A 51,575-nucleotide genomic window follows, 5' to 3' on the forward strand; every position below is an offset into this window, starting at 1 on the left:
CGTCTAATTTTCTAATTGTCATCGACCGAACTTCTCGACTGCTTCTCGACTTTCCCATAACTGACAACTAAAAATAATACAATAATAACCTATTTTTTGAAAAAAAATCGATATCCAAAAACATTTAAATTCTTTTTTATTAATTCTATTAAAAACTAAAATTAAATTCATTTTAGTGAATTAAAATTATTATATCAAGTTAAAAATTAATTCAAGGTGTCTAGTGAATTATTATTTTTAAATTCCCGGACCAAAAATAAATATTCCCGGATTGATTTTTTAAAACAGCAATTACTATAAAATTTAAATATTAATACTTTTAATAAAGAAATTTTTAAGAAAATCAATTTTAAAAAGTCAATAGACATCTTTATTTAGAGAAATATATATAATATTACTTGTTATATATTACTTAATAAATCTATAACATTGTAATAGTTGGATCTAAATTTAAAATTAACCTACTTTTTTATTTTTCTATTAGTTGGGCTTTTTTGCGGAGTATTATTATTATTTTTAATTGTGTATTTAAATAATAAAAATTAAAAATAATTATTTTTAATTTTTATTATTAAAAAAAAAAGTTGTCTGTTCATTGAACAAGACCTACATGTCTTATAGTATTTTGGCCCCCTGAATACGAATATGAAGTCAGAATTGCTCCATCACCCTCTGTTTTCTTTTAAATCGAAAAAACTACCCTTAAGTCTAAAATTCAAGAATTAAAGTAAAAAAAAATAAAAACACGGCTTTCTTCGGAGTAGAAGAATATATTTATGCGTTTTCTTCTTTCAACAACTCAAATAATGTCAAAATTGCTCCACCACCCCTACTTTTTTTTAAATCGAAGAAAGTACCCTTAAATCTAAAATTCAAGAACTAAAGTGAAAAAAAATGAAATAACCGGTTTTCTTCGGAGTAGAAGAATGTATTTATGCGTTTTCTTCTTTCAACAACAAATAATGATAAATTAACTCTGATTCTGCTTTTTAGTTATGAGAACAAAAATAAAGGAACGTATGCTTTTGTCTAAAACTAATTGTTTTTATTGTTGTTAGTATACTCTGGGTTCATACTTAAAGGGGTAGTTTTTTCAATATAAATCAATAAGAGGGTGATGAAGCAATGCTGATGCTTTTTTAAAAAGTACATAAATATATTCTTCTACTTTGGAAAAAACCTGTTATATCATTTTTTACTATAATTCTTGAATTTTAGATTTAAGGGCAGGGGGTGATGGAGCAATTTCGTCATTATTTCTAAATTGTTGAAAGAAAAAAACGCATAAATATATTTTTCGACTTCGCAAAAAAACTGGTTATTTCATTCTTTGACTTTAGTTCTTGAATTTTAGATTTAAGGGTAGTTTCTCCCATTTGAAAGAAACAGGGGTGGTGGAGCAATTTTGACATTATTTCTGAGAGGTTAAAGGAAGAAAACGCATAAATATATTCTTCTACTCCTAAGAAAACCGGTTATTTCATATTTTTTTACTTTAGTTCTTGAATTTTAGATTTAAGGGTAGTTTCTCCCATTTAAAAAAACAGGGGTGGTGGAGCAATTTTGACAATATTTCTGAGTGGTTGAAGGAAGAAAACGCATAAATATATTCTTCTACTCCGAAGAAAGCCGTGTTTTTATTTTTTTTTACTTTAATTCTTGAATTTTAGACTTAAGGGTAGTTTTTTCGATTTAAAAAAAACAGAGGGTGCTGGAGCAATTCTGACTTCATATTCGTATTCAGGGGGCCAAAATACTATAAGACATGTAGGTCTTGTTCAATGAACAGACAACTTTTTTTTTGTGTGCCTGTGATTGTAATCATGCCTAAATTAAAAAAATTTAACATTTTTAGGTATAAAATAATTTTTTAATAAACATTAATAAAAATTTAGTTTTCTAAACATTATTCAAAAGTAGACGAAAGAACAAAGTTTTGTCCTCTTGATGTAATTTTTCTAAATTCAATAGATTAAGTTATAGATAATTAAAAATAAGTATACTTAGATTTCTTTGAATAATTTTTTAACACAATTAAATTTTTCAAATATGTCTACAATAGAAACCTTTTTGAATAGTTGAAATTGTGCAAAATTTAATTGAAAATAATTAATTTATTTCAAGTATTTTGTTACAATTTTTTGAAGAATTTTAATTGCAAATTTTGAAAATAATTGAATTACCAAAAATTTAAAAAAAATTTTTAAAGGTAAATTAGGATATAAGAATTATTTTAAGAAATTCAATTATTTTCGAAAAATAACATTATAATATTTTTAAAAACTAATATTATTAGAATTTTTTTATAGTAATTTTTTAAGATTTAATTATCTTCGAATAATGTAAATAAACATTTATGAAAATTTACTTCAATAAGACGAGCGAACATGACAGCTTGGTTATCAAAACAAAAAGAAAATCGTTTTTTGTTCGTTTCTCGGATCGTGTTGCTCGAATGAAACACTACTGTAAGTGTAATTTTCAACTGACTTTTAGTAAAATTATTTGTTTGACAGAAATTTACAATATTAATAAATAAATCACAATAAAATAATAATCAGTGAAGAATGACTGATATTTTAGTACTTTTCAACTGATTTTCAGTAAAATTCCACTGATTATGAATCCAAAGTCACTTTTTAAAAATACAAAATGGCGAATCCAGGATAGCGGACGAAAATGAAAGGTTTAGTAAGAGAATACGTAAAAATAACATTTCGTATAATGTACAATGACATTTTTTGTAAATGTCACTTCATAATTTTTGTCTTATTACACAATGATTTTAAATAAAATAATTTATATTTTTATAAATATTAATAATTTTTTACATTTTCTAACCACTATAAGGTTTTAATTTTGTAAATGTTCAAATTCTGGTTTAGAAAGAAAAATTTATATTATTATACAACTATATTGTCTAGACTTGCAAAAACCCAAAGTAAGGCTTTCTTTGAGAGGAAGCAAAAATGGAAAGGATTTATAAATAATATACAATAAAGCATGTTAAAAATTAAAGTACTACTACACTTTAGAAGGTTCTTAAAAGACTAAATTTAAAAAAAAATTTCTCAGGTCTTTTATTATAAATATTAAAAAAAAACTTTTTTGCCTATATTAGTACATATGGGGCCGTACACATAATACGTCACGCGATATTTGACCATTTTTAACCCCTCCCTTCCCCTATGTTACACTTCGTCACAAATCTTGAACCCCCCCTCCCCCCTACGTCACGTCACACACGTAAATTTCACTGTAAATTTTATGCATTGAACAATATATATTATATCTTACACTCTAAATTATTGAATTAGTTAAAAATACCTGATTTAGAAGCAAAAAGTCAGTCACTAATTCAAATAGTAATATTTTTTTCTGACAATTAGTTGAAAATAACTCATGTTTCAATACAATTGTTTTTATTGATTCATTTAGTCACGTTTAACTACCTACATAGCACCGAAACTTTCCTAAAAATTTACTAAAGATTTACTCGCAAGCTTTGAAATATTTAAATGCAAAGTTTAGTGAAAATTGTGTAAAGATTTGAATATCCCACTTTAATAAATGTTTAGCGCGAAACTTTCCTGAAAATTTAAGTTAAATTTTCAGGAAAATTTTCACGAAAGCATAGTCGAAAATGCAATTCAAATGTTCAGGAAAGTTTCAAGCTATATTTTTAAGAAAATTTGACGATAGACATTTATTGGAGTGAGAAATTTAACTACTGATTGTCAGTTAAAACCATGATTTTTAACTGATTCAAATTAAGAGAATATATTATTTATCATATTATAAATAATATGCCAATAGATGTTAAACAGGAACATAATAGATATTAAATAGTTTAAAGCATTTTTAACTAGTTTTATTTAGAAAAAGTGACATTGTCACATATAATTTCTTATAATCTTTGAATTTAAAAGATTGTAACGTAACACATGAGTTCACCCCCCCCCCTCCCCCATGTCACACTTAGTCACAATTCTCAGACCCCCTCCCACCCCCTAGACGCGTGACGTATTATGTGTACGGCCCCTATTTGGAGAATAAAAATAATGGTTTGTTTTTAATTTTTATTTAATATCATAATCTGTAGACAGCATTCAGATCGAAACTCCAAAAAGTTAGTTGTCCAATTGCGGACAGTTTATCTCAAGATTGACAAATCGGAAACAAAAAATCCAAATTGTTTTTTAAAAAGGAAGGTGTCTTGCATAGAAATCTACCAAAAAATAGCAGATGTTTCAATAATTTTTGTCAAAATACACTATGTTTTTCAGTATTTTTCTAGTCTGCAAAAATGTTTTTTTGAAAGAGCCTCGGCAAAAAATGCCCGTTTTTCGCACCTCGAATTTTGAAACTTTTTTTATACCAAATGGTTATATATGATGACCAAATAATCCCTGCAAAATTTCAAGGTGAGCATATGCCCCATTTAGGAAATTTAGAGGGTGAAAGTTGACCATGTCAAATAATGGAAAAATAGCGATTTAACATTTATACTCGAATAATAAGGTTAAAAAAGAAGTCAAAATAGTTCCTTTAAGATTTTTGGCTTCTAAATACGAATGACATGTTAAAATAAAAAAAATTAAATATGGTGAATCCAATATGGCGGATCTAATATGTCAGGCGAGTGTTTTTAAAAAATCATCGGGTTTACTTGAAACTCGATACACGGGGGTTTTTGGGGTTGCTAATTATGAATTTAATGTCAGATTTAATAAATTTAAAATGGCAGATCCAATATGGAGGACGAGTTTTGTAAAAAGTCATCGGATTCACTTAAAACTTGTTACTCGGAGCTTTTTTGGGTCGCTAATTACGAATATCATGTCAGATTTCAAAAATTAAAAAAGTACGATACAGATAAAATGTAATAATCCAACCAATAAAGGTAAGTTGAAATAATCCGACCAGTATGAGCAAAAGTAAATATTCCTACCAGTAAAGGTAAGATGAAATAATCAAACCAACAAAGGTAAGATGTACTGATCAAACTAATAAAGGCTAGATGAAATAATCCGACTAATAAAATTAAGTTAAATAATCCAATCAATAAAGGCCAGATGCAATAATCCAACTAATAAAGGCAAGTTAAAATAATCCGACCAATAAAGGCAAGTTAAAATAATCCAACTAATAAAAGCAAGTTAAAATAGTCCGACCAATAAAGGCAAGATAAAAAAATCCGACCAATAAAGGCAATAGTTGTTAAAGTAGTGACAAGAAAGATTTAATGCATTTTCAATGTCAGTTCTTTATATAATTTTTGTGTTCAACGCCTCTAAAAACATTACAGTTAATTGTTTGAAAAGGATTTTTTTTATTTTGAAAAATATTCCTTTAAATTGTGTCCAAAATTTTGAATTTTTTGAAATCTGACATGAAATTCGTAATTAGCGACCCCAAAAACCCCCGTGTATCGAGTTTCAAGTAAACCCGATGATTTTTTAAACACACTCGCCTGACATATTAGATCCGCCATATTGGATTCACCATATTTAATTTTTTTTATTTTAACATGTCATTCGTATTTAGAAGCCAAAAATCTTAAAGGAACTATTTTGACTTCTTTTTTAACCTTATTATTCGAGTATAAATGTTAAATCGCTATTTTTTCATTATTTGACATGGTCAACTTTGACCCTCTATATTTCCTAAACGGGGCATATGCTCATCTTGAAATTTTGCAGGGATTATTTGGTCATCATATATATGACCATTTGGTATAAAAAAAGTTTCAAAATTCGAGGTACGAAAAACGGGCATTTTTTGCATGGGGCTTGCCGAGTCTCTTTTTTGACCATTTTCTGGTAAATTCTCATACAGGACATTCTAACAAACAAAACGAATTATTATTTATTAAAATCGGTTCAGTAGATTCAGAGATAAACTGTCCGCAATTTGAGGAAAACGTTATTTTGAGAAATTCTAAAGTGTACCCAACAATTCATGAAACATGTGCAACATACTGTTTTGTGAGTCAGGAAGGCAGATGAAATTGTCAGACTTCATAGCTAAATAAAACTTACTGCATTTATTTCATATCATATGAAAATATTAGTTTTCATATGAGAAGTATTAAATGTAAAGAACAAAGAATTCAAACGTAAAAATATTTGTTGGCCCTGAAAAGGGCCGATTGTTTTGTGTGAGGGTGAGTATGATGGATAATTTAAGCTTTCTTTTCGGTCTTTTTGGGCAAGAGAACAGCTTGAATATTAGGGAGAACACCACCCTGGGCAATGGTGACTCCAGAGAGGAGCTTGTTCAATTCCTCGTCGTTCCTGATGGCGAGTTGGAGATGACGGGGGATGATTCTCGACTTCTTGTTGTCACGAGCTGCGTTTCCGGCCAACTCCAAGACTTCGGCAGCCAAGTATTCCATAACTGCGGCTAGGTAAACTGGAGCACCTGCACCAACTCGCTCGGCGTAGTTTCCTTTGCGCAAAAGCCGATGGATACGACCGACTGGGAACTGGAGTCCTGCTCGGTTGGAGCGGGTCTTTGACTTTCCCTTGGTTTTGCCACCTTTGCCACGTCCTGACATTTTCGATTTAGTTTTGAATTAACGAAGTAAACACAACGAAGAATACAAAGCGAATGATGTTCTGCGCCAGAAATCCGCCTATTTACGCTCTCTCCACAGGTCACGCCCACAAGTACGCTCCCCTCTCTTTGTCGTGAGTGGCAGATGGTCGCAGTGAGTGCCCGCACCAATCAAAATGCCGCAGGCGGACATAAATACGGTGCCGCCAGTGTGCAAAATATCAATTCACCCTGAATTGCCTTTGTGTTCAGACGTATTTTCTCTGAAAACAACTATGCCTCCTAAAGCAAGTGGTAAAGCCGTGAAGAAAGCCGGCAAGGCTCAAAAGAATATTACCAAGACCGACAAGAAGAAGAAGCGCAAGAGGAAGGAAAGCTATGCCATCTACATCTACAAAGTGTTGAAGCAAGTGCACCCCGACACTGGAGTCTCCAGCAAGGCCATGAGCATCATGAATTCGTTCGTGAACGACATCTTCGAGCGCATCGCTGCCGAATCTTCCCGCTTGGCCCACTACAACAAGAGGTCCACCATCACCTCCCGGGAGATCCAAACTGCCGTCAGGCTTCTCCTTCCTGGTGAACTCGCCAAGCACGCCGTCTCTGAAGGCACCAAGGCTGTCACCAAGTACACCAGCTCTAAGTAAATTCTGTCCACCTTTCTCGAAAAACAATCGGCCCTTTTCAGGGCCAACAAATATTTTGACGAAAGAATTATTTGGTTCTAAATGACAATTAATTTGCTTGTATAGAAATATTCTTTTGACTAAAGAATATTGAGATATTTGTCTTATAGTAGACTAACTTTCGTAAAGTTGCATTACATGTAGAAATTGAGAATTTAATAGTATCCAGTTGTAGACATTTTTTTATATTAAATATAGAAACAGTTTATTTATGGATACATATCTACCAACATTTTTACGTCGATTGAGATCTTAGTTTTGGCTAAAAAATAAGTTCTAATTTGATATATTAAACAATAAGAAAATAAATATTAGACACTAATGTTTAAAAAAAATACTATATTAAAACAACGGAAGTACATAAACGAATTATAATAAACTAGTCAGATAAAATTTAATTGGATAAATTTTAATTAAAAAAAAAGTCAACACTACGCGGTATTCCCAAGCGGTCACCCATCCAAGTACTAACCGCGCTCAATGTCGCTTAACTTTGGTGATCAGACGAGAACCAGTGCTTTACAACATGATGTGAGCGTTAACTGTGAATTGCACTTTTAGAAATGATATTTTTGAAGAATATTGAAAGAATTTGTTAAGGGGATACACCACCCTGAAATTTTCAAAATATTGAATTCTATATTCTAACGAGTATTTTGAGATGTCTCAAAATACGTTTGACGCCTTCTTAACGACTTTCCACTTTCGAATGGTCTAGGGGTGCCCTTTATACATTTTTCAAAGAGTGACGTGGGATTTTTTCGATTGAATAATTTGAAAAATTTTTATCTAATTTTTTATACGGTATTTTTATCGCAAAACATGAAGTCAATTTTTGAAGTGCTTCCATTTGCGTAAGAAATTTTTTTTTAAAAACGGCTTCGTCACTCTGTTCAAAATTTATCACTTTTTAAGAAAAATATTTGTTTACTTGTTTCAGACAAAAATTGAAATGCCAATCATGTACACCATCAAGGAGTGCTCCGGAAAAACTGATCCACACCAATCTTTATATCTCCGCCATTTTTAATTAAAAACAACTTTTTTTTTAATATTTATAAAGCTTAAAATATGTATTAAAATAGCAATAAATGTAAAAAATTCCTACCTGAAATAGTTTCGTCAAAAAAATTTCTAAAAAACCATCCATTTTTAGTGGTTTAAATTTCAGGGTGGCCGCAAGATTGACTTTATCAATTTCCCTGACATTTTACTGACATAACAACGAATTTCCCTGACAAAAATTTTTTTGTTTACAGCAAAAAATGTATTGCATGACCGTCTTAATTTCTTTAATTGCCCTGACAAAAAAATTTTTCCTGACATTTCCCTGACTTTACTGACATGTGGCCACCCTGAATTTATTTGCAAGTAAACAAATTAACCAATTTTAATCTATGCCCAGGGCTGCCAGCGTACTTATAAGTTAAAACTAGTGAAAAAAGTGAGTTTTTGATTGAAAAAAGTGAGTAAATAGTGAATTTTCAAGTAAAATAGTGAGTAAAAAGTAAGGTTATTTTTGGCATATTTTTGAAAATTGAAATTAATAATTAACGTGTAATATCAATTTTCTTCTCAATTTAATAAATAATACAGATATTTAATACTTTTACCATCCATTTTTCTTATTTTTACACTTTCTTAACAAAAATCGCAAAATTGAGTGTCAAAGTCTGCAATGAAACCATATTTGACTATGAGTATTCCTACACAGTACCAAAACTTTCCTAAAAATTTATTAAAGATTTACATACTTGCAATCTTTGAAAAATTATTTACTTGCAAAGTTTAGTGAAAATTGTGCAAAGATTTAAGGGGACTTTCTGGTTTAGGATTTAAAAAAAATCGATTTTTTTTGCTTTAAAATGTTCCTTAGTATCATAAAATTACTTTCCCAAAACAATTCTGAAAAAATATGAGAAGGAAAAAAAGTTATAGCAATTTTTATGTCCGTTTCTTAGCTCACTCTAGTAGGTAAAAAATATACATTTAAAAAATCGTTTTTTAGGTTTGTTACCTAGAACAAATACTTATGAACAGAATCCAGTTTGAATTTTTAATTTATGAGTTACTGGTCATTCGGAAAGTTACTCCCCCAAAAAGGTCCTTTTTAAGTGACGCCACCTATATCTACGATACGTAACTAAATTTACTTCAAAAAATTTTTAATATTCTTTCCACGCAATCTGTAACAATGTCCAAAAAGAATTTTGGCAAAAACTGTAATACTTTTTTCACAATAAAAGTTTAAAAAAGTGTATTTTTTGTCTATTCTAAACCAGGAAGTCCCCTTAAATGTCCCATCACTTCAATAAATGTTTATAGTCAAATTTTACTTTTACCAAAAATTTAGCTTCAAACTTTCCTGATGATTTAAATTACATTTTCGACAACTCTATTATAAGCGAAAATGTAGCGTAAAACTTTCCTGAAAATTTTATATTTCATATTTTTCTGATATTCTACTTATGATTGAATCGTATAACAATCACAACCAACAATAAAAGCTAAAAGTAGTTTATAAAAATATTATCTAAATTTTTGGTAACATTTGATACTTATATTTTATTTTTTTAAATGTTTAAAACATGAATTAACATAATATTATAATGTTTCTACTCGATTTTAAAAAATTATGCAATCGCATAATCTACCTTTCTCTACTCATAGTCAAATGTGGTTTCATTGCAAACTTTGACACTCTAATTTACCATTTTTGTATAGAAAGTGTAAAAATGTTAATTTTTATGCGAATAAAGGCTCCCAAACAATTGCGATTTTAGTGTTTGGTTTGTTTACATTTTTCAACTTGGACTTGCCCTTAAATAAAAATTATTTTTTTAAAATTGAGAAATAAGATATTTTACAAAAAATAGTGAGAAAAGTGAGTTTTTTTTTTAAAAAGTGAGTAATAGTGAGTGACCTGGAAAAAAGTGAGTAAAAGTGAGTCACTGGCAGCCCTGTATGCCCCATCATTTTACATTTGTTTCTGAGCTCTGCAATTTTTTCATCTATAATTTTGTGGGAAAGAATGGTCATCGAAAAACTGATTTTCGGGACCTTTGAAATTGTTTATAACGCGCAGCTGGAAAAATCTCGAGTGGGTAACATACAATACATATGTATATTCATACTACCATCCCACACTATATGTACCTACATGTAAGAAATAATTATACCAAAAAATATAAACAGTATTGTTTATAATGTAATATAAAAACGCCTTATACAGACACGGCAGTAGCTAGGAATTAAAATGAATTGAAAAAAGAATTCCAACGTAAAACTATTTGGTGGCCCTGAAAAGGGCCGATTGTTTTTTTGATGATGGTGAGTGAATTTAACCGCCGAAACCGTAAAGAGTACGGCCTTGACGCTTGAGAGCATAGACGACGTCCATGGCGGTGACGGTCTTCCTCTTGGCGTGTTCGGTGTAAGTGACGGCGTCACGGATCACGTTCTCAAGAAACACTTTCAAGACACCACGGGTCTCTTCGTAAATCAATCCTGAGATACGTTTCACTCCACCACGACGAGCCAAACGACGGATGGCGGGCTTGGTGATGCCTTGGATGTTATCACGCAACACTTTACGATGGCGCTTTGCTCCTCCTTTTCCCAATCCCTTTCCTCCCTTTCCACGACCAGTCATTTTTGCAGAGAATTAAGTAAGTACGTTCAAACAGAACAGAGAACAAACTCGAAATGATGCTTTGCTGTCTAAGGTCGCCGTTTTATTCCCTCCGGAACTCCACTTCTCCCCTCCACGATCTGACAGACCAATCAGGATGTCAGTATCCCCTTCTCCTTGACTAACCGGTGAAAGAGCTTTTGAAGGGTATAAATATGTGTGTTTTTGCCGCCGGAAGCATTATTTTTCAGTTGTCCCTCGTACTCTGAACTTCTAAGCAATGGCTCGTACCAAGCAAACCGCGCGCAAATCCACGGGTGGTAAAGCACCAAGGAAGCAACTCGCCACTAAGGCCGCTCGTAAGAGTGCGCCTGCAACCGGTGGAGTAAAGAAGCCCCATCGCTACAGGCCCGGAACCGTCGCTCTCCGTGAAATCCGTCGTTACCAGAAGAGCACCGAGCTCCTCATCCGCAAACTGCCCTTCCAACGTTTAGTCCGTGAAATCGCTCAGGACTTCAAGACCGACCTGCGCTTCCAGAGCTCCGCCGTTATGGCCCTCCAGGAGGCCAGCGAGGCCTACCTCGTCGGTCTCTTCGAAGACACCAACTTGTGCGCCATCCACGCCAAGAGAGTCACCATCATGCCAAAAGACATCCAGTTGGCCCGTCGTATCCGAGGAGAACGCGCTTAAATTTCCTTGCCACTCTCAAAACACAATCGGCCCTTTTCAGGGCCAACAAATTTTCTTACGTTGAAATATTTTTAATTCTTATATACAAACATATATTTTACTACTATTTTATAAACGCTTTTTTGTATCAATTAAAAACCTGTTTTTAATCAAAATTTTGTAGAAGTAAATCATACTGCATAATTATGTTAAATTTTCAATAATACATTCAATGCAATATATCAAATATAACAGAGAGAAAACCTAGAAGTGAATAATTATTCGTTATTTGATTATTATAAATATTACTATTTAAATCACTGACTCTTCACTATTTCAAATTTAGAAAATATAGACAAATGACATAAAAATTTTTATTTATAACACTTATGCAGGTAGTGCCCATTCGTACATAAAGTACTAAAAGATTAGGTATAATGAAAATAAGTTTATAAATATGTTAAAAAATCGCAATCGAAAATTTTGCTAAAATACAATTCTTCCTCTATGAGGAAGCAATAACAGAGGACAAAATAAATATTTAATTGAATTATGGAATTAGAAAAGGAAAAATAAACCCTTTCGAATAATGGCACAAATTAATACATTCATTTATTTAATAGAAGTCAAGTAAAGGGCCAAGATAATAATTTACATTCTACAATTCACTATAAATCATGACGTCATGATCGATATAAATTTACATTATCACTAACACACAACACACGAAATCATATAATTACATAAAATCATAAAATAATGACATTATAAAATATAAAAATAATTTGATAAAAGTTTAGTTATCATTCATTTCCTTATATTATTTAATCGAGAATATCTTACGTATTAATTTGTCTGTTTGTCGCTTATTCCTCTATTGCATTTTTCATCAAAAAAGGCTCAGTGGCGGGAACATTGCTTCGACATCGTCATAAGGTCCAAATATATGCGTGATAATTGAAGGATTTGTTAATTAAAATACATCTCTTTCATCCTTATGCTGAATTGATGTTTTGATGAATTTCCTTATGAGAAATATCCTTCCATTTAGACGCAATTGTTCAATGAAATGTGACGCAAATTACATCAAGGCCAATAGACGGATATCGTTTCACCATATATAAATTCGCACACAAGTTACATGTCGAAAAAAAATGCTTTTTCTTACGGAAGACGACGACATTTTTTAGGAAACCGCATAAGAATTCGTCAAAGTACGTCAAAATTCGTAGCATCTTCTTATATTACACACATGTAAATATAAACTTCGCTCATACACCGAAACCAATATTTGCGATATTTTTATCGCTACAATTTTTAGTTTGCAATTTAAACAAATTTGCATACAAAAAGTTTTTATTTCTATTCCTTAGTATAATTATTTACTTTCTAAATTTGCGTAACGTAACGTAATTTTACATTGTAAATAACGTTCGAAAATATATTACCAATCCTAAACGTAAATTCATACGGGCCATAATTATTTTAAACATAAATTTTATTCTTTTACAATTTCATAGTTATTATTATTATTAAACATTCAATTAATAAATGTAAGGTTTTTATTTGTTTTTAATTGCACACAGTATAAAAACTAAAAAAAAACTTCCAACTTTTTTCAAGCATAATACAGGTATACAAGAAAGTAAAAAAATGATAATACTGCGTTAAACGGCAATGAAATATATATTTGACTGTTTTCAAATCCATCATTCAAAGTAAATTTCTATGACACAATAAAATATTCAAATAATTTATTAAATTAGATATAAATAATGTTGAAAAAATTGTTAAAAACTTTTTATTATTGATCTAGACAATGCACACTATGCGTCTGCATTTTGTGCCGAAAGTAAGAACTCATACACAAACTGCAGGAACCGTACCTCCTTCAATTTATAATTCAAAGTAAAATAACTTTTCTATCCAGAAAGGGAGATAAATAGAGCATTAAATTTCAAGGCCAATTTTTAAACAAATCAATTTGTTCACTTGTTTTTTATAATTTTCTGAACTTGTTAAGAATGATCACTAAAAGCAAAAAAAAAATTAAGTTAAAATTTGTAAGGTTATTTGAGATACGCTCCGAAGAAAGATGAGGAGCAAATCTTTTTAAATTTAAAAATTTAGTTAAGTTCACAATTATTAAACCAGTATTTTAAAAAGCATTTTAATAACATTTTATGAAACTGAAGTTACCTACGTTTATTCAATGACAATTTTTTCTTTGCTAATTATTTATTTTAATGTTAGAAGCCTTTTAAAAAATTTTAAAAGATCGAAGTCGGGGAAATTATTAATTTTGATTTTTTACACAGATTTTCGAAAAATCCATATATTATTTAAACAAAATTATTATTTCCTCACCTCATAAGCAATTTTTTCTTTTACAAATTATTTATTTTAATGTGACAAGTCATTTAAAAAAATTGTAAGAGGATCTAAGGAAGGCAAGGAAATTAGTGATTTTTAATTATTTTTTCGTAGATTTTCCAAATATCCCGAAATTTTAACTAAATTATTATTTCCTTGCTTCAGAAGCAATTTTTTTCGATTGCAATTTTTTAAAGGGCTTCTTACATTAAAAAACAATTAGCAAAAGAAAAAATTTTCATTGCATAAAAGTTGGTAGCTTCAGTTTCATAACATTTTGGGGTTTCTAAAATGTATTAATTTAAAAATTATTTAAAGGAAGATAGAGACCAAAAGAAACTAAAATTTAGAAATGCCATATTGATTTCAATTGTAAGCACTAAATTTAAAATCAAAAAGTTGTATGTCAACTTGAAAACTTGAAATTTTTACGACTCAAATACAAAAAATTGAGCTTTTAGTATCAGGCTTTATAAAATTCCCTGACAATTCCAGATTTTTCAGGTTTTCCATGACTGAAAAAAAATTCCATGACAATTCCGGGTTTCCCAGGTTTTCCAGGTCCGTGGCAACCCTGTATTTGTTTGGCAGACATCAACAATAATTTTTTAAATGGATATAATCAGTGAAAAATGACTTATATTTCTGTAAGTTAGTGTTTCACTTCGATCCGCGAATTTCATTTTTTCGAGCGATTATTTGGTTATCGTCTTTGGTTTTCAAACGATCATCTTGTTTATTCTTTTGTTAATTGTCAAATCGTATCGTCTAATTTTCTAATTGTCATCGACCGAACTTCTCGACTGCTTCTCGACTTTCCCATAACTGACAACTAAAAATAATACAATAATAACCTATTTTTTGAAAAAAATCGATATCCAAAAACATTTAAATTCTTTTTTATTAATTCTATTAAAAACTAAAATTAAATTCATTTTAGTGAATTAAAATTATTATATCAAGTTAAAAATTAATTCAAGGTGTCTAGTGAATTATTATTTTTAAATTCCCGGACCAAAAATAAATATTCCCGGATTGATTTTTTAAAACAGCAATTACTATAAAATTTAAATATTAATACTTTTAATAAAGAAATTTTTAAGAAAATCAATTTTAAAAAGTCAATAGACATCTTTATTTAGAGAAATATATATAATATTACTTGTTATATATTACTTAATAAATCTATAACATTGTAATAGTTGGATCTAAATTTAAAATTAACCTACTTTTTTATTTTTCTATTAGTTGGGCTTTTTTGCGGAGTATTATTATTATTTTTAATTGTGTATTTAAATAATAAAAATTAAAAATAATTATTTTTAATTTTTATTATTAAAAAAAAAAGTTGTCTGTTCATTGAACAAGACCTACATGTCTTATAGTATTTTGGCCCCCTGAATACGAATATGAAGTCAGAATTGCTCCATCACCCTCTGTTTTCTTTTAAATCGAAAAAACTACCCTTAAGTCTAAAATTCAAGAATTAAAGTAAAAAAAAATAAAAACACGGCTTTCTTCGGAGTAGAAGAATATATTTATGCGTTTTCTTCTTTCAACAACTCAAATAATGTCAAAATTGCTCCACCACCCCTACTTTTTTTTAAATCGAAGAAAGTACCCTTAAATCTAAAATTCAAGAACTAAAGTGAAAAAAAATGAAATAACCGGTTTTCTTCGGAGTAGAAGAATGTATTTATGCGTTTTCTTCTTTCAACAACAAATAATGATAAATTAACTCTGATTCTGCTTTTTAGTTATGAGAACAAAAATAAAGGAACGTATGCTTTTGTCTAAAACTAATTGTTTTTATTGTTGTTAGTATACTCTGGGTTCATACTTAAAGGGGTAGTTTTTTCAATATAAATCAATAAGAGGGTGATGAAGCAATGCTGATGCTTTTTTAAAAAGTACATAAATATATTCTTCTACTTTGGAAAAAACCTGTTATATCATTTTTTACTATAATTCTTGAATTTTAGATTTAAGGGCAGGGGGTGATGGAGCAATTTCGTCATTATTTCTAAATTGTTGAAAGAAAAAAACGCATAAATATATTTTTCGACTTCGCAAAAAAACTGGTTATTTCATTCTTTGACTTTAGTTCTTGAATTTTAGATTTAAGGGTAGTTTCTCCCATTTGAAAGAAACAGGGGTGGTGGAGCAATTTTGACATTATTTCTGAGAGGTTAAAGGAAGAAAACGCATAAATATATTCTTCTACTCCTAAGAAAACCGGTTATTTCATATTTTTTTACTTTAGTTCTTGAATTTTAGATTTAAGGGTAGTTTCTCCCATTTAAAAAAACAGGGGTGGTGGAGCAATTTTGACAATATTTCTGAGTGGTTGAAGGAAGAAAACGCATAAATATATTCTTCTACTCCGAAGAAAGCCGTGTTTTTATTTTTTTTACTTTAATTCTTGAATTTTAGACTTAAGGGTAGTTTTTTCGATTTAAAAAAAACAGAGGGTGCTGGAGCAATTCTGACTTCATATTCGTATTCAGGGGGCCAAAATACTATAAGACATGTAGGTCTTGTTCAATGAACAGACAACTTTTTTTTTGTGTGCCTGTGATTGTAATCATGCCTAAATTAAAAAAATTTAACATTTTTAGGTATAAAATAATTTTTTAATAAACATTAATAAAAATTTAGTTTTCTAAACATTATTCAAAAGTAGACGAAAGAACAAAGTTTTGTCCTCTTGATGTAATTTTTCTAAATTCAATAGATTAAGTTATAGATAATTAAAAATAAGTATACTTAGATTTCTTTGAATAATTTTTTAACACAATTAAATTTTTCAAATATGTCTACAATAGAAACCTTTTTGAATAGTTGAAATTGTGCAAAATTTAATTGAAAATAATTAATTTATTTCAAGTATTTTGTTACAATTTTTTGAAGAATTTTAATTGCAAATTTTGAAAATAATTGAATTACCAAAAATTTAAAAAAAATTTTTAAAGGTAAATTAGGATATAAGAATTATTTTAAGAAATTCAATTATTTTCGAAAAATAACATTATAATATTTTTAAAAACTAATATTATTAGAATTTTTTTATAGTAATTTTTTAAGATTTAATTATCTTCGAATAATGTAAATAAACATTTATGAAAATTTACTTCAATAAGACGAGCGAACATGACAGCTTGGTTATCAAAACAAAAAGAAAATCGTTTTTTGTTCGTTTCTCGGATCGTGTTGCTCGAATGAAACACTACTGTAAGTGTAATTTTCAACTGACTTTTAGTAAAATTATTTGTTTGACAGAAATTTACAATATTAATAAATAAATCACAATAAAATAATAATCAGTGAAGAATGACTGATATTTTAGTACTTTTCAACTGATTTTCAGTAAAATTCCACTGATTATGAATCCAAAGTCACTTTTTAAAAATACAAAATGGCGAATCCAGGATAGCGGACGAAAATGAAAGGTTTAGTAAGAGAATACGTAAAAATAACATTTCGTATAATGTACAATGACATTTTTTGTAAATGTCACTTCATAATTTTTGTCTTATTACACAATGATTTTAAATAAAATAATTTATATTTTTATAAATATTAATAATTTTTTACATTTTCTAACCACTATAAGGTTTTAATTTTGTAAATGTTCAAATTCTGGTTTAGAAAGAAAAATTTATATTATTATACAACTATATTGTCTAGACTTGCAAAAACCCAAAGTAAGGCTTTCTTTGAGAGGAAGCAAAAATGGAAAGGATTTATAAATAATATACAATAAAGCATGTTAAAAATTAAAGTACTACTACACTTTAGAAGGTTCTTAAAAGACTAAATTTAAAAAAAAATTTCTCAGGTCTTTTATTATAAATATTAAAAAAAAACTTTTTTGCCTATATTAGTACATATGGGGCCGTACACATAATACGTCACGCGATATTTGACCATTTTTAACCCCTCCCTTCCCCTATGTTACACTTCGTCACAAATCTTGAACCCCCCCTCCCCCCTACGTCACGTCACACACGTAAATTTCACTGTAAATTTTATGCATTGAACAATATATATTATATCTTACACTCTAAATTATTGAATTAGTTAAAAATACCTGATTTAGAAGCAAAAAGTCAGTCACTAATTCAAATAGTAATATTTTTTTCTGACAATTAGTTGAAAATAACTCATGTTTCAATACAATTGTTTTTATTGATTCATTTAGTCACGTTTAACTACCTACATAGCACCGAAACTTTCCTAAAAATTTACTAAAGATTTACTCGCAAGCTTTGAAATATTTAAATGCAAAGTTTAGTGAAAATTGTGTAAAGATTTGAATATCCCACTTTAATAAATGTTTAGCGCGAAACTTTCCTGAAAATTTAAGTTAAATTTTCAGGAAAATTTTCACGAAAGCATAGTCGAAAATGCAATTCAAATGTTCAGGAAAGTTTCAAGCTATATTTTTAAGAAAATTTGACGATAGACATTTATTGGAGTGAGAAATTTAACTACTGATTGTCAGTTAAAACCATGATTTTTAACTGATTCAAATTAAGAGAATATATTATTTATCATATTATAAATAATATGCCAATAGATGTTAAACAGGAACATAATAGATATTAAATAGTTTAAAGCATTTTTAACTAGTTTTATTTAGAAAAAGTGACATTGTCACATATAATTTCTTATAATCTTTGAATTTAAAAGATTGTAACGTAACACATGAGTTCACCCCCCCCCCCCCCATGTCACACTTAGTCACAATTCTCAGACCCCCTCCCACCCCCTAGACGCGTGACGTATTATGTGTACGGCCCCTATTTGGAGAATAAAAATAATGGTTTGTTTTTAATTTTTATTTAATATCATAATCTGTAGACAGCATTCAGATCGAAACTCCAAAAAGTTAGTTGTCCAATTGCGGACAGTTTATCTCAAGATTGACAAATCGGAAACAAAAAATCCAAATTGTTTTTTAAAAAGGAAGGTGTCTTGCATAGAAATCTACCAAAAAATAGCAGATGTTTCAATAATTTTTGTCAAAATACACTATGTTTTTCAGTATTTTTCTAGTCTGCAAAAATGTTTTTTTGAAAGAGCCTCGGCAAAAAATGCCCGTTTTTCGCACCTCGAATTTTGAAACTTTTTTTATACCAAATGGTTATATATGATGACCAAATAATCCCTGCAAAATTTCAAGGTGAGCATATGCCCCATTTAGGAAATTTAGAGGGTGAAAGTTGACCATGTCAAATAATGGAAAAATAGCGATTTAACATTTATACTCGAATAATAAGGTTAAAAAAGAAGTCAAAATAGTTCCTTTAAGATTTTTGGCTTCTAAATACGAATGACATGTTAAAATAAAAAAAATTAAATATGGTGAATCCAATATGGCGGATCTAATATGTCAGGCGAGTGTTTTTAAAAAATCATCGGGTTTACTTGAAACTCGATACACGGGGGTTTTTGGGGTTGCTAATTATGAATTTAATGTCAGATTTAATAAATTTAAAATGGCAGATCCAATATGGAGGACGAGTTTTGTAAAAAGTCATCGGATTCACTTAAAACTTGTTACTCGGAGCTTTTTTGGGTCGCTAATTACGAATATCATGTCAGATTTCAAAAATTAAAAAAGTACGATACAGATAAAATGTAATAATCCAACCAATAAAGGTAAGTTGAAATAATCCGACCAGTATGAGCAAAAGTAAATATTCCTACCAGTAAAGGTAAGATGAAATAATCAAACCAACAAAGGTAAGATGTACTGATCAAACTAATAAAGGCTAGATGAAATAATCCGACTAATAAAATTAAGTTAAATAATCCAATCAATAAAGGCCAGATGCAATAATCCAACTAATAAAGGCAAGTTAAAATAATCCGACCAATAAAGGCAAGTTAAAATAATCCAACTAATAAAAGCAAGTTAAAATAGTCCGACCAATAAAGGCAAGATAAAAAAATCCGACCAATAAAGGCAATAGTTGTTAAAGTAGTGACAAGAAAGATTTAATGCATTTTCAATGTCAGTTCTTTATATAATTTTTGTGTTCAACGCCTCTAAAAACATTACAGTTAATTGTTTGAAAAGGATTTTTTTTATTTTGAAAAATATTCCTTTAAATTGTGTCCAAAATTTTGAATTTTTTGAAATCTGACATGAAATTCGTAATTAGCGACCCCAAAAACCCCCGTGTATCGAGTTTCAAGTAAACCCGATGATTTTTTAAACACACTCGCCTGACATATTAGATCCGCCATATTGGATTCACCATATTTAATTTTTTTTATTTTAACATGTCATTCGTATTTAGAAGCCAAAAATCTTAAAGGAACTATTTTGACTTCTTTTTTAACCTTATTATTCGAGTATAAATGTTAAATCGCTATTTTTTCATTATTTGACATGGTCAACTTTGACCCTCTATATTTCCTAAACGGGGCATATGCTCATCTTGAAATTTTGCAGGGATTATTTGGTCATCATATATATGACCATTTGGTATAAAAAAAGTTTCAAAATTCGAGGTACGAAAAACGGGCATTTTTTGCATGGGGCTTGCCGAGTCTCTTTTTTGACCATTTTCTGGTAAATTCTCATACAGGACATTCTAACAAACAAAACGAATTATTATTTATTAAAATCGGTTCAGTAGATTCAGAGATAAACTGTCCGCAATTTGAGAAAACGTTATTTTGAGAAATTCTAAAGTGTACCCAACAATTCATGAAACATGTGCAACATACTGTTTTGTGAGTCAGGAAGGCAGATGAAATTGTCAGACTTCATAGCTAAATAAAACTTACTGCATTTATTTCATATCATATGAAAATATTAGTTTTCATATGAGAAGTATTAAATGTAAAGAACAAAGAATTCAAACGTAAAAATATTTGTTGGCCCTGAAAAGGGCCGATTGTTTTGTGTGAGGGTGAGTATGATGGATAATTTAAGCTTTCTTTTCGGTCTTTTTGGGCAAGAGAACAGCTTGAATATTAGGGAGAACACCACCCTGGGCAATGGTGACTCCAGAGAGGAGCTTGTTCAATTCCTCGTCGTTCCTGATGGCGAGTTGGAGATGACGGGGGATGATTCTCGACTTCTTGTTGTCACGAGCTGCGTTTCCGGCCAACTCCAAGACTTCGGCAGCCAAGTATTCCATAACTGCGGCTAGGTAAACTGGAGCACCTGCACCAACTCGCTCGGCGTAGTTTCCTTTGCGCAAAAGCCGATGGATACGACCGACTGGGAACTGGAGTCCTGCTCGGTTGGAGCGGGTCTTTGACTTTCCCTTGGTTTTGCCACCTTTGCCACGTCCTGACATTTTCGATTTAGTTTTGAATTAACGAAGTAAACACAACGAAGAATACAAAGCGAATGATGTTCTGCGCCAGAAATCCGCCTATTTACGCTCTCTCCACAGGTCACGCCCACAAGTACGCTCCCCTCTCTTTGTCGTGAGTGGCAGATGGTCGCAGTGAGTGCCCGCACCAATCAAAATGCCGCAGGCGGACATAAATACGGTGCCGCCAGTGTGCAAAATATCAATTCACCCTGAATTGCCTTTGTGTTCAGACGTATTTTCTCTGAAAACAACTATGCCTCCTAAAGCAAGTGGTAAAGCCGTGAAGAAAGCCGGCAAGGCTCAAAAGAATATTACCAAGACCGACAAGAAGAAGAAGCGCAAGAGGAAGGAAAGCTATGCCATCTACATCTACAAAGTGTTGAAGCAAGTGCACCCCGACACTGGAGTCTCCAGCAAGGCCATGAGCATCATGAATTCGTTCGTGAACGACATCTTCGAGCGCATCGCTGCCGAATCTTCCCGCTTGGCCCACTACAACAAGAGGTCCACCATCACCTCCCGGGAGATCCAAACTGCCGTCAGGCTTCTCCTTCCTGGTGAACTCGCCAAGCACGCCGTCTCTGAAGGCACCAAGGCTGTCACCAAGTACACCAGCTCTAAGTAAATTCTGTCCACCTTTCTCGAAAAACAATCGGCCCTTTTCAGGGCCAACAAATATTTTGACGAAAGAATTATTTGGTTCTAAATGACAATTAATTTGCTTGTATAGAAATATTCTTTTGACTAAAGAATATTGAGATATTTGTCTTATAGTAGACTAACTTTCGTAAAGTTGCATTACATGTAGAAATTGAGAATTTAATAGTATCCAGTTGTAGACATTTTTTTATATTAAATATAGAAACAGTTTATTTATGGATACATATCTACCAACATTTTTACGTCGATTGAGATCTTAGTTTTGGCTAAAAAATAAGTTCTAATTTGATATATTAAACAATAAGAAAATAAATATTAGACACTAATGTTTAAAAAAAATACTATATTAAAACAACGGAAGTACATAAACGAATTATAATAAACTAGTCAGATAAAATTTAATTGGATAAATTTTAATTAAAAAAAAAGTCAACACTACGCGGTATTCCCAAGCGGTCACCCATCCAAGTACTAACCGCGCTCAATGTCGCTTAACTTTGGTGATCAGACGAGAACCAGTGCTTTACAACATGATGTGAGCGTTAACTGTGAATTGCACTTTTAGAAATGATATTTTTGAAGAATATTGAAAGAATTTGTTAAGGGGATACACCACCCTGAAATTTTCAAAATATTGAATTCTATATTCTAACGAGTATTTTGAGATGTCTCAAAATACGTTTGACGCCTTCTTAACGACTTTCCACTTTCGAATGGTCTAGGGGTGCCCTTTATACATTTTTCAAAGAGTGACGTGGGATTTTTTCGATTGAATAATTTGAAAAATTTTTATCTAATTTTTTATACGGTATTTTTATCGCAAAACATGAAGTCAATTTTTGAAGTGCTTCCATTTGCGTAAGAAATTTTTTTTTAAAAACGGCTTCGTCACTCTGTTCAAAATTTATCACTTTTTAAGAAAAATATTTGTTTACTTGTTTCAGACAAAAATTGAAATGCCAATCATGTACACCATCAAGGAGTGCTCCGGAAAAACTGATCCACACCAATCTTTATATCTCCGCCATTTTTAATTAAAAACAACTTTTTTTTTAATATTTATAAAGCTTAAAATATGTATTAAAATAGCAATAAATGTAAAAAATTCCTACCTGAAATAGTTTCGTCAAAAAAATTTCTAAAAAACCATCCATTTTTAGTGGTTTAAATTTCAGGGTGGCCGCAAGATTGACTTTATCAATTTCCCTGACATTTTACTGACATAACAACGAATTTCCCTGACAAAAATTTTTTTGTTTACAGCAAAAAATGTATTGCATGACCGTCTTAATTTCTTTAATTGCCCTGACAAAAAAATTTTTCCTGACATTTCCCTGACTTTACTGACATGTGGCCACCCTGAATTTATTTGCAAGTAAACAAATTAACCAATTTTAATCTATGCCCAGGGCTGCCAGCGTACTTATAAGTTAAAACTAGTGAAAAAAGTGAGTTTTTGATTGAAAAAAGTGAGTAAATAGTGAATTTTCAAGTAAAATAGTGAGTAAAAAGTAAGGTTATTTTTGGCATATTTTTGAAAATTGAAATTAATAATTAACGTGTAATATCAATTTTCTTCTCAATTTAATAAATAATACAGATATTTAATACTTTTACCATCCATTTTTCTTATTTTTACACTTTCTTAACAAAAATCGCAAAATTGAGTGTCAAAGTCTGCAATGAAACCATATTTGACTATGAGTATTCCTACACAGTACCAAAACTTTCCTAAAAATTTATTAAAGATTTACATACTTGCAATCTTTGAAAAATTATTTACTTGCAAAGTTTAGTGAAAATTGTGCAAAGATTTAAGGGGACTTTCTGGTTTAGGATTTAAAAAAAATCGATTTTTTTTGCTTTAAAATGTTCCTTAGTATCATAAAATTACTTTCCCAAAACAATTCTGAAAAAATATGAGAAGGAAAAAAAGTTATAGCAATTTTTATGTCCGTTTCTTAGCTCACTCTAGTAGGTAAAAAATATACATTTAAAAAATCGTTTTTTAGGTTTGTTACCTAGAACAAATACTTATGAACAGAATCCAGTTTGAATTTTTAATTTATGAGTTACTGGTCATTCGGAAAGTTACTCCCCCAAAAAGGTCCTTTTTAAGTGACGCCACCTATATCTACGATACGTAACTAAATTTACTTCAAAAAATTTTTAATATTCTTTCCACGCAATCTGTAACAATGTCCAAAAAGAATTTTGGCAAAAACTGTAATACTTTTTTCACAATAAAAGTTTAAAAAAGTGTATTTTTTGTCTATTCTAAACCAGGAAGTCCCCTTAAATGTCCCATCACTTCAATAAATGTTTATAGTCAAATTTTACTTTTACCAAAAATTTAGCTTCAAACTTTCCTGATGATTTAAATTACATTTTCGACAACTCTATTATAAGCGAAAATGTAGCGTAAAACTTTCCTGAAAATTTTATATTTCATATTTTTCTGATATTCTACTTATGATTGAATCGTATAACAATCACAACCAACAATAAAAGCTAAAAGTAGTTTATAAAAATATTATCTAAATTTTTGGTAACATTTGATACTTATATTTTATTTTTTTAAATGTTTAAAACATGAATTAACATAATATTATAATGTTTCTACTCGATTTTAAAAAATTATGCAATCGCATAATCTACCTTTCTCTACTCATAGTCAAATGTGGTTTCATTGCAAACTTTGACACTCTAATTTACCATTTTTGTATAGAAAGTGTAAAAATGTTAATTTTTATGCGAATAAAGGCTCCCAAACAATTGCGATTTTAGTGTTTGGTTTGTTTACATTTTTCAACTTGGACTTGCCCTTAAATAAAAATTATTTTTTTAAAATTGAGAAATAAGATATTTTACAAAAAATAGTGAGAAAAGTGAGTTTTTTTTTAAAAAGTGAGTAATAGTGAGTGACCTGGAAAAAAGTGAGTAAAAGTGAGTCACTGGCAGCCCTGTATGCCCCATCATTTTACATTTGTTTCTGAGCTCTGCAATTTTTTCATCTATAATTTTGTGGGAAAGAATGGTCATCGAAAAACTGATTTTCGGGACCTTTGAAATTGTTTATAACGCGCAGCTGGAAAAATCTCGAGTGGGTAACATACAATACATATGTATATTCATACTACCATCCCACACTATATGTACCTACATGTAAGAAATAATTATACCAAAAAATATAAACAGTATTGTTTATAATGTAATATAAAAACGCCTTATACAGACACGGCAGTAGCTAGGAATTAAAATGAATTGAAAAAAGAATTCCAACGTAAAACTATTTGGTGGCCCTGAAAAGGGCCGATTGTTTTTTTGATGATGGTGAGTGAATTTAACCGCCGAAACCGTAAAGAGTACGGCCTTGACGCTTGAGAGCATAGACGACGTCCATGGCGGTGACGGTCTTCCTCTTGGCGTGTTCGGTGTAAGTGACGGCGTCACGGATCACGTTCTCAAGAAACACTTTCAAGACACCACGGGTCTCTTCGTAAATCAATCCTGAGATACGTTTCACTCCACCACGACGAGCCAAACGACGGATGGCGGGCTTGGTGATGCCTTGGATGTTATCACGCAACACTTTACGATGGCGCTTTGCTCCTCCTTTTCCCAATCCCTTTCCTCCCTTTCCACGACCAGTCATTTTTGCAGAGAATTAAGTAAGTACGTTCAAACAGAACAGAGAACAAACTCGAAATGATGCTTTGCTGTCTAAGGTCGCCGTTTTATTCCCTCCGGAACTCCACTTCTCCCCTCCACGATCTGACAGACCAATCAGGATGTCAGTATCCCCTTCTCCTTGACTAACCGGTGAAAGAGCTTTTGAAGGGTATAAATATGTGTGTTTTTGCCGCCGGAAGCATTATTTTTCAGTTGTCCCTCGTACTCTGAACTTCTAAGCAATGGCTCGTACCAAGCAAACCGCGCGCAAATCCACGGGTGGTAAAGCACCAAGGAAGCAACTCGCCACTAAGGCCGCTCGTAAGAGTGCGCCTGCAACCGGTGGAGTAAAGAAGCCCCATCGCTACAGGCCCGGAACCGTCGCTCTCCGTGAAATCCGTCGTTACCAGAAGAGCACCGAGCTCCTCATCCGCAAACTGCCCTTCCAACGTTTAGTCCGTGAAATCGCTCAGGACTTCAAGACCGACCTGCGCTTCCAGAGCTCCGCCGTTATGGCCCTCCAGGAGGCCAGCGAGGCCTACCTCGTCGGTCTCTTCGAAGACACCAACTTGTGCGCCATCCACGCCAAGAGAGTCACCATCATGCCAAAAGACATCCAGTTGGCCCGTCGTATCCGAGGAGAACGCGCTTAAATTTCCTTGCCACTCTCAAAACACAATCGGCCCTTTTCAGGGCCAACAAATTTTCTTACGTTGAAATATTTTTAATTCTTATATACAAACATATATTTTACTACTATTTTATAAACGCTTTTTTGTATCAATTAAAAACCTGTTTTTAATCAAAATTTTGTAGAAGTAAATCATACTGCATAATTATGTTAAATTTTCAATAATACATTCAATGCAATATATCAAATATAACAGAGAGAAAACCTAGAAGTGAATAATTATTCGTTATTTGATTATTATAAATATTACTATTTAAATCACTGACTCTTCACTATTTCAAATTTAGAAAATATAGACAAATGACATAAAAATTTTTATTTATAACACTTATGCAGGTAGTGCCCATTCGTACATAAAGTACTAAAAGATTAGGTATAATGAAAATAAGTTTATAAATATGTTAAAAAATCGCAATCGAAAATTTTGCTAAAATACAATTCTTCCTCTATGAGGAAGCAATAACAGAGGACAAAATAAATATTTAATTGAATTATGGAATTAGAAAAGGAAAAATAAACCCTTTCGAATAATGGCACAAATTAATACATTCATTTATTTAATAGAAGTCAAGTAAAGGGCCAAGATAATAATTTACATTCTACAATTCACTATAAATCATGACGTCATGATCGATATAAATTTACATTATCACTAACACACAACACACGAAATCATATAATTACATAAAATCATAAAATAATGACATTATAAAATATAAAAATAATTTGATAAAAGTTTAGTTATCATTCATTTCCTTATATTATTTAATCGAGAATATCTTACGTATTAATTTGTCTGTTTGTCGCTTATTCCTCTATTGCATTTTTCATCAAAAAAGGCTCAGTGGCGGGAACATTGCTTCGACATCGTCATAAGGTCCAAATATATGCGTGATAATTGAAGGATTTGTTAATTAAAATACATCTCTTTCATCCTTATGCTGAATTGATGTTTTGATGAATTTCCTTATGAGAAATATCCTTCCATTTAGACGCAATTGTTCAATGAAATGTGACGCAAATTACATCAAGGCCAATAGACGGATATCGTTTCACCATATATAAATTCGCACACAAGTTACATGTCGAAAAAAAATGCTTTTTCTTACGGAAGACGACGACATTTTTTAGGAAACCGCATAAGAATTCGTCAAAGTACGTCAAAATTCGTAGCATCTTCTTATATTACACACATGTAAATATAAACTTCGCTCATACACCGAAACCAATATTTGCGATATTTTTATCGCTACAATTTTTAGTTTGCAATTTAAACAAATTTGCATACAAAAAGTTTTTATTTCTATTCCTTAGTATAATTATTTACTTTCTAAATTTGCGTAACGTAACGTAATTTTACATTGTAAATAACGTTCGAAAATATATTACCAATCCTAAACGTAAATTCATACGGGCCATAATTATTTTAAACATAAATTTTATTCTTTTACAATTTCATAGTTATTATTATTATTAAACATTCAATTAATAAATGTAAGGTTTTTATTTGTTTTTAATTGCACACAGTATAAAAACTAAAAAAAAACTTCCAACTTTTTTCAAGCATAATACAGGTATACAAGAAAGTAAAAAAATGATAATACTGCGTTAAACGGCAATGAAATATATATTTGACTGTTTTCAAATCCATCATTCAAAGTAAATTTCTATGACACAATAAAATATTCAAATAATTTATTAAATTAGATATAAATAATGTTGAAAAAATTGTTAAAAACTTTTTATTATTGATCTAGACAATGCACACTATGCGTCTGCATTTTGTGCCGAAAGTAAGAACTCATACACAAACTGCAGGAACCGTACCTCCTTCAATTTATAATTCAAAGTAAAATAACTTTTCTATCCAGAAAGGGAGATAAATAGAGCATTAAATTTCAAGGCCAATTTTTAAACAAATCAATTTGTTCACTTGTTTTTTATAATTTTCTGAACTTGTTAAGAATGATCACTAAAAGCAGAGTCTTGAAAATTGCTCATTTTTAACGAAAAACCCAATGACAGTGTAATGCTTTTCCTAATATTAGAAAACTAGAATAATCGCATAATTGAAATTCAATCTATTTGCAAGTGGAGAAGAATAATTAAAGATCAAAAAGGTGAATAAAATTTTGTATGGTGTACCCAAGTTACCGAGAATTAAAACGGTAGAAAGCCAACGATCGCTGGGGCCTTTCTTCACCGTCCGTGCGTTTTACTATGTCGATGAGCGCAGGAAAATGTGTTTATAACTGTTTGAACGCTTGAGTTGAAAGCATCTCCAAGTTATTGAACATTTTTTGTAGTTTTTCGAAAACCACTTTAGTAAAATGGCAGACAAGGTAGAATCCCCAGCTGTACCTGCAGTGGCAACTCCGAAGAAAGCAGCCAAGGCGCAGAAGCCCCGCGCCAAGGCCAGTCACCCGCCAGCGTCGGAGATGGTGAACGCGGCCATCGCCACTTTGAAGGAGAGAGGCGGCTCTTCGCTCCAAGCCATCAAGAAGTACATCGCCGCCACCTACAAAGTCGATGTCGAGAAGCAGGCTCCCTTCATCAGAAAGTACCTGAAGGCTGCAGTCGCCAGCAAGGCTCTGATCCAGACCAAGGGCAAGGGCGCTGCAGGGTCCTTCAAGTTGAACGTCGCCAAGGCCGAGGGCAAGGCCAAAGCCAAGCCCAAGACCAAGACTGCCGCCAAACCCAAAGCTGCTGCAGCACCAAAGGCCAAGAAAGCAGCTTCTCCGAAGAAGGCCGTGGCAGCCAAGACCAAGAAAGCCGTCGCCGAGAAGAAGAAGACCCCGAAGGTTGCGGCCAAGCCACCGAAGGCCAAGTCCACCACCGCCAAACCCAAGGTGACCAAGGCTGCTCCCAAGAAGGCGGCCAAAGCTTCGCCCAAGAAGGCTGCGGCACCCAAAGCGAAGAAGCCCGCGGCAAAGAGGGTTGCCAAGAAGTAAAGTGAAATAAAATTGATAGTGGAAGATTGAAAACAAACGGCCCTTTTCAGGGCCACCAATTACTTTTTACGAAAGAATTTTCTTTGTCTCAAATATAAGTATTTAGAATAGTAGTCAAGTCGAAAATAATTCATAGCTCTTGCGAATAGGCTTATTTTTACAAAAGCTTAAAATTAAAATCTATATAACAAATTTCAATTTACTTCTTATATTTATCAAAATTTTAAAAAAGTACTGCAATGGTCAATTCCACCTTACCTTTCAGTATACATTTTAAATTAGGATGGAAATATTTTTACTGACATTAAAATATGTTAATATCATTTTTTCAGAAAATATCCATGAATTTTTGCTAATTCGTTAAAATCTGTAAAAAATAATTTTAAAAAGTAGGTACTACAGAAATTCCGAAAATAACTATTTTTAACACATACGTTATTTATGGTATTTTCGACGCTGAATCCAAATTTTAAAAATTCAGAAACCAAAATCCAATATGGCTGCTCAAAACTAGACTTTTTTGAAGGATACTTTTATTACATTAAATCTCAGGCACTATACATTATCTTATCAAAAAAATGTCTCACACAATTATATTAAACTGTTTTCGAGGTCGCTGATTACGAATAAGGTAAATAAATGTACACAATTACGGCCTAGTACGTTATTACGTGCTATTTCCACCATTTTTTATATCGAAAAATAAAATAATTGAAATTTTGTAAAATTTAATTAAAAACAATTATTTTTTTCAAGTATTTTGTTACAATTTTTGATGTATTTTCCAAATAATTAAATTATTATTAATATTAGTTGTCCTTTAAATATTAATGTAAAGAACATAGAATTCAAACGTAAAAATATTTGGTGGCCCTGAAAAGGGCCGATTGTTTGAAAGGTGGGTAGAAAATTTAAGCTTTCTTTTCGGTTTTCTTGGGCAAAAGAACAGCTTGGATGTTGGGGAGAACACCACCCTGGGCGATGGTGACTCCAGAGAGAAGCTTGTTCAATTCCTCGTCGTTCCTGATGGCGAGTTGGAGATGACGGGGGATGATTCTCGACTTCTTGTTGTCACGAGCTGCGTTTCCGGCCAACTCCAAGACTTCGGCAGCCAAGTATTCCATAACTGCGGCTAGGTAAACTGGAGCACCTGCACCCACACGCTCGGCGTAGTTTCCTTTGCGCAAAAGCCGATGGATACGACCGACTGGGAACTGGAGTCCAGCCCGGTTGGAGCGGGTCTTTGACTTTCCCTTGGTTTTGCCACCTTTGCCACGTCCTGACATTTTTGATTTAGTTTTGAATTAACGAAGTAAACACAACGAAGAATACAAAGCGAATGATGTTCTGCGCCTGAAATCCGCCTATTTACGCTCTCTCCACAGGTCACGCCCACAACTTGCGCTCCCCTCTCTTTGTCGTGAGTGGCAGATGGTTGCAGTGAGTCCCCGCACCAATCAAAATGTAGGAGCACAACTGTAAGAGAACGTAAATAGGGCAGTTTCCGCTGCTTAACGTCAATTCGCTTTGTGTTCTCTTCGAGTTCAGACGTACTTTTCTCTGAAAACTAACCATGCCTCCTAAAGCCAGTGGTAAAGCCGTGAAGAAAGCCGGCAAGGCTCAAAAGAACATTACCAAGACCGACAAGAAGAAGAAGCGCAAGAGGAAGGAGAGCTATGCCATCTACATCTACAAAGTGTTGAAGCAAGTGCACCCCGACACTGGAGTCTCCAGCAAGGCCATGAGCATCATGAATTCGTTCGTGAACGACATCTTCGAGCGCATCGCTGCCGAATCCTCCCGCTTGGCCCACTACAACAAGAGGTCCACCATCACCTCCCGGGAGATCCAAACTGCCGTCAGGCTTCTCCTTCCTGGTGAACTCGCCAAGCACGCCGTCTCTGAAGGCACCAAGGCTGTCACCAAGTACACCAGCTCCAAGTAAATCTTGACCACCATTCTCAAAAAACAATCGGCCCTTTTCAGGGCCAACAATTATTTTTACGAAAGAATTATTTAGTTCTAAACAATTATTACTGAAAATTTTTTTACTGACAGAATTTAGATATTTGTGTGTAGTATGTAGAACTAACTTTCATGAAGTCACTTGTAGAAATTGAGTATATAATAGTATCTAGTTCAAGAAATTTTTTTTATATTAAAATATAGAAACAGTGTATTTATGAATATATACCTGCTGACAATAAAGAGCTTTTTTACGTTGATTAAAACCTTAGTTTTGTCTAAAAAGTAAATGCTAATTTGATATAATAAAATAATGCGAGTAAACGAATTGCAATAGACTATATATGTGGACGTCCACATGAAAAGGGCCCATTATGGCACTATTGGAGTTATCTATATGGGCGTATTCCTGGCAAAATTTGGAAAATTTTGAGTGGTCTAAGAACTTTTTTGGTTAAAAATTCGCTGAGTTTCAAAGTTTAGAACGCCAAAAACGTCATTTCGAGAAAAACGGAATTAAAGATTGCGATACCAACTAATTGTTGTATCTCTGGTTCTTCTTGGAAGTTATTCAGATAATAATTGTTTGCAGTTCAGGGAACTTTTAAGATAAAAAACCAATAGGTTTTTAATTTTTGAAACCATTCCCCCCTCCCCTCTTGCTTTTGAAAATTCGAGCAATCGACAATATGGGCCCTTTTCTAAAAAGGACAGTTTTTCTATTAAGAAACCATTTTTTTAAAAGATTAATGATTAGGTACAATTTTATTGTGTCATTTGAAGAAAAAGAATAGATATTAAAATTATTTAAAATTTTTTGACAGTCTCTATTAGGAAAAAATTGACGCAATATCCAAATTTTCATTTCGACAATTACGAAAAAAAGACTCTAACATCAATATCTCTGGTTCTTCTATAGAAGTTATTCAGATAAGAATTGTTTACAGTCCAGGACACCTTAAAGATGAAAAATCAAGAGGTTTGAAACTTTTCCACACCTCCATTTTTAAAATACGGATTACTTTTGCAAATGACCGACAAAATGGGCCCTTTTCATTTTTCTAAAGAACCAATGAAATCAAACAGTTAAATTATCGATTGATAATAAAAAATAAAAAAAAATTAAGATTTTGCACCAAAATTACTAAATTGCGATTATCTCGAAAACTAGAACCGACAATATGGGCCCTTTTCATGTGGACGTCCACATATGTAGGTAAATATAATTTTATTGGATAAAGTTTTTAATTTAAAAAAAAGTCAACCCATCCAAGTACTAACCGCGCTCAATGTCGCTTAACTTTGGTGATCGGACGAGATTTTTTTTGTAATAATTACTTTTTATTGTAACAAGTATATAATACATAGTAATCAACGAACAAGCAACAAGAAATCGTCGAGCAATTAGTAACAATAAATTGGTCCATCGACAGCATACAAGCTGTACTCGTAGACGCGACAATAATAACGAAAAGTACATGATCAGAGCATAACCCATTCAATTAGGAAATTGTTGAAATTGCAATAATTTTTTTTACATCGTCAATATTTTGTTTAAAAGGTGCTGATAGAAATGAATGATAGCTTTCGCAGTGTACTCATTCTTTTTGATCTAATAAACATTTCAATATTTAGTTTTATACCCTGCTTTTATCACATCTGGTGTAATTAGACAAAAGCACGATTTTTTAGAAGACATGGTTTAAATTCCAGCTAACTACCGTAAACTGGAGGTAGGTAAACCTACAAGTACCACTTTCACAAAAAAATTTTTTTTTTATACCAGAATTAAGAACTAATTTAGTGCTAATTTAGTACCATATTTAAAAATTTAGAGCTGCTAAACTTTTTAAAAAAACGTATGGTACTGCCAGCTTGACGTATAGCTACAAGTACCATACCCTAAAAAATAACAATTTTTAAAAAACTTTTCCACAGGAATTTAGAACTAATTTAGTGCTCTAACATAGCATTAAAAAGAATTTTCCAAAAACTACCCTTAATCTCAAAAACTACCTAACGAAAAAAAAATATTTTTTCAAAATTTTTTTCACAAAAATTTAGAACTAATTTAGTGCTCTCACATAGAATTAAAAGGATTATTTTATAAAAACTACCCTTAACCTCAAAAACTACCTAATAAAAATTAAGAAACAAATTTAAAAAAAAAATTTTTCGATAGAATTTTAAAGCTAATAAAGTTTTCAAACTTAGTACTGAAAGATGTTTTCCAAAAACTAATTTTAACCTGAGCTAATTTAGTGCTCAAACAATGCACAAGAAAAATTTTCCACAAAACTACCTTTTACCTCAAAAACTACAAGAAAACAAAGACATAATTATTTCTTAAAAATTTTTTCAGAGCAATTTAGAGATAATTTTGTGCTCAAGAATAGAAATTAAAAGTAATTCACAAAAACTACCTTTTACCTCAAAAACTATCTACAGGAATTTAAAAGGCACATATTTTCAAAATTCTATTTATAGGATTTTAGAACCAAATTAGTGCTCTAATATAGCATTAAAAAGAATTTTCCAAAAACTACCCTTAATCTCAAAACTACCTAACGAAAAAAAAATATTTTTTCAAAATTTTTTTCACAGAAATTTAGAACTAATTTAGTGCTCCCACATAGAATTAAAAGGAGTATTTTACAAAAACTACCCTTAACCTCAAAAACTACCTAGCAAACATAAAAATGTATATTTTTTCAAAACTTTTTTCAATTGAATTTAGAGCTAATTTAGTGCTCTAACAGAGCATTAAAAAGAATTTTCTAAAAAATACTCCTAACCTAAAAAAGTAGACAAAGGAAATAAAAAGGCATTTTTTAAAATTCTTTTTTCACAACAATTTAGAACTAATTAAGTGCTAATTTACTACCATATATAAAAATTTAGAGCTGTTAAACTTCTTAAGGAAATGTATAGTACTACATATGCTTGACGTATAGCTCCAAGTACCATACCCTAAAAAATAACAATTTTTAAAAAACTTTTCCACAGGAATTTAGAACTAATTTAGTGCTTATCTAGTACGATATATAAAAAATTAGAGCTGTTAAATTTTTTAAGAAAACGTATGGTACTACATATGCTTGACGTATAGCTACAAGTACCATACCTTAAAAAATAACAATTTTTAAAAAACTTTTCCACAGGAATTTAGATTTAATTTTGTGCTAATTTAGTACCATATATAAAAATTTAGAGCTGTTAAACATCTTAAGAAAATGTATGGTACTACAGGCTTGACGTATATAGCTATAAGTTCCTTATGAAACTGAAGTTACCAACGTTTGTTCGACGAAAAATATAATACGTAACAATTTCCCCGCCTCAGATTCAATTTTTTTCCACATTTATTATAGATACTAATATTAGAAGCCATTAGAAATTATTTTCAAGTGGAACCAGGTCGGGGAGGGCAACGATTTTGATCTTTTGTTATGGATTTTCCGAAAAATCCGCGACAAAAATCAAAATCATTGCCTTCGAAATTTCTGAATTTTCGAAAAATCTGTGACAAAAAAAAGTCAAAATCGTTGCCCTCCCCGACCTGGTTCCACTTGAAAATAATTTCTAATGGCTTCTAACATTAGTATTTATAATAAAAGTGAAAAAAATTGGATCTGAGGCGGGGAAATAGAAATTGTTACGTATTATATTTTTCGTCGAGCAAAAGTTGGTAACTTCAGTTTCATAGTTCCTTACACTAAAAAGTAAGAATTTTTAAAAATCTTTTTCACCGGAATTGAGAATTAATTTAGTGCTCTAACATAGCATTAAGAAGAATTTTCCAAAAACTATCATCAACCTCAAAAACTACCTACCTACAGAAAATAAAAAGGCAAAATTTTTAAAAAAAATTTCTTATGAATTTATAGCTAATTTAGTGCTCTAGAATGGCATTTAATAGATTTTTACAAAAAGCTGCATTTAATCTCAAACCTATAAAAATTGTACTACATTTTAGTCTAAAAGAACTCATGTATTAGTGAGAGTCTACTAACTTTATTGTAAAATACTTAGGGGAGAGGTACGCACGTTGAGACGGGTTCTGTTTTTCAGTTATAATTTTTAAAAAACAAAATTTAGCGAAAAATTCGAAATGCTTTCTTAAAAGTATTGTCCAGGGCTACAACATTACCAAAGAAAGTTATTTTTTTTGGACAAAATTGAAAAATTTATAGCTGATTTTTTAAACATGTTATTTTTGACCAAAAAAAAATTGGTACGCACGTTGAGACACCCATAATAATTTATTTTAAATTGAAACAAAATGAATAATTACGTCAGATTCTAATTGTTTGTTGTTTATTTACTTATTTTGATGGTCTTAACTCAAAGAAAAAAAATTAAAACATTAAAAATTAACTTAAAAAAATAAATAAAAAATAAAATTTTATTTTGCACAAAAATAATTAATCGAAATTTTTATATTCGCAATTTTTACAGGTGAAGAACATGTAAAACGCTTAAAAATTGTGGATTCAAAATCAATTTTAATGACAGTACTATTTTCAAACCGTGAGCGTTTTAACCTGCGTACCACAGTGTGTCTCAACGTGCAGACCTTGCTGTTATTTTTTTAAAGCTTTGAAATTATTTGTAGATGTTAACGTATGTCTAAATTTTCGTCGGAACTTTAAAGTAGAACCAAAATTGATATGTAAATGTTATCCGCAATTTTTTCTGCCACTAAAAAGTACATGGTAAATACACTAAACAGAAATTCTGAAAAACACTTTTTTTAACTAAAAAATTGGTTCGCTCTAGTTCTACCAAAAAAAACAGGAGTTATTGCGCTTTTTTTAATTAAAAAGTTTGGTATTAATGATACGACAAAATGCCAATAGAATTTTTGGTATTATCAGTTACACAGGTTATAATATCTTAGTGTCTCAACGCGCGTACCTCTCCCCTACTAATTAAATGTAACTCTTTGCATACGTATAATTGGTTTTCTTCTATAAAATTACTAAGTTTCTAGTGTTAATTGAGTAGGTTTATACTAGAAATTAGCAAATTGTTCTATTGAATTAGTGAGACGCATACTTATTCCCGAAATCTTTTTTGACCAAGTATGTATTTGATATAAAACTACTTAACTTAAAATTCACATAATATGCACATTATTCGACATAAATTTCATTGTTCACAAAAACGATTTAACATAAATATCATTTGTCATAGAATTCATTACACAGAAATATTATGTTACATAAAACTCAGGTAACTTAATTCGCATTTGACATAAAAATTATGTAATACATAAATTTCTATTGACATAAAAATCATTTAACATAAATTTCTTTTGACATAAAATTCATTTAACGTAAATTTTATTTGTTATAAAATTCATTTGACTTCAATTTCATTTGGCATAAATGTCATTTAACGTAATTCTCATTTGACATAAATATCATTAGACATAAAATTAGCTTGACATAAATTTCATTTGACGTGAATATCATTTAACATAATTTATTCATTTACCATGAATTCCATTTAACATAATTCTCATTTGGCATAAAATTTACTTGACATAAATTTCATTTGGTATAAATCCCATTTAACATAATTTTCATTTGACATAAAGTTCACTTGATATCAATTTCATTTGAAGGATAACTCATTACACATAATTCTCATTTGACATAAAATTCATTCGTCATAGATTTTATTTTACATACAGATCATTTGACATGGAAATATAGGCGCGAATTTCAAAATTGGCGAATCACAATGTTGTTGATAATATATAATTGGTTACTTTTAAAATTCGCGCCGATATTGTTATGTAAAATGTAATTTGTGTAAAATGATTTTTATGTCAAATGAGAATTTTGTTGAATGACTTTTATGACAAATGAGAATTGTGTTAAATTTCTTTTATGTCAAATGAACTTTATGTCAAATGAAAATTATGTTAAATGGGATTTATACCAAATGAAATTTATGTCAAGTAAATTTTATGCCAAATGAGAATTATGTTAAATGAAATTTATGCTAAATGAAATTTATATAAATTTAATTTTACGTTAAATAATAATTATGTTAAATGATATTCACGTCAAATGAAATTTATGTCAAGCTAATTTTATGTCTAATGATATTTATGTCAAATGAGAATTACGTTAAATGACATTTATGCCAAATGAAATTGATGTCAAATGAATTTTATAACAAATAAAATTTACGTTAAATGAATTTTATGTCAAAAGAAATATATGTTAAATGATTTTTATGTCAATAGAAATTTATGTATTACATAATTTTTATGTCAAATGCGAATTAAGTTACCTGAGTTTTATGTAACATAATATTTCTGTTTAATGAATTCTATGACAAATGATATTTATGTTAAATGGTTTTTGTGTGCAATGAAATTTATGTCAAATAATGTGCATATTATGTGAATTTTAAGTAAACTAGTTTTATATCAAATAACTATTTGGTCAAAAAAGATTTCGGGAATAAGCATGCGTCTCGAATTAGTAAACGTTTCCATTTTTTTCTACTTAGTATAGAAATTTCTAATTCATATTTAGATTGTGTAATATTATGTTCTGTATTAAAAAATAATTTTTGCTTTTCTACATATTTAACTAACGTTTATAACTTTTACTACACTTCAGAATTTTTAAAAATATTTATATTGAAATAATATTTCGTTTATTTGATTATTGAGAATTTTCGAAACAAAAATTTACTGACACTAGAATGCGTAAAGTAATCATTTTACGCACTGAAAATCACTTTACACACTGTTTTCAGTGTGTAAAATTCAATTTTACAGGTTAGTGTTGCAAAAAATATTTTTCCTATGGAAAAAGTTTTTGAAAAATATGCCTTTTTATTTGTGTTAGGTAGTTTAAGAGGTTGAGGATAGTTTTTTGGAAAATTCTTCTTAATGATATGTTAAAGCACTAAATTAATTCTCTATTCCTGTGAAAAAGATTTTTAAAAATTCTTACTTTTTAGTGTACCATACGTTTTCTTAAAAAATTTAACAGTTCAAATTTTCTATATATGGTACTAAATTAGCACTAAATTAGTTCTAAATTCCTGTGGAAAAGTTTTTTAAAAATTGTTATTTTTTAAGGTATGGTACTTGTAGCTATACGTCAAGCATATGTAGTACCATACGTTTTCTTAAAAAATTTAACAGCTCTAATTTTTTATATATCGTACTAGATAAGCACTAAATTAGTTCTAAATTCCTGTGGAAAAGTTTTTTAAAAATTGTTATTTTTTAGGGTATGGTACTTGGAGCTATACGTCAAGCATATGTAGTACTATACATTTCCTTAAGAAGTTTAACAGCTCTAAATTTTTATATATGGTAGTAAATTAGCACTTAATTAGTTCTAAATTGTTGTGAAAAAAGAATTTTAAAAAATGCCTTTTTATTTCCTTTGTCTACTTTTTTAGGTTAGGAGTATTTTTTAGAAAATTCTTTTTAATGCTCTGTTAGAGCACTAAATTAGCTCTAAATTCAATTGAAAAAAGTTTTGAAAAAATATACATTTTTATGTTTGCTAGGTAGTTTTTGAGGTTAAGGGTAGTTTTTGTAAAATACTCCTTTTAATTCTATGTGGGAGCACTAAATTAGTTCTAAATTTCTGTGAAAAAAATTTTGAAAAAATATTTTTTTTTCGTTAGGTAGTTTTGAGATTAAGGGTAGTTTTTGGAAAATTCTTTTTAATGCTATATTAGAGCACTAATTTGGTTCTAAAATCCTATAAATAGAATTTTGAAAATATGTGCCTTTTAAATTCCTGTAGATAGTTTTTGAGGTAAAAGGTAGTTTTTGTGAATTACTTTTAATTTCTATTCTTGAGCACAAAATTATCTCTAAATTGCTCTGAAAAAATTTTTAAGAAATAATTATGTCTTTGTTTTCTTGTAGTTTTTGAGGTAAAAGGTAGTTTTGTGGAAAATTTTTCTTGTGCATTGTTTGAGCACTAAATTAGCTCAGGTTAAAATTAGTTTTTGGAAAACATCTTTCAGTACTAAGTTTGAAAACTTTATTAGCTTTAAAATTCTATCGAAAATTTTTTTTTTTAAATTTGTTTCTTAATTTTTATTAGGTAGTTTTTGAGGTTAAGGGTAGTTTTTATAAAATAATCCTTTTAATTCTATGTGAGAGCACTAAATTAGTTCTAAATTTTTGTGAAAAAAATTTTGAAAAAATATTTTTTTTTCGTTAGGTAGTTTTTGAGATTAAGGGTAGTTTTTGGAAAATTCTTTTTAATGCTATGTTAGAGCACTAAATTAGTTCTAAATTCCTGTGGAAAAGTTTTTTAAAAATTGTTATTTTTTAGGGTATGGTACTTGTAGCTATACGTCAAGCTGGCAGTACCATACGTTTTTTTAAAAAGTTTAGCAGCTCTAAATTTTTAAATATGGTACTAAATTAGCACTAAATTAGTTCTTAATTCTGGTATAAAAAAAAAATTTTTTTGTGAAAGTGGTACTTGTAGGTTTACCTACCTGTAAACTGGGGCTATTAGGAACAAAATTCTGTTTTCGGGTGGAGTTGATGCTATCAGCGCCGTTTATTGATAAATTGTGATACTTGCTTTTGAAAAATTGTTGCTGCGGTAACTAGCAATACTTTTCAATGCAATAATTGTGACTATTAATTATTTTGTGAACAATAGTAGCTTGTAAGTGACTAAATGTGTTTTAGTGAAGTTTCAAACGTGGAAAATATTTGATTGCTGAGGTAAGTTGATTTATTTTTAACTTCTCAAATATATTGTTTTTTATTAATGGGATTTCTTATGGGAAACTTTATTGAGTTCACTAAGTAATAAATATGTTTTTTTTTATTTACAGTAAGATTTTAGAAACAAAAACCAAAATTCACAAACGGCGGGTATATATAAGGAACACAATTATTTCTTCCGAATTGTTAAAGTGTATTGTCAAAACGTAAGTTTTTCGTAATTTATTTTGTTTTTTATCACCTTATTTGGTTTTTACTCAGTTTTTAGTGTTCAAAGATAGTTCGAAAAGACTAGTCGCAAAAAACGACCAGTGATTCCATCATCGACCTCAACTGATGATACCAGCAACGTTTAAAACACACATTCGCTCTTCTAACTTTGTTTCTACATTTGTTTTATATTCTGTGTTTACTTTTGAGCCCCATTTTGTAAGTTCGAAAAAATGCGTCTTTTTTTCTTAAAATTCCAGCTTTGATCAAGACAATTATTTAACCCTTCAATGTGCTCCTAATAGCTCCAGTTTACGGTATATCAAAAAGTAAAAAAGGTTTGAATTTCTTGATGAAATTGTCATTGTAATGTGTGGACATTTTATTCGGAACAAATAAATTTATATTTGGCTGTGAGACAAGTATACATTTTCTGTGTGTGTTTTTATTAAATTTACAATTTCGTTTTACACAAAAAAGTATCATTTCACTGTTTTCATAGAAATTTTTATTTACTTAGTATTTTAATAATAATTTCTATTCGATTATGGAAAAAAGAAATGAATGAAAAAAAATATTTCATTGTTTTTTTACATTACAATGGACTGGTTCACCAACATCATCATATCGCTAAATAGAATAAAGTACATAAATTGAAATAAAGAAATAAAACAAGTAAAAAATATGAGCCCTGGAAAACCTGGAAAAGTTATGGAATTTTATTGAACGAAAATCGTAGCAACCCTGCGTATAATTATATCAATCTTTACTAATGACAGTGTCACAAAGTATAATGTTCAAAATTTTGAAAAATATGTTTATTTACTCATCCACTTTCTATAAATCAAAAAAAATTAATCAATTACATCTGAAACTTATTACAGTTATCAACCATTATTTTAGTGATTTAAAAGTTTATAAACAAATTATTATTTGTCTGTTAAAAATTTGAAATATAGTTCCAAGTTTGCCCAAGTTCAGAGAAATCGACGTTCATTTGCAATGTGGGCCTTTCTTCACCGTTCGTGCCTTTTACTATGTCGCCGCGAACCTGGAAATTTTTTCATTACAGCCTGACTAGTTGCATCGAGTGCATCCTAAAGTTAGTCTTCAATTTTGAATATAAACTAGAAATTCAATTTTAAAATGGCAGAGAAAGCAGAATCCACTGTTGCGCCTGCAGTTGCACCTTCCGAGGGAGCTGCAAAGTCGAAACAGCCTCGTGTGAAGGCCGCTCATCCGCCAGCATCAGAGATGGTCGTTGCAGCCATCACTCATTTGAACGAGAAGGGAGGTTCGTCTCTGCAAGCCATCAAGAAGTTCATTGCCGGCAAGTACGTAGTCGACGTTGAGAGGCAAGCTACTTTCATCAGGAAGTACCTGAAAGCGGCCGTCGCCAACAAGACCCTGATTCAAACGAAGGGAACAGGTGCTGCGGGCTCCTTCAAATTGAACGTCGCCAAGTCTGAGGGAAAAGCTAAGCCGAAAGCACCAAAGGCTAAGAAACCAGCAGTAGCCGAGAAGAAGAAGCCAGCAAAGGTCGCGGCCAAACCGCCAAAGGCCAAATCTACCGCTGCCAAACCCAAAGTTACGAAGGCTTCTCCCAAGAAATCCAAGGCACCTGCAGCTACCAAGAAAGCTTCTCCGAAGCCCAGGAAGACTGCGGTTAAGAAAGTTGCAAAGCAGTAGATAATGTTACTTCAAAGACATTTTCGCTGCTCGTCTATATCAATCGGCCCTTTTCAGGGCCACCAAATATTTTTACGAAGGAATTTATTTTGTTTCTCTCTTTTCAACATTTCAGCTATAATAAAACGAAGTGGCTATTTCGCCCGATGTCGGGCGGAATAAGAAAAATTTTTTATTTCGCCCGTTATAATAGTACACAATGTCGGGCGAAATAAGAGAAATAGTTTATTTCGCCCGTTGGAAAATAAAAATTTGCTAAATTAGAAACTGGCGAAGTAAAATAAACTAGGATTTTGAACTAAGTAAGTGCAATCGGAAATTGAATTTATTTTTAAATTATAAGATTTATTATTTATATTTATTTCTTTGTAACAAATAAATAAAATTTATTTAATAATAAAATAAATAATTTAAATATTACCTATTATTAATATTATTTAGATTAACAGCAATATCAATTCTCGAGAAAGAAATTGACAATCAAAATATTTATTTCTTTTTGTACAATTAACACATGATCTACTTTTGTTGTCATATCGTTTCTATAGAAATTTTTAAGAATGGTAATTAATTAAATTATTTAATTAATTACACAGGCACACAAAAAAAAAAAAGTGTCGTGGCCGAGACACTACAGTAGTATATTCCCATGTATTTTTGGCCGCTGAATCCGAATCTGAAGTCCGAATGCTCAAATTGGTTCTTTTTTATGAGTTATACTCAAAAAACGACTCAAAACACGAATTTGAACCAAAAAAATTAAAAATTTTTTTTGTGACATGACAATAGCATATTTCCATGTATTTTTTCCCGCTGAATCCGGATTCGAAGTCAGAATTGACAGATGTGCTCAAAATTATGAGCTACACTCAAAAAACGACTCAAAAAACCGAATTAAAATGACGAAAATGAAAAATTTTTTCTGTGACACTGCAAAAGTATATTCCTATGTATTTTTTCATGCTGAATCCGAATTCGAAGTCAAAATTGACAGATTTGCTTAAAATATTGAGATAAACTCAAAAAACCACTCAAAAAAAGACTCAAGAAACCGAATTAAGATGAAAGAATTTTTTATGACACTACACTACTATATTCCCATGTACTTTTTTCCGCTGAATCCGAATTCGCAGTCAGAATTGACAGATTTGGTCAAAATTTTGAGATAAGCTCAAAGAACTGATAAAAAAAGCGATTTAAAATAAAGAAATGGAAATTTTTTGCTATGACACTACATTACAGTATTTCTACATTACAGTATTTCCAGTATTTCCATTCTAATGGCTCAAAATTTTGAGACACACAAGAAAATCTGTTAAGTTACAAAAATTAAAGTCAAGAAACTCTACTTTTCTTGCTAGTACACTACATTAGTATATTCTCATGTTTTTACATCTTCTTCTAAATTCAAAGTTAAAATTATTAAATTGGCTCAAAATTTTAAGTTAAATCCAAAAATGCTCAAAATTTAATTTAATGCAAAAGAGTTCATTTTTTTGGTATTCTGTAGTGTATTGCCATGATTTTTATATACGCTGAATACAAACTCGATGTTAGAATTATCAGAATAACATAAAATTTTTTAGAACTCAAACCCTGGTTACAGGTACAAGCATGCATGTTTTTGAGCACTTTTAATGAAATCCAAAATTTTGAGCCACTTGTAGTGTCATAGCAAAAAATTTCCTTTATTCATATTAAATTACATTTTTATCAGTTTTTTGAGTATATCTCAAAATTTTAAGCAAATCAGTCAGAAATCTGTCAATTCTGACTTCAAATGCGAGATCCGATATGGAAATACAGTAGAACCTCGGTTATTCGAGCCTCGATTATCCGAGATTCCGGATTATCCGAGGCACAAAACATGCTCGGATAATGCGGAATAACTCGGATAAAACGAATCGAGCGACTAAATTTGGAAAATAAATTTTACAAAACCACTATTTGTGATCATTGCATTTAAAATTTCGTCCATTTTTGTCATTTAATATTATTCTAACACTTTAAACACATAAAAAATAATTTAAAATTTTGAAATTTTCATTGTTTCCGTGTTATCCGAGTTTTCGATTATCCGAGGTACCTCTTCCCCACATTACCTCGGATAATCGAGGTTCTACTGTACTGTAATGTAGTGTCATAGCAAAAAATTTCCATTTCTTTATTTTAAATCGCTTTTTTATCAGTTCTTTGAGCTTATCTCAAAATTTTGAGCAAATCTGTCAATTCTGACTGCGAATTCGGATTCAGCGGGAAAAAGTACATGGGAATATAGTAGTGTAGTGTCATAAAAAAATTTTTTCATCTTAATTCGGTTTTTTGAGTCTTTTTTTGAGTGGTTTTTTGAGTTTATCTCAAAATTTTGAGCAAATCTGTCTATTTTGACTTCGAATTCGGATTCAGCGTGAAAAAATACATAGGAATATACTTTTGCAGTGTCACAGAAAAAATTTTTCATTTTCGTCATTTTAATTCGGTTTTTTGAGTCGTTTTTTGAGTGTAGCTCATAATTTTGAGCACATCTGTCAATTCTGACTTCGAATCCGGATTCAGCGGGAAAAAATACATGGAAATATGCTATTGTCATGTCACAAAAAAAATTTTTAATTTTTTTGGTTCAAATTCGTGTTTTGAGTCGTTTTTTGAGTATAACTCATAAAAAAGAACCAATTTGAGCATTCGGACTTCAGATTCGGATTCAGCGGCCAAAAATACATGGGAATATACTACTGTAGTGTCTCGGCCACGACACTTTTTTTTTTTTGTGTGCCTGTGTTATTTTAATTACATTTAAAATCAATTTAACTGTAATATAGCTTATTTTTTCAAAAAATTATTCTCTGCAACGTTACTGTTCATATTTCTAAACAAGCACGCGGTTTTGAAAATATGCTTATTTTTTTATAAGAAATTTTTGACCTTTTTAAAAACAAAGTTACATTTAGTCTTAGCCCACACACAAAAAAAAATATGGTAAATTTGACTACTTTTTTACTATTTCCTGTAGTTCCTATAGGCGCCCGTAACATTATTTAGTAAAATGAACTATGACAGAATAGTTAGTCTAACAGTAAAATGTAGTAATAAATACCATTTTTACAGTAAATTTAACTACTAAAACAGTTATCTTAACTATTTGTTGTTAGTCATACTAACTGCTTCATTTAGTTGCAGTAACTAAATTTTCATAGTTCCTATAGGCGCCCGTAACAAATTGTAGTTGTAACAACTGTAAAAAATAGTTAAATTAACTATTTAAAGTAGTAAAATGAAATTATTTATTTGTTTTTTATTATTATTGAGGTCCATTTTTTTACATTTTCTCTTACCTATTTTTGTTCATATATAATTTATATATTAAATTCTTATACACCTAACAGAGAAAAATACCCAAACGCCGGGGATTGAACGCACGACCCTAACATTCGCAAACCGATAACCTAACCACCTAACCACGCTCGCACGCTACGATGACTGGCATTGTACTTGAGGATATTCTTCTTAGATTCAGTCATAATAACTACTCCGTTTAGTTGCAGTAACTAATTTTTTAAGCTCAAGGACTTAGTTGAATTGTATCCAGCATATGATTTTAAATGACTCAACGATAGTGCAGTAGTTAAAAGTACTGTTGAAAATAGTTATTTTCAGAATTTCTGTAGTAAAATTATCCACTTTTTACTAGTTATAAAAAAATTAAACTTACTATTTTCATATAGTAAAAATAACATAGAAATTGTTACTTTTATGACTTTTGTAGTTATAAAAATAAATGTTTCTTACCACCATAGAGATAAATTATTAAAAGCTAGTAACAAAAATAACAAATTCCAGCGGTTGTTTTTACTCTTTGGAACAGTAAATTTTAATTTATTTTGCAAATAGCAAGAAATTGATATTTCTACTACAGAAATTCCGAAAATAACTATTTTTAATTAATAATGTGTAGTAGTAATTTTAACTACATAAAACCTACTATTCAATTTTAGTTCCACTAACTATGGAAGTTTAGTTAAAATGCTGCTGAATATGGTAGTTTTAACTATATTTTTTTAACTGCACATATGTGGATGCTTTTACCACTCACGTTTTTTCTCTGTAGAAAAAAATGATCTTTCAACTGCATAAATAGTAAAAATAACTGTTTTCAACAATTGATTTTACTATATGAAAACAGTAAATTTCTTTCTTTCTCTGCAACTAGTAAGAAATAGTTGTTTTAACTACATAAATCATAAAAGTAACAACTTTCAGAGGTTGTATTTACTATATAAAAACAGTAAGTCTCATTTTGTTTGCAACTAATACAAAATAGTTATTTTTGCTACCACAATAGTAAAATTAACTATTTTTAACAATAGTTTTTACTACTACACGGAGAAAAAAATGCTGTTGAATCAATGACATATGGGTTTGATTCATTGAATAGTGTCATAACGGGCTGCCTAACGTATATGCTGTTGTTTTGAAAGCACCGATTCTAATGATTCGATAGTATCACTTTCTTTGAAACAAAAGCATATTTCTCAAATTGACAGCATACTATGTTAATTCGAAGGTGAATCCTTTTGAATCAATAAACAAAATTTTTTAATTTAACAGTATATGCTTTTGAGTCAATGACTATAACTTTTAAATTTAAAAGCATCATTTTTATGATTCAAAAATTTGTACTCTTAATTTTTTTAGTTGTTGCTATCAATTGAATAACACCATACTGTTAATTCAATTCTTTTATGTGGTTAAATATATACCAACGATAAATTGAAAAAAGGGAATTTTTGTTCACATGTTTTTTATATACTATAATTAATTCTCACACCTTTAACACAACACTTTTTATACACATCTTTTTTTCAATTTTTCACACTAACATATACATCTTTATTATTATTTTCATTTTTTCCAACGGCTAAACACACACACACATACACATTCAAAAACACTTATCTTTTTTAGTCAGAAAAATACGGCTATTCCCAAGCGGTCACCCATCCATTTAGTAACCGCGACCAACGACGCTTAACTTCCGTGATAGACGAGAACCGCCGCGCTGCAATGTAATACATCCGCTTCTCAACGTTGGGCACTTACTTTATGGTTAAATACCGTGCTCGAGATTTTTCGCGTATATAAGGGAATTTATATAGGGAATTTATATTTAACTAGTCATTAATTAATTAAAAGAATTTAAATAATACTTTTTTATATTGGAATCTCAAAAACGACAGGTTTAATAAACATATAAATATATGTGGGTAAGTATTTCAATAAATTTAGTACCTGTCAATGTCTCAAAACATAGTGTTCTTATTTTTATAGCATATGCTATAGGCAGTCCGCAATAGCACCACTCATTGAAACGAAAGCATATGCTTTCGTTTTCAGAGCGCGCTTCTTTAGAGCAAACAATTTTTCATTTGATTTAAATTTACATGCATTTTCTTCAAATTTATCTATTAGATGCTTCAAATGAATAATGTCAAAGAAGCAATAAATTATTCTGTTGCTATGTACAGATGAACTATAGAAACAATTTGCACAATATCATTAATTCTACAGTACCGTACTTTTAATTTAAACAGTTTCATTTTTTCATTTTAAGCAATATACTTTTCGATTAATAAATGTGTCATTGAATCAATGACGGGGAATTCAATAGCATGGAGATATTTGATTCAACAGCACTTTTTTTTCAGTGTAGCTATATATGGGGCATTCTACGCCAAGTCGGACACCTTTTGACTTTTGCATCTCCGATTTTTTTCAAATATTTTTTTTCTTTTAGTGCTCGATGAAATGAGATACCATGATTTTTTTCAAATTTTTTCATTAAGCGGTTTAAGAGATACAGGTTTTTGAAAAATCACGTTTTTTACGTAAATTTTTTTCTGAAATGCTTATAACTCGGACAAAAATTGATCAATTTTGACGTTCGATATATGAAAATTTTTGTTTTTACACGTAGTTTTTGATAAAAATATTAAAAAATTTTTTTTTTAAATTTACCAAAAAAATTTTAAATTTTAAAAATAAAATTTAATTTTTAAGAATGTATGTATCGATCGATTTTTTTCAAAATTTTTTGTAAGAAACTGGTACTAAATTAAGAATTTTTAAGCCTAGTCTGATGATGGGCAAACGATGGGATCTATTTGTTTCTGATTTTTCAATTTTTATATTTATAGCTGAAAGTATGAAAAATGAATTACAAGACGTTCAGGATATTAATTACTTTATTGTAATTTTGAGAAAGCATATTCATATGTAGAAAAACATTTAATTTCGTGACCGTTTAAATATTTTAAAGGTTTGAGATGTAGCGGATGAACGCAGCGCGTAAAATAGAAAAAGGCCAACGCACAATGAAATCTTAAGACGTGAACTTATAACAAAACAATGAGATAGAAGAGGACAGGAGCTTTGTCTGTCCTTCTCTATCGCATTCTTACGATAATTCATTCATTTTTCATACTTTTAGCTATAAATATAAAAATTGAAAAATCAGAAACAAATAGATCCCATCGTTTGCCCATCATCAGACTATGCTTAAAAATTCTTAATTTAGTACCAGTTTCTCACAAAAAATTTTGAAAAAAATCGATCGATACATACATTCTTAAAAATTAAATTTTATTTTTAAAATTTAAATTTTTTTTGGTAAATTTAAAAAAAAAATTTTTTAATATTTTTATCAAAAACTACGTGTAAAAACAAAAATTTTCATATATCGAACGTCAAAATTGATCAATTTTTGGCATTTCAGAAAAAAATTTACGTAAAAAACGTGATTTTTCAAAAACCTGTATCTCTTAAACCGCTTGATGAAAAAATTTGAAAAAAATCATGGTAGCTCATTTCAACGAGCACTAAAAGAAAAAAAATATTTGAAAAAAATCGGAGATGCAAAAGTCAAAAGGTGTCCGACTTGGCGTGGAATGCCCCATATATATATTCGTTTATAATGCAACTTTTAATTAACCTTATGTTAAAAGTTTTATTAACGTTTTTCTTTCAAAAGCATCAATTTTGCACTTTTTGATTTTTCAACGCATAATTTCGGATAATAATCAGTTTTTCAGGGCATAATCCAGTAATTTTCAGCGTCATAAAATACTGTCCTTATTTGCAAGACAAACAATTTCATCAAATTTCTAATAATTTGAAAATATATATTTTAAAATATGTATAAGTAATTTTCAAAAAAGGAATAAAAATGTTTCAAAATGCTAACTTATTCAGAATGTTTGATTAAAATTTTGTACAATTCAACTTTCCTATAAAACTTTTTGAAGTTCAATCTATATTAGTAATATTAATTTAACATTGTAAAATATAACAAATAGTTACTTATAAATTATTGTAGACAAACAGAATATTAAATTTATTTTTATATATTTTTCCAGTTCTTTTCATGAAATTCCCTGACTATTTCTTGCATAGTCTATTATTTCTATATTTGTATTAGCTATAAAAATAATTAATCTCATAGTGGAAAGCAGGTTATAACAAAATCATTTTATTCCTCCCCCCCCCCCTCTCTATCATTGTTACGTAATTTTTAAAAATATTTTTTTACTAACGTTTTTCGAAATAAATTTGTTTATTACTGTTATTTTTAGTATTTATATATCGTACAATAGCAATACAAAATTAAGTTAAATATAAAAAACATTTAGAGGAATAATTTTATTAATCATACTGAACAACCAAAAATATAACATTGATTTTTTAACAATAATCAAGATTCGCGGTAGAGAATCGCCGCCAAGTAAAAAGCAAAAACCCGCACTGAAAAAAAAGTGCTGTTGAATCAAATATCTCCATGCTATTGAATTCCCCGTCATTGATTCAATGACACATTTATTAATCGAAAAGTATATTGCTTAAAATGAAAAAATGAAACTGTTTAAATTAAAAGTACGGTACTGTAGAATTAATGATATTGTGCAAATTGTTTCTATAGTTCATCTGTACATAGCAACAGAATAATTTATTGCTTCTTTGACATTATTCATTTGAAGCATCTAATAGATAAATTTGAAGAAAATGCATGTAAATTTAAATCAAATGAAAAATTGTTTGCTCTAAAGAAGCGCGCTCTGAAAACGAAAGCATATGCTTTCGTTTCAATGAGTGGTGCTATTGCGGACTGCCTATAGCATATGCTATAAAAATAAGAACACTATGTTTTGAGACATTGACAGGTACTAAATTTATTGAAATACTTACCCACATATATTTATATGTTTATTAAACCTGTCGTTTTTGAGATTCCAATATAAAAAAGTATTATTTAAATTCTTTTAATTAATTAATGACTAGTTAAATATAAATTCCCTATATAAATTCCCTTATATACGCGAAAAATCTCGAGCACGGTATTTAACCATAAAGTAAGTGCCCAACGTTGAGAAGCGGATGTATTACATTGCAGCGCGGCGGTTCTCGTCTATCACGGAAGTTAAGCGTCGTTGGTCGCGGTTACTAAATGGATGGGTGACCGCTTGGGAATAGCCGTATTTTTCTGACTAAAAAAGATAAGTGTTTTTGAATGTGTATGTGTGTGTGTGTTTAGCCGTTGGAAAAAATGAAAATAATAATAAAGATGTATATGTTAGTGTGAAAAATTGAAAAAAAGATGTGTATAAAAAGTGTTGTGTTAAAGGTGTGAGAATTAATTATAGTATATAAAAAACATGTGAACAAAAATTTCCTTTTTTCAATTTATCGTTGGTATATATTTAACCACATAAAAGAATTGAATTAACAGTATGGTGTTATTCAATCGATAGCAACAACTAAAAAAATTAAGAGTACAAATTTTTGAATCATAAAAATGATGCTTTTAAATTTAAAAGTTATAGTCATTGACTCAAAAGCATATACTGTTAAATTAAAAAATTTTGTTTATTGATTCAAAAGGATTCACCTTCGAATTAACATAGTATGCTGTCAATTTGAGAAATATGCTTTTGTTTCAAAGAAAGTGATACTATCGAATCATTAGAATCGGTGCTTTCAAAACAACAGCATATACGTTAGGCAGCCCGTTATGACACTATTCAATGAATCAAACCCATATGTCATTGATTCAACAGCATTTTTTTCTCCGTGCGGAATATATATTCTCGAAATATCGGCTGTTTTTCGATAAAATTGAATAACTCGAGTAAATCTTAACCGATTTGGCTCATTCTTTTTTCGTTGGATAAAGAATCAAAAAAGAAAGAATTCTGTTAAGTTTATTCAATATTTTATATAGTTTTATAGAATTTAGGCTAGGAAAACCGATAAAATAGCGATTTTTTGAGATTTAAACAAACGTGGAGCGTAAACTCCTAAATGGATTTCTGAAATATTCTAGAATATTATTAATTAGGTTAAAATCTCGATATACATTTCAGGAAATTTTAATACACTTGGAATTTTTTGAAAAATTTTAATTTTTCTCAAAAAAATTTAATTTTTTGACATTTAGACAAACGCAGAGAGGAAACTTCTAAACGGAAATGTAAAATATTCTAGAATGTTACTGATTGGGTTGAAATCTCGATATATATTGCAGGAAATTTTAATTCACTTCGTATTTTTTGAAAAATTTTGATTTTTCTCAAAAAAATTGAATTTTTTGACATTTAGCAAACGCAGAGACTAAACTACTAAACGGTTATGTGAAATATTCTAGAATATTATTAATTAGGTTAAAATCTCTATATATATTGCATAAAATTTCAAT

The 51,575-nt window shown here is 30.3% G+C and overlaps 12 protein-coding genes and 2 non-coding genes across 14 annotated transcripts; 7 read left to right on the plus strand and 7 right to left on the minus strand.

Moving 5' to 3' along the window:
• Positions 1–6,027: 6,027 nt before the first annotated feature.
• Positions 6,028–6,624, minus strand: LOC122510944 (histone H2A-like). The gene has a single exon (XM_043625910.1). The coding sequence runs from the start codon at positions 6,557–6,559 to the stop codon at positions 6,185–6,187; it is 375 nt and encodes a 124-aa protein (XP_043481845.1). The 5' UTR covers positions 6,560–6,624; the 3' UTR covers positions 6,028–6,184.
• Positions 6,625–6,719: 95 nt separating this feature from the next.
• On the plus strand, positions 6,720–7,248 carry LOC122510937 (histone H2B-like). The gene has a single exon (XM_043625903.1). The coding sequence runs from the start codon at positions 6,735–6,737 to the stop codon at positions 7,203–7,205; it is 471 nt and encodes a 156-aa protein (XP_043481838.1). The 5' UTR covers positions 6,720–6,734; the 3' UTR covers positions 7,206–7,248.
• Positions 7,249–7,667: 419 nt separating this feature from the next.
• Positions 7,668–7,787, minus strand: LOC122510971. Its single transcript, XR_006302478.1, has one exon. It is a non-coding gene; the product is annotated as a 5S ribosomal RNA (ribosomal RNA).
• Positions 7,788–10,528: 2,741 nt separating this feature from the next.
• LOC122510948 (histone H4) lies at positions 10,529–10,961 on the minus strand. The gene has a single exon (XM_043625915.1). The coding sequence runs from the start codon at positions 10,894–10,896 to the stop codon at positions 10,585–10,587; it is 312 nt and encodes a 103-aa protein (XP_043481850.1). The 5' UTR covers positions 10,897–10,961; the 3' UTR covers positions 10,529–10,584.
• A 136-nt stretch (positions 10,962–11,097) lies between these two features.
• Positions 11,098–11,605, plus strand: LOC122510941 (histone H3). Its single transcript, XM_043625908.1, has one exon. The coding sequence runs from the start codon at positions 11,156–11,158 to the stop codon at positions 11,564–11,566; it is 411 nt and encodes a 136-aa protein (XP_043481843.1). The 5' UTR covers positions 11,098–11,155; the 3' UTR covers positions 11,567–11,605.
• A 9,100-nt stretch (positions 11,606–20,705) lies between these two features.
• On the minus strand, positions 20,706–21,302 carry LOC122510943 (histone H2A-like). The gene has a single exon (XM_043625909.1). The coding sequence runs from the start codon at positions 21,235–21,237 to the stop codon at positions 20,863–20,865; it is 375 nt and encodes a 124-aa protein (XP_043481844.1). The 5' UTR covers positions 21,238–21,302; the 3' UTR covers positions 20,706–20,862.
• Positions 21,303–21,397: 95 nt separating this feature from the next.
• Positions 21,398–21,926, plus strand: LOC122510936 (histone H2B-like). Its single transcript, XM_043625902.1, has one exon. It carries the CDS (start codon positions 21,413–21,415, stop codon positions 21,881–21,883), a length of 471 nt encoding a protein of 156 aa, XP_043481837.1. The 5' UTR covers positions 21,398–21,412; the 3' UTR covers positions 21,884–21,926.
• Positions 21,927–22,345: 419 nt separating this feature from the next.
• On the minus strand, positions 22,346–22,465 carry LOC122510972. Its single transcript, XR_006302479.1, has one exon. It is a non-coding gene; the product is annotated as a 5S ribosomal RNA (ribosomal RNA).
• A 2,740-nt stretch (positions 22,466–25,205) lies between these two features.
• LOC122510958 (histone H4) lies at positions 25,206–25,638 on the minus strand. Its single transcript, XM_043625924.1, has one exon. It carries the CDS (start codon positions 25,571–25,573, stop codon positions 25,262–25,264), a length of 312 nt encoding a protein of 103 aa, XP_043481859.1. The 5' UTR covers positions 25,574–25,638; the 3' UTR covers positions 25,206–25,261.
• A 136-nt stretch (positions 25,639–25,774) lies between these two features.
• LOC122510951 (histone H3) lies at positions 25,775–26,282 on the plus strand. Its single transcript, XM_043625918.1, has one exon. It carries the CDS (start codon positions 25,833–25,835, stop codon positions 26,241–26,243), a length of 411 nt encoding a protein of 136 aa, XP_043481853.1. The 5' UTR covers positions 25,775–25,832; the 3' UTR covers positions 26,244–26,282.
• Positions 26,283–28,514: 2,232 nt separating this feature from the next.
• Positions 28,515–29,285, plus strand: LOC122510949 (histone H1B-like). Its single transcript, XM_043625916.1, has one exon. It carries the CDS (start codon positions 28,612–28,614, stop codon positions 29,230–29,232), a length of 621 nt encoding a protein of 206 aa, XP_043481851.1. The 5' UTR covers positions 28,515–28,611; the 3' UTR covers positions 29,233–29,285.
• Positions 29,286–29,826: 541 nt separating this feature from the next.
• Positions 29,827–30,588, minus strand: LOC122510952 (histone H2A-like). Its single transcript, XM_043625919.1, has one exon. It carries the CDS (start codon positions 30,516–30,518, stop codon positions 30,144–30,146), a length of 375 nt encoding a protein of 124 aa, XP_043481854.1. The 5' UTR covers positions 30,519–30,588; the 3' UTR covers positions 29,827–30,143.
• A 151-nt stretch (positions 30,589–30,739) lies between these two features.
• On the plus strand, positions 30,740–31,221 carry LOC122510956 (histone H2B). Its single transcript, XM_043625922.1, has one exon. The coding sequence runs from the start codon at positions 30,806–30,808 to the stop codon at positions 31,175–31,177; it is 372 nt and encodes a 123-aa protein (XP_043481857.1). The 5' UTR covers positions 30,740–30,805; the 3' UTR covers positions 31,178–31,221.
• Positions 31,222–41,124: 9,903 nt separating this feature from the next.
• Positions 41,125–41,833, plus strand: LOC122510961 (histone H1A, sperm-like). The gene has a single exon (XM_043625927.1). The coding sequence runs from the start codon at positions 41,291–41,293 to the stop codon at positions 41,831–41,833; it is 543 nt and encodes a 180-aa protein (XP_043481862.1). The 5' UTR covers positions 41,125–41,290.
• The last annotated feature ends 9,742 nt before the right edge of the window (positions 41,834–51,575 follow it).

The sequence above is a fragment of the Leptopilina heterotoma genome, unplaced genomic scaffold (genome assembly GCF_015476425.1).
Source record: "Leptopilina heterotoma isolate Lh14 unplaced genomic scaffold, ASM1547642v1 Lhet_78, whole genome shotgun sequence".
Lineage (NCBI taxonomy): Eukaryota > Metazoa > Arthropoda > Insecta > Hymenoptera > Figitidae > Leptopilina > Leptopilina heterotoma.

What these genes read in the sequence shown, in the direction of transcription:
- LOC122510944 (XM_043625910.1), bottom strand. Translation starts at nt 6,559, where the DNA reads ATGTCAGGACGTGGCAAAGGTGGCAAAACCAAGGGAAAGTCAAAGACC.
- LOC122510937 (XM_043625903.1), top strand. Translation starts at nt 6,735, where the DNA reads ATGCCGCAGGCGGACATAAATACGGTGCCGCCAGTGTGCAAAATATCA.
- LOC122510948 (XM_043625915.1), bottom strand. Translation starts at nt 10,896, where the DNA reads ATGACTGGTCGTGGAAAGGGAGGAAAGGGATTGGGAAAAGGAGGAGCA.
- LOC122510941 (XM_043625908.1), top strand. Translation starts at nt 11,156, where the DNA reads ATGGCTCGTACCAAGCAAACCGCGCGCAAATCCACGGGTGGTAAAGCA.
- LOC122510943 (XM_043625909.1), bottom strand. Translation starts at nt 21,237, where the DNA reads ATGTCAGGACGTGGCAAAGGTGGCAAAACCAAGGGAAAGTCAAAGACC.
- LOC122510936 (XM_043625902.1), top strand. Translation starts at nt 21,413, where the DNA reads ATGCCGCAGGCGGACATAAATACGGTGCCGCCAGTGTGCAAAATATCA.
- LOC122510958 (XM_043625924.1), bottom strand. Translation starts at nt 25,573, where the DNA reads ATGACTGGTCGTGGAAAGGGAGGAAAGGGATTGGGAAAAGGAGGAGCA.
- LOC122510951 (XM_043625918.1), top strand. Translation starts at nt 25,833, where the DNA reads ATGGCTCGTACCAAGCAAACCGCGCGCAAATCCACGGGTGGTAAAGCA.
- LOC122510949 (XM_043625916.1), top strand. Translation starts at nt 28,612, where the DNA reads ATGGCAGACAAGGTAGAATCCCCAGCTGTACCTGCAGTGGCAACTCCG.
- LOC122510952 (XM_043625919.1), bottom strand. Translation starts at nt 30,518, where the DNA reads ATGTCAGGACGTGGCAAAGGTGGCAAAACCAAGGGAAAGTCAAAGACC.
- LOC122510956 (XM_043625922.1), top strand. Translation starts at nt 30,806, where the DNA reads ATGCCTCCTAAAGCCAGTGGTAAAGCCGTGAAGAAAGCCGGCAAGGCT.
- LOC122510961 (XM_043625927.1), top strand. Translation starts at nt 41,291, where the DNA reads ATGGCAGAGAAAGCAGAATCCACTGTTGCGCCTGCAGTTGCACCTTCC.